Raw genomic sequence first — 72,089 nt, 5'->3', positions numbered from 1 at the left:
AAGGGTACAATGGCACTAAGCTCACCGCTCATTCATGTGACAGAACTATTCTGTAGACAAAATAATTGGCAGTGAAGTTCTCTTCATGGGTGGACCCAGATGGAGGAGTCCTGTTTACTCATTTTGGGATTTTGGGAGTAGTAGCCGCGCCATGCTGTTAGGTTTCAGAGGAGGAGCCTCTTGTGTCATTTTTACCTCTTTTTAATAACCATGTGCGAAATGTGAAACACAGGGTATTGTGGGGCACGAATTCCCTGAAAATCTAGTGCAGAAAATGGAATAAACCTTAATAAGTCATCCATAACAAGGGCTAATAATAGAGTTCATGCTCACATCCGAAATTTCACAGAGGAAGACAGTTACAAAGGCTACGCGTTTTACCGGTCTCATTGCGCTTCTATTTTGTTAAAAGTTATGTCCTAGTAGAACAGACAGAGAAAGAGAAGGGATTCAGCTTCGAACGTTCGATCAGATACTATAGTGGCTGCCACACTGTATTGAGCGGCATGCATTGCAGCAGATAGGAAACGTTCGCTAATGAAGATGAAACTGGATTATTTCCTGTTCACGAGGACTTACAGAAAAACAGTATAGTTCCTGAATGTCTCTGACAAAATGCCATGTGCACAGTAAGACTGACTTCTCAATATTTTGGTGGTCAAACATGCATCGGATGTACTGCTGCCATTAGGCCACGGCCTTGCCCTCAGAGCATACCTAGGTGTAGAACAATGATCTTGAAGACCACGGTAGTGTTCGAAAGGCAGACACGTATACTCTGTTTCAAGCCCGCAGAAAAGTCCTCGCGGTGCATGACGTCAGCGCCTAGCTACATACAATTTGACTTTACATCCAACCATTGCTTTACCAACCATGCTCTTCATTGAAAGTAGAAAAAAAGCGTATCTGTATATACTCAGGTATAGCATGTACCTAGTCGTCTGAATAACATTCTATGAGCGGGTGCCGCTCACAGAGGGTTACTCCTTATTTGTACACTTTCTTCACGAAACAAATTAAGCGAAATTGCCTAAAGACCACAGTTGAAAGTTGACTCGGCCGAAAAAATAAACACATGAAGTCTTCAAATAATGCATCTTACACTAGGTTGTAACAGCTCCAGCAACAAGAGATGGTAACGTAGGTGCGGTCCTTCTTATGAATTATTACTGCACTTGACATCAAAACTCGCAGCATAGACAGAACGTCGAGGCGCTCTGAAGTGGTGAGTAGTCAAGAGGCGCCACACTAACTCATAGCTAAGGGCGGTTAGTACACCGCTCTATCTTTTCTGCAGGCTTAAGTGCAACTCGATGTCTTTCCGACTCATGCCCCAATGTTTGCCATACCTTTGACACGGCTTCAGTATAACAATGCGTACCATCTAGACCACTTTTATTGACGACCATATGCAATGTTATGTCTCAAGATGACGTGTAGTTCCTTTGCTGATAAAATGCCCAAGCAGATTTCACATGCTTGAGAAATCTTGACTATTGAGATTCACTGTCGGAAAACGGCCTGTACTTGACTCTTCATAAGCCCCTACTGATGGTCATGCTTGTCTCCCAGTTCTGATACTACTGTTCGAAATAACTGAAATCGTGAGCGGAAAGTTTTATTGTTGAAGTATGCAATAATTAATGACTGCAGATAGGACAGAGAGACATCTTCTGATAAAATAGGAAGGAATAGTCATTATCTCCAGCAGCAGGTGAACCACAGAAATATTAGACGGTCCAGGCAGCAATACTTGTCTTACGAAAGCTGCAGTGCGTCGTGTGCTTATTTTTGCATTAAGACTTTTACTCGTGGTTTCGCTATTGACGGCAATCGTTAGTGACCAGAGTTCCAGTAATGCTGAGCGCAAATTGCCCGATCATTTTGCTGTCGGCGTATCAGCTGTTCAGCGCACTACATACTGATTAACGACCATGACGCACACCGCCAGGTCTGATTTTCTGCTCCACGGGTACCTAGCTGAAGGTAAGTCTTATGTGCGAACTATGCCGAAAGAAAGTGGTGATCTTATCCGATTATAGGGACTAATATAAGGTTTGGAACAGTCAGGACGTCTCTCAACGTTTGTCATTTTTGAAGTTAAGCGCGTCAAAAACTTGTTAGGAGTGGACACGTGACGACACCAGGCCCATTTCTTTGAATACGCAAGAAGGCGAGAGTGGGTGGTTTCACGCAGTAAGTTTGAAGAAGTAAAAAGTCATCGTCTGCGTTAGATATTTTCGCGCTTTAGTTTACTTCTTTCTTTGAGGAGAAACTATTGCGGTCAATGTGAAAAAAAAAAAAAAGACTCGATTGCATATGTATACGACTACTCACGTCCATGACGAGCCATGATCCCCAGAAGACGGCGGCTATGTAATGGTCCATCTGCGCCACGAAATACAGAATAGTTAGTAGGGCACTTGGTCGATACGAACGTTGGTCGGACAGAGGTAGTTCATTCAGTATCATTGTCGTGTGTCGTGCCGTCAGTACAATCTTGCAACCACATACTTTCCTTGTGGCTGATTCAAAGGTACTGGCATCTGGAAATTTGGTCTAGAGTCCTGTGTGCATTTAGGTATGCTGCAGCTAGGTATCAGTCTAAGACAAAAAAAGGAGAGCAAGGGTTGTCAGCTTAGCGCATTCATCAGCGAAACCACGTCTGCGTTTGTTTTAGCCATTTAAGACTTGTATTTTGCGGTGGAATCTGTATCTGTCGGGCGGTCACTGCAGGTGTCTACCTTCTACGACCAGCATGCACTCCCCACGTTAATCCAATGGGAACTATGCTCAGGCTGTACATTCCTCCATTCAAAATTTAATTGTAATTCCCAGTGAATTAATTGTATTAGCAAGTAGCAGGTGTTGCAGATTTCACGCCGGTATCTGAAAACAGAATGAGGGGAAGGAAGAATAGGTTGGGACAGCGCGCAAATGGGATTGCGCGCCATGTTGCAACACTGACAAAGGGGGGGACAGCCGAGGATTAAACGCATTCAGAGGCGTTGTGGTGTTTGCCCTGCTTTTTTTTTTCATATTTTATTGTGCCGAAACCCTGGTGAAGAAAGAAGATGTTGAGAGAGCGCGCGAATGGGACTCAGCGCCATGTTGAATATCGACAGCCGGATTACAGCTGGGGAATTACAGCTCTGGGAACGCATTCAGAGGCGTTCTGGTGCCTGCCCTCCTTCTTCGATATCAGGTGCTTCATATTTTATATCTGTTCCAAAATCAAGTGAAACTTAAACAATGCGTTGACTTTATATAGAAATTATCATGATTATCTTCTCCTTCTTATCCTTCTTATCTTCTTCCTGTCCTCCAGTGCAGCAGTGAACCGCGATACACTTCGATTTAAACCCCTGCCTTTCATCGACCTCTTTCTATCTTTCTAAATTCAAGTGAGCAGGTTCAAATCTAATAAAACTAATAATTTTGTATATTATGCAATCAAGGACTAATGGCGTGAGCCGTTAAAATATTGTTACAGGACGGTCAAGCATCTGACGCGGCAGTCTGACAAAAGAGGTTGAATTCATCCTCGATAATTACGTTGACGCATACAGAGTATATGCTCATGCGCTAAGCCAAGGCTTCACACACGTGACTGGATTTTTCACGACAAATAAGATGGCAGGAAGGGGAAGGGGGGGAGGGGGGTTCAGCAAGGCGGTAATTAAATAGACAGCCCCTTAAGGAGACATCGGCATTGCATTCGAAATGGGATACCCTGGCTACGTCTTTACATCATTTCCGAAAGGTATTTTGCATGCTTAGGATTCCTGAAGATTTCGAGACCTAGATATACATAGCGCCATGTCTTTGGAGTAGTCTCGTCTTCATCTTCTAAGCTACAGCAATAATGAGAACCGAACATGCCCAAGCTTCCACTCCGTCTACATATAGAAGGAAATTGCAGGATAATCATTTAAAGACACCGAGGAAGTCTTTTACACCTGCTCCCGTTTGCTGTCTTATGTGGACAGCGTTAAAACGAGTGTTACCTGACTCGTCGTAGCCAAAGAGTAACTGCGCAGACATATTTCCTCACTTCCTGCTTAGGCAGTAGTCGAAAGGCAACGCGTCCGGTTCGAAGCTGAAAGTTCCGCCGTTACACTTCCCTCTAGGGAGAGTTTTTTTTTTTTTATATTATTCCGAAGAAGATTTTATTTTATATCTTCTATCGGCTGTGTACGCCGGATGCCGTGCATCCGTTACAAACAGGAGCTAGAGGTGCGCCCGCCAAATGTGTCAGCAAATGCCACCAACATAAAAAATTGTTAAACTCGATATCACTATCAGAAACGAGAATGGTCAGTGTCACTAGGAATTTGTCCCAAGAGTTTCATTCACGAAATAATGTGCCACAGTACTCTGTCAATCTAATGATTAGCCCGGTTGTTCCCAAGGCATAGGTATTGCAATTTATATGCGCGAAGTTCCTCCATACCTCCATGATACCTCTGGAGGCACTGCATCACCTGGACGGAATGCCGGAGGCTACAAACGCGTTGCAGAGCTTCGGGTCGTAAAGCAGATTTTACACTAATACAGATTTTGTGCGTCCATACAATTACAAAGGCTAACAATTATTTTTGGTTTCACTTACCATACAACTCATTTCTCGAGGTCGCCGCAGCAGTGGCAGTATAACTTTGAATTACAGCATCAGGTGAGTAATTCAATAACAAGAGAATAATTCAATAACTTGAACTGCACAGCACGATTGGGTACACAGAAATTCTCCACTGAGAAAGCTTATTCGAACAAGACAAATTAATGAGCCCTACGATGCAATAACCCAATACATGTTTTGACACAGAGACGTCTTGAATTATCATAGAGGTATCATATACAAAGAATGACTAGGTAAGACACAAGTATAATATTTAAAACATATTTTATAATACAATCTGCTTGAGATTATTACGTCGTGCAGCTTCTTTCAGCGGGGATTTCATTGTAGACTACTGCGCAGAAAAAAATAAAATGTTATTTGTAATATATATGCACCACCTTATATTCAAAATATTTTATTTATTATTGACAACACAAGCTTAACTCTTAGGCCCGATTGGCAATTGCAGAGGGCTTCATTCTCTACTGGGATTTTGCTTTGTTTTTTAATATGTAGCTATCATTCCGTCTGTATTCCTCAAGGCAGAATGTCTGCAAGTTTCTGAATTTTTCGTGTTGATCTACCACAGCTTATTTTATGGGGCCAAGGGTAGCCTAACATACTGCGTGACTGGCGTAAAACGTAGTTTGTTTTTCTGAATACGAAGCATCTGAATTTCGAATTCAGGTATCTCGCCTTGGCAGAGGTGTGTCATTAGAACGCTTACGTCTGCATATTTTTGTTGCGTACAAACATTGTGTGTGCGGGGGGGGGGGGGGGGGGGGCTATATTAGTCGTGATAGTATATATCACAAAACGGCCGCGCTGGGAACAAGTATTCAATAGCTGTTACACTTCCGAAATTTATTTAGATTCATTTGTGAACGTTTTTTACACGCTACGCTGCTTCAGACGCTATGGAAAAATGTAGTGCTCAGTAACCTTGCAACTTTGCAACACTTTACAAGACGAAGAAAATTGTTTAAGTCAATAATCAACTTCTTGTTTGAGAAGAGGCAAAAATATTTCTAATGAATAGTGTGCACCATTCGAGCCATCTCCAACCGCGACAAAACGAGCAAAAGAGGCCACGTAGACTTCCACGCACCATGAACTACTTTAATGCGTATCTATATCACCCAGCTTCTTACTAGTGTTTTATGGTGTCCATCACTAAGTGTTAGAAGCCAAGCTAAATATCGGCTCCAAGCATTTACACTATCATACAAGCGGTCGTGGAATCGCGGCATTCCGTATTTATCTCGCACTCATTTAAACTCAAGAAGATTCTTATATGAGCATGTTGGCACAACCGGCGCTTATAATGCAACGCTATTTCACTGTTTCCAGTAGACTATGAAATAGCGAAAGGCTACATAAACGCACTATGCGAGGAGGTGTTCGGCGACACCCTTTTTCTTGTATTTTTCAAACTTTTGCTTGGCAAGAAAGCAATATATGATACGTGCAAATTTTTTTTCACACTTCTCATCTTTGGATCCTTTGTCGACGCTCGAAAAAAAAAAAATTCTCGATGACCGTATTTTTCCGATTCATCGCGTTTTCTCCACAATGTCCATTTAAAATTCCCTCCAATCTCGCAGATAGGATGCACTCAAAATGGTTTACGCTATTTCTATTCTGTTTCTTTCTATGTATGAGGAGAACACAGACATTAGCGCATCCAGACCCATGCATGCGCATTTAGTCCGAAAACAGCAGAGCAACCATTGCTGAAATAAGAGCCCTAAGCGGTCCCAAACGGCCAATGCATGTGCACTTCGGCTACTGAAAGCAAGATCAATAGTACAAATGGGGAGGACCATGCAAAGTATTAGTGGCAGCGTCAGACAATTGTTAGTAACGGAAAAGATAAGGAACCTAAAGAAAGAAACGACAGCTGGCTCTCCCTAAGAAGTCGCAATGCCGCTACAGGATTCATGAGTTGATTGCACTAGCAATTACCAAGGAGCTTACTGGTGCTATGAAATAAATATGCGTGCGTTTCAAAACCAAAATGGCACCTTATTGTAAGAAATTTGTAAGAAACAACTTTCTTTAATGTGAGCGGTGCGTTCAGACCTACAAAGCTAGGGTCGCACTAAAAGAAGGTGTGCCTTTGGCATTATGTATCGCTCACGCGTTTACGTAACATTGTCCTTGAGCAGTCACCTTGAGGCGCAAAAACGGCAAACGCAGATTTTTCCTCTTTGCGCAATAAAGGCATTTTCTGCATAGCTGGGCGTGAAATATTTACCTTTTGAAACCTTTTTTTACTGCCAGGCATTTCGCACACAAGTTTCTGTTTGTTTTTTTTTTTCGCACGATGTGGCACTCATGTAAGGGAAAAACTATTTCGCTGAGCACATCATTGACGGCGCAATAGGCGTGAAACCTGAAAAGGTCAAAAAGCTCGCATAGGTAACAACGGACCTTTCTAATCTTTCGTATGTGTTAGCCTTCACAGCTCATTCAACAATGAGTTTTCTTTTTCTTCTATATGTGCAATTAAGTACACGTCGAGCTCATATTCGCTGCTTTTTCGGCGTTACTTCGGAAACACGTTAGGAGGTAACCGCAGCAAGCACGGCTCCCCTTTACATGACGATGAAAATGGCAGTCACCTATTCCTGTCTCTCTCACACCCTCAAGAAGCGAATGGACTTGACGGCAGTGTAGCTTTGGTGTCAGTTGCTTCAGTTCGTGTTATCAGACGAGCAAACATAGGTTAGCACACCGTTTTTTAATACTTCAAGCGAGTGGAAGCAAAATAAAAGTGGCGGAGAACATTCAGTCCCCTCATCGCCCTGAATCTCCTCCAGTCTTCTGGCGCGTCTAGCTGTAGTCTTTCTCACCGAAGCATCAACTGTGCTTGGTCCGACAAGCCGTCGACCTCCTTGACGCTTAATCATGCAGCAGATTGAAGTCTGTTACTATTACGATTACTACTAACGCCTTGCTTTTGAAACATAGCACTGTGATTAAAAAGTATGGTCCCGAGAAATACGGCACAGTCGCGATTGCCTAATTCTTGAGGTTCTGAGAATGTCCCCTGCAGAATCATAATTTATTGCACAACTTTCTTTCTTTCTTTCTTTTTTACCCTGCTTTCACAGCCTGATTCGATGCTTGGAATATGATAAAGCGAGCATCTGCGGCTTCCTGACGTAGTGTTATAAAAAAACAACAATAATCTCGCTATTGAAAGTACATTAAAGAAACTTCGTTTACAATCGCCGTCTAGGTGCTTTTTCTGGCGGCACTCCGGCAATGGGCGCTAAGAGCATTTCGTGCTTGAGTCTCTAGCGAATTAGATCGGAAGTCGCACACAGCTAGTACAGCCTTCGCTAAAAGTGTAGAGCCCAGAAGGTTTGTTTCTGAGCCGTGTAGTGGCGCTAATTCAGCGTTAGTGGAGCTCCGCCAAATTGGAGAGGGTAGAGAAAAAAAGGATAGGAGCACTGGAAATGCATTACAAGCCGCCTGAAGTAGCTCAGATGCAGACATCTTGGGCTCTACTCTGCACTTTAGACAAAGACAGCACTTTCACCACTGCCTAGCTAGGCGCCCCAGCCATTTGCAGCCAACGAGGGGAATTGAGTGCAAGCTCCAAACCTGAGCGACGCGATGAGCGGTAAGGACTCAGATGATCCAGCTCTGCGCGCGAAGTCACTGTACAGGACGCCGCTGCGGATTATTGTCTCATATGCTTAGCGCTTTTGGCCACATATCAACAGATCACATGCATGTGGATGTATGTTTAAAAGAAGCCATATTACTGGTGTAGGAGAGTCACGCGTAAGATAACTGAGCAGACAAACCATTGTACCTTTATATGCCTGTTAGGTGGGAAGGGCGGCTTCCCCGCCAGCTGGTAAATGGTTCGCCGGCCCAGAACTCTCAGCAGGCCCTGGGTGACAACCATGAAAGGCTTTATTTGGCAAACTGGCGGATTTAAACACGGTCCTCCAAAGCTTGGAAGTCCTATGCGTATACATCGTCAAATTACAAGTAAACACTGCGTGTGTTTTGCGTGTTTGTGGGGTTTAACGTCCCAAAGCGACTCGGGCTATGAGAGACGCCGTAGTGGAGGACTCCAGAAATTTCGACCACCTGGGGTTCTTTACGGGCACTGACATCGCACAGTACATAGACGTCATGTTTTTCGCCTCCAACGAAAAGCAGCCGCCGAGGCCGGGATTTGATCTCGCATCCTTAGGAACAGTAGTCGAGCGCCGTAACCACGGCGCCACCCCGGCGGGGTACAAGTAAACGCTGCGTCGGGGCTCTTCATCCAGATGATGCAACAGCCGGGACTTTTCATGGGTCACCATGCTTACAGAACGAAAGCAAACAGGGACCAATGAGCATGCAGACTGGTCCAGGCAGCGTGAAGTGAGGCCGTAATGAAGGGGTATATTGTAGAGCATCGGATTCGTAGCCTTTAGATATATAGGTACTGCTACCGAATACCACTACCACATAATACCACTACACATATGCTTTGGTAGATAAAATATTTTCCCGGCAGGTTACTGTGCGTCGCCACACCTGAACACAACACTAAATCGGTCAGGTATCGCATGGATGTGCCAGGGCTGCACCAGAGGGCTCATTACTAGCGACGGCAGTGGATATCGGATTTTGCTTATTAATGACGACGTCTGTTTTCTCGCTGCCGCATCCCCTTGCTCCCTATACACTTCCACCCTCTTTCCTTCCATCGACCAGAATAAATGCAAGCTCTATGCATATATATTCTGTTATTTTAGTCCATGCTTACCCGACGCGTTGCTTAGTTCTTACCTAGCTGAAGTTTATCCCCCATCCACTCTCTGAAAGGGCATGACAGGAACATATAGATGTGGTCGAAATACAAACACATCATTGTGATGTGCAGTATCGGTGTATGCGTAAGAATCACAAGTGTGTAAAGCTGCTCCGGAGTCGTCCACAACAGTGTGGTTCACTGAACATGTGACAATCGAGATATTATCGGCGCATTCAAAAGAGAATGCGCCGTTTATAGACCTCGTTCACCAGCTCATCTAAACAGAGAGAGAGAGAGAGAGAGAGAGAGAGAAAGAGAGAGAAGGCAGAGAGGTTAACCAGGAAAGCTTCCGGTTTGCTACCCTGCACTGGGGAAGGGGAATGAGGAGTTTAAAGGAGAAAGATAGAAGTGAATGATAGGAAAGGTAAGGCGGCGAAGAGCTCAGTCACAGTTTCTCAATCAAGTTTGTGTCTCTCATAAAACACATAAGTGCTTTGAAGGCTCTGTCGTTTTGTGAGAAAAATATTAGGGAGGAGGAGGGAGGGGGTCACCGCCTTGAAGGGTATGCCGCAACAGTGTAAAGTTTCCTGTCTGCCAACTCTCCTTTCGGATCATCATTCACATACATGTACTTCGCTAGTCTCCTAATGGATCTCACACATACTGGTTAGTATAGTTTTATGTTAAAGGTCGCGCCACCGACATGCATGTAAAACGCCGGTTACCCAAGCCTGTAGGAATGAGCCTGCGTGTCTGACTCAAAATTCAAGGAACGAGTTGGTAGCTCCTGCCATATAGTTCTAGTCATGTTGTGGCGTGACGTCACACCACCCACCACCCAATCAGGGCCCGCCATGCCCCCTGCCAACTACCACCTCCCGGAAGCATTCCCGCGGTTTTTCGCTCACGACGCCTATGCCGAATTTTCTGGAGTGCGGGCTATTAACGCTATCTCGTTAAAAAAAGCATTCTGGGCAGTTTTATCTCCAGCAGAAAATAAGATTTTACTTTCATGGCTAAGTAACAGCTCTGTTAGAGGCTTGTCCCAACATGCTACCCGCTACACAGGCTGCTCATGTCGAGCGTGGCTTCAGTCCCTTGCAGCCGCTTTATAAAATGGGGTACTTACGCCGATAGAGTAATCCGAGCGCTCAAACATCTGCGAATGCAGAAAACAAGATATTGAAATTAGTTTGTGCATAGTCATAATTCTAGCCCACCTCTTAATTATGAGGCGACTGTGAGTTATTGTGAAATAGTGTTATGTGCACGTTGATGGGAATAGCCTAACCTTACGGCGCGCAGCACAAATTTCCCTTGAAAGTTTCTTCTTGCTCTCCAAGCGAGTAGTTAACCACTATATGAAAATGAGTTTTGAAAAACACTTGATGCAACAATAAAGCATTCTGACACCTTTATGAACATATCTATAGAAACTGCTTAAGCTACAGTTGCGTAGCAAAATTTTGCTTCAGATATTTGTCGTGCGCTCACAACTTAGTAATTAAGACTGTCATAGAAAACTAATGCGGCCAGGTTTAGAGAGGAATTGAAAAAAATCGAAAGCCTCTCGAGGCCAATATTGTTACAACGAAGTTATACAATATGTGAAAGCACTGATCTCAAAAGCTATTCTCCAGATTTTGACCTAAAGTTTGGGGTATAGTTTCTTATCAAAATTTCCGCAGTCATTGATAACTACAGCATCGGTTTTGTATTCTGCAGCCTGTCCTTTGGTTAAACAGTTCTTTTTTTTTTTCCGGGCTAAATGTATCCTTCAGAGGACGCCATATCTCGAAATAACACTATCATTTTGTGACTCGAGGCTCTTCACTCAGCATGTCTTGAAAGTGCGAGGAAATGTTTTTATAAGGCGAGGAGCTATGAACACGTGTATAAGTGATCAAAGGCGAATTCCTAGAGCCAGGGTTGAAATAATTCAAGAAGTATCTATCACGAACTTCCAAAAGGCTGAAAACAACGAATGGAATAACGTTCCCATTGCCATGATGGGCGCTCTGTTTCTTCAAGGGCCTTTTAGAATTTGATTTCTGAAATTTCTCCCTATTAAGATCACAGACGAGAACAAAAGGAAACACAGAATAGTGGTATTCGTTTAAACTTGTAGCATCGTACTTGGCTTCCACCGTCAGCGCTACGCGAGACGTTCTAGGGTAAGCATAGATTTTCCCTGTTCCTGCGCATAATTAAAATTGATGCCGGCAAAGAAGAAACAAAAAGATAAAAATAAGGTCTAATCAGCTACGCTGACTACTCAAGCGCTTCTGGTGCAATTGGGAAAACTTTCACATCGATTTAGTCAAGTTCAAAAACATTCGATGTACCCCAGCAACGATCAGAATTAGACATGATTGCTTAAAGAAGCATGGACAACCGAGGGCACAATTCTGATACTCCTAGCGCATCATGCAGTGCATTGTTGGAACCAACGTATCAACGAATGCATTCACCGTCATTGCCTAATGCGCGCAGCTCATTTTGCCCGCTAAAATTAGCCGCTCCGCATGTAATGATGCCGTCTTTCAAGGACTTTCCCGCACGTTTCTCGTTATTCAACGTGAGGCAATACGCCTTGCGTAATTTACGACCAGCACAAAAGCTTAGAGTGGTTCATTCTCCCTTCAAAGTTTTTCTCTTTCGTGTGTTGCGAACTGCAGAAAGCTTTGCATTACTTACGTCACTCGGCAGGTCGTAATGGCCGGTGAGAACCTGAAAGGAGCATCGTTTCACAACATTCCACTCGCATGATCAGGCCAAAATATTAAATCAGCTTACAAAACAAGAGAGAAACAGAGAGCATATGTCTCCCATTTGCAGAAACACGCCAATACGAAAGTTTGTAATGTTTCTGCGCGCCTCCAGTAATGAAAGGTCGCTAACTATTGGCTCCATGACAAGACAATGAGAAGATAAGGTGGTTCATAGATAGCTAGGAGGAGGGAAGGCATGGATGTTAATCAGAAAGGCCTCCGGTTGGCTACTCTACGCTGAGGAAAAGAGATAAGACGATTAAAGAGGGGAAGAGACAAGGGACGTGAAGCAGAGTTTTTCATTCAAGCCAGAGGTTGTTAGACAATTAAGCAGTGCCCTGTATGCCTTGGGGGCAGTCGACTGTGGTGTCCACAGACCAAGGATCTTATCTGCCGTTAAAGGACGATGATTGAGGTGGTCCAGCGCAGTCGCAGTGCTGAAGGCACGTTCCATCTTACTGAAGGCTGTTTATTTGAACGACCCTTTGATTGCTTCCCTCCAAGAAAACAGTACGTGAGCGATAACAACTGCCTTCTACTTATGACGTCAGCACTACCACCGCCACGCTGTCGAGGATTTCGTATCTCATGTGTTGGCGGTGATAGGCTATCTACAAAAAAAAAAACAATACCAACTCGCCCAATCAGCCGTTCTTCTACAATACCCAGGTCTGGTTCAAGTCTCGTAGTGCCCCGGCTCCTAGCTTTCGAATGCATTGCACTTCCGCGACACTGCTATTGTCCCAAATTACTAAAAACTTTTTGGACATCATCGCATGGGAAAATCCACAAGACAGAACTGAAGGAAAAATATACGGGCACCAATTTTTGAAGTCAAACCAGTGCATTCGCATCAAACCTATGCAGCCATATAGAGTGGATGAGGTGAGCCATTCACAAAGTAGAAATACTGTGAATTTGGTTCACCAATCCTCGTATTTATTAGCATATCAGTACAAGCATAATTTCAATCAGCCTCTTGTCAACGTCCGTATTTTCTTTGTCTTATCTTGTGTATCGATCATGCCGCTTTTTTTCCGGCATACTGTATACGAGCCACTAAATAGCCCAACCTCAAGTTTTCAATCATTTTTTCAAGGCTGATAATTGTGAGGGACAATAATCAAGCACCGACCTGGTGGATTGTGACGAATAGACGAGCGTCCGTCAAACCGTGCAGCTCACTGCGTCCCAGGTATAAACACTGAATAGCTGCTATGAAAATTAAAGAAGCATCGAAGACAAACTAAAGTTTATTTGCAGCAATATACTATCTGTCTACTACGCAAACTCTGCTAGTTGTACAATGAACACAATTGTTGTATACCACAAAAGGGCAAGAACGAAATAAAGGTATTTCCTACACCGACTATCTTAGCAGCCAAACTGCGATAACATGAACATATTTTTGCGCTGGTATATGTGTGTCGATACTACACTATAGGCATTCATTTTCAATAATGCGGGATCGAATCCTGGCTCCGGCGGCCACTTTTCGATGGAGACGAAAAGCAAGGCGCCCGTGTGCTATGCGATGTCAGTGCACGTTAAAGGACCCCAGGTGGTCAGAATTTCCGGAGTCTTCCACTACGGCATCTCTCATAGCCTGAGTCGCTGTGGGACGTTAAACCCCAAAAACCAGACCAAAAACAACCAAATCATTTGAAATCACAAGCTGGAATCTCGCAGTAAGAAAAAAATGCTTCGCTATTAATTTGCAGATCTTCAGGTAACAACCTATACTGTTCCAGCCGAAAGAGCATCAACACATTTATAGAGAAAAGCAAAATTAATTTTCGCAAGGCAGACTAAGTATCTAGTTTTTTAGGGCGTGCAATTTAGAAAAGCCGTGGAGCTAAATTCTCACCCTGATTATGAGTGACGCCAAGACGACGACGTTGAAGACGATTCTGGACTTGCAGAGTGGAAGGGTGGCCTTCAAGATGTCCATCCTTTCCTGCGACCCAAACACTTAATCAGGACTATCCCATCGAAGAGTGCACCTGAAGAGCGCTCTCAGTGCTTTCTCCACTTCACGAGCATTGCTGAATCTGGCGGCTCGCAGAAACTGCTTAGATAACTTAGAACGATTCCCTCATGCCCTTTTGCAGCGTGGAGCCGCAAATCTTTAGGCTTAAGGCGGCCTCCTCGGGCAAACACTGAAGGAAGAGGAAACGAAGTCATACAAAAAAAGGGAAAACAACCCTTCGCCGACCTAAAAAGGGTTACGAACAGGAAGTTCAATGCTTGCGCTGCGCCAGACATCCGCTCCCGAAATTATTCTCGCTGCGCGTCCTTCACCTCCCCCTCTCCCCCCCCCCCCCCCCTCAAAAAAAAAAAAGAAAGTATTTTTGAAGCGCGGAGAGCCAAGTTCTACATGCTAAGTACAAAATGCTTTAGGTCTTGTTCCCAGAAAGTTAAGGAGAACATACTCCAGAGATGACGTAGATCCTGAGCTTAAATATGAAACCAAAACTGGAGCCCAAAATGCATCCGAACCACATGAACAACTGTTCCGAAAGTTTCCATACTTTTCCGTCTAATAAGTATAGAAACAACTTTGATCCCGAGACTGTTTATACTACGAGCGCAAGATTCCAGATGACTTAGGCCCTTATGACATTCCAGCAGCCTGATGCGCTGCGCTCTACCTTATTTTTTCCTTTGGTGGTCGCATATTCACTTTCGTCGTCTTTCCTCCGACAGCTCTGTGCCTCGAAATACCAGCACAAGAAAAGTGCTCTTCAGCTGGTTAGGCAATCGCCCATGCACGCGCCCCTTGAACGCGTGAAAAAAAATCCGTGGAAGCCACGCGAGCAGCCCGGTTTGATAACTAAAAGCCGGTGAAAGTGTCGTCCCGCACACCAGTTTCATGACCTGGCCATCATCCAAGTGTGGCTACCGTGTCTCTATCAGCAATCCGAGCATGTGTGGCACCATTTAATGCAAAATACTTTGGCTCGTGAGCGGCGTGGACGGAGCCTGTTATCAGACCGTGTCCGCACTAACTGGAAATTAAGGAAAAAAAGAAATCGTGTCACCACCAGGAATCAAACCTCTATCCCAACAGATCCTTCGCCCAGCCACAAGAGCATGATTTCATCGCCACTTGTTTGCCTTCATTACCTTTATTTCTCAAAAATACAGACTGGCCTAATTTCAGAAGTGAGCCAGTTTTACACTACGATACATTTCACTAAGTTTTCGAAACAAATTATCTGTTAGACAGAACCTCCAAAATACTCTCGGGCAGCCCTGATGTGAAGATTAGCATGGTGAATAGCCATTAGGAGTTTCCATATGCTATACAAAGCTAATAGCATTATCATGTCATAAGAAACTCCGTCATCATTCTCTGTAGCTAGGACCTTACGTCATGGAGGTTTAAGGGAAGTCTTTGTACAAATGTTTGGAAATCTTTGTTGAAAATTAATGGAAATCTTTGGACATGGCTGCGACATAGTGCTCTCGTGCCTGTGCCAGGGAGCTGAACTTTACTATCGCTGCAGCCGATCACGCCTCGTATAAAACTACAACGCACTGTGGCGCTGTGCACTAAACGTCGTCTTCATCAAGTTCCAACTGCAAAAATCACTCTCGCGTTGTGCACTGAACATCGTCGTCTTCATAAGTTTCATCTGCGCCACTCCTTGATTTAACCTAGGTAAATACCCCCTGCATATACGCCATTTGGGCGTGTGCGGCCAAGGTCCGCTAGCGTAATCTCAGTCAAATCCACCAGGATGCATGGCAGAAATCGCAATGGTTTCGCGTTACTGCTTCTAAGCAGAATTAGGTCAACCCTTCGAATTCTTTTTTTTTTTTTTTGAGAGGTTGTATTTCATTGCTCGACTGGATTGCTGGATTGCTTGAATTGCTTTGGCCGACTATTAGTGGCAAAGCAGACGACTCGTTTATAGATTGTTTTATGCCATTATTTCCACTATGGAGACAATTTGGCACATTTAATACGATACTCCGCAAAGAAAGCAGCGGCTGTTCATAAAATTGGGTTTCTATTGCTTCTCTCCGATCTTTATTTGTCTTGCCGTGAGATCGTGGGCTTGTTACTCTTATCCCATTCTCTGCAATTTGTAACACGCGCCTCGCGCTAAATATTATAGTAGAATAGTATTCAATAAAGATTAAATTTAGGAATCTTTTCGGATGACACACAGCATTCGACAGGCTTGTAGTCATGTCTCTTTTTCTTCTTTGTGATTTATTGTAAAAGAAAAGGAAAATATTTATGCTCACGGCAGCATCTGCTATCGATATCCGAAACAACCGAGCAACAGCCCACAGAAATAAAAGGAGAGGTGCTGCAAGGAGGAAAAAAAGCAGAGGAGCGATAGAAAAAGAACATGAGAGGTAAAACAATAAACAGTGCAAATAGCGTGGAGTCAGCCCGCGATTTCCCGAGCACAGAAACAGCTTAACATTCAACTCCCACCTGTGTAGCCATTCCTTATCTTTTTTTTCTTCTCTACACCAGTGCTTTAAGAGAGCCCATATTGGTTATGGGTATCACATACTCACGGTCAGGCAGGCGGTGATGAGCAGCACGCTGACGCATGCACCCAGTGTGCCTTCGATGACCAGCACCAGCATTATAATCCGGCCCGGCAGAGGAGGATTGTTGTGCTTGGTGGCCAAGTCCACCGCATTCTGATCGTACGACGCCGCGTCTGCGCATAGCACAAGGCACGGGCACAATGTAACACGCTCATTTGGGTGTAAGTGATGCCAGGTACGCTCAGCATAAGAAGCAAGCCGATAATCATTGAACATGAAAAAAAAATGTGAATGAAAAAACTTGTGTGCTGTATTAGGGTGATGAATTAGTCGGGAAATGATGTTATGCCATTATTCCAATCTGCTAAATGCAATCGCAACAACAAAGAAAGATCCCTCAAATTCCCCGACGCTGTCCTCGTCCAAACGACTTATACAATGAACCCTTCAACGCACATCCTTTTCTCTTGAAAAGAACGTTCTGCTCTGTTTTAGACCAAGCAGTTAACATGGTCATCGTATATCCTTGAGATTGAGGAAAGATATCCTGATTGGCAAAGAGGTGACAATATGCTGCTGAAAACTTTTCAATGCCGTTCAGCGTCTTCATGCGTTGCATTGTAGACTGTGGATTGGTTTCGGTTAGGGCTTCTTCGCCCCCACAACACAAATGAACTTGCCAGCGTATGACTGTCTCCAGTTTAGTTCGATGACAAAGAAGAAAACCAAAGTGTCGCTTGCCGCCTGTAGAAACGGTAGTCATACCATCAGCGGGACTCCGCTTTCGAGACCATATTCTCTGGCCGAAATCAACGTCTTTCTTCCAGTACTCACGCTTATCTCGAAACAGTAATAGCGTGTAGTTCCAATTAGATCATATTTTAGCCCTAGACGTTTTAAATATTGCCACTACGAAATATGCCCCAACAAATTTGAAATTGTTGCCTTGCCTGCCGAGAGGCACAACGTGCACTCTCAAATGGTGAGCATTGTGCATAGTGTCTGATTATTTAACACACAACAAAACTGAAATTAAACTGAATTAAAGTTTCCCTGTATTTTTGAGAAACAATTAAATACATCTAATCATAAAATATCTGTTCAGTTTCTTCTTTTTGCATATTTTACTTTTTTAGCTTACTATTCGTTTCATGTTCAGTACCAATCATTAAATTCGAACTGCACAAGAACGTATCTTCTGTTTCGGTAAAATAACTGTGAAAAAATGCAAAAATAAAATTTGTGGTTTTGCAAAGTTGTGTCTGCGCAGCTTTAACCGCTCTACAAAATTTAGTGCATGAGGATAAAATACGTGTAAAACAATAAAGGGATTCCCGCACCAAATTTTTCCGTGTATCTTCAGGTACTTGCGTTTTTCTAATTAATTTCTTAGGCACGTTGCATCAGCAGGCCCGCTCCTTAACATATGAGGCCAGTAAGCACCCACAAATGCTTTCCGTCGGTGCGAGCTGAGTTTCAAAATGGCAACATTATCTTAGTTGATGCTTCGGTCAGTTTCCAGTCTTTGCTCTTCTAATAAAAGCCGGTAAAAAAGTGCTCAACGAAAAAGCTTGAGGAAAAAAAATGACAGGTGTGCGCAGAAAGGGAATCTGCAAGAGTCGCTCTTCTTTAGTGCGCATTTTAGTAGAGAGCGTTGCACTCCTGAAGGCGGGTGCTCACGCTTCCGGTGCCTTAAGCACCAGCTCAGCACATACGTCTCGCTGAAATACTTATCGCGATCCTAAAACAGCCAGCCCGCATCGCAACTGGTTTACCCAATCGGCGAGCAACAGTGGTTAAAATAAAATGCAAGATGCCGTCGCCTCGCAGAGTAAGAAAACAAAATGTCTTTCATCTTTCCATGCCTTCATTTGATCAACCTTCGATGGCTTAATTAACCTAAATATACGTATGAAAGTGCGAGATCAGATTTTTATTCTCCTGCGATGATACATTTTCGACTTTTCATTAGGTTGCGGTTGTGAAAGTTAATAAACTGCTTAGGTCAGTTGTTGCCGAGAAATGATAATTTACCAGCCGCAAGTACAAAATTATGGCTGTGGTTAGCAGTAGGCTAGCTGATACAAGGTCCATTTTCTTTTGAAACTAAATATACGTTTACTCGGAATAGAAACCGAATAACCTACTTATTAGCATCAGTTTAGAAATTATTGTGCATATCCAAGGAGCCGGCTTCACTGAATAGGTGCTTTCTCTTTTTCTTCTATTATAGCTGCATATTTTTAGCATTTATTATTCGAGCAATGGCGGCCACGGAAGGTACGACACTCACTGGGTGACGTGAAAGCGTGGTAGACGCCATTCAGGTTCCACGCCTGAAAAAAAATAAATACCATAAATGGTTACGAAGGATGTCTTGTCTGTACATCAAAATATTATAAAAGTCAAACAAATCCAGCTTTCTCCGTTACGCATTGTCAGCAGAAATAAACAGTAAATTGTGAATTGCTGTGCTTAAATTCTCCCAAGTCACAATCGGGAAGTGATTCGTCTTTTATGGAGTTCAAGCCTCTCTATTTGCGAATTACCATTTATATAAGGGATGGTGTACTTTAGTTTAGCCCGTTTGAGATCATTTGTACGCTCTGAAATCGCACACCACACAAGTGCTTTTGTAGCTAGCTTCCATATGTGCTGCGGTCTTGACCAAAACCGCGAACTTGAGGTCAACAGCTCAACGCTACAGATACTAAAAATCCAATCTTCCAACTTGCGGCTCCATCACAGCATAAAAGCCCAGAAAGTCCGGAATAACGCTCCTAATTTTTGTTTCTGGTACCATGTCCTAAATGCACGTAACAATCAGAATTGCCGCATTTATTGATGCATCGACTTTGTTTGGCTGTCACAACTGCAGAAAGCGCGAGCATCAATTTACAAGTCACATTTTATGGTGCATAGGAAGCGTATAGGCATTCACTAGCAACATGTTCGCGTGGCATATCATCGCGCACCACGTAGATTTCTCAAAATTGAAAATACCCTCATTCTATCACACGGTATTCTGCTGCGACGACTGAGGCTCGTCATAAGCGACTACCAACTTGCCCTCACCACTTTCACGCTAACACGCCAGCTAGAAGTCCACCCGCATTCGACGTACTAGGCTTTTCTTTTTGCGTCGAAAGCATACTTACCCCGCAGACCATGGAGAGTAAGATGATCTCGGCTCTGGACCGCAGGCACATCGTTCATGTAGAGGCGCACTCCTGGAATGAATAAATGAACCGCACTTTCCAAGCAGTTTTACACATAACAAGACCGGCTGATGGTCTTAGGCTGAGTGAATATTACATGGTTTCGAGTACCGATATACCGATTCACTAACATCCTATTCTAGTCATTGACTGAATCAAATAGTGTTTTCAGATTTATTCGTAAGGAGTCAAAATATGGTTTCATGTTTGCGAACACGTTCGGAGCAACTGAATGAAGTTCCAACAAGACACTCTGTAGTTTCTTTCCACGACTGCTTTCAAATCACTTTACAAGCCGACGCAGCCACGGCAGCCTGCCGGCATTGTACCGCTCCGCAAAGACATCCATTCACGTGTAGGCGTCCATAAGCTCGTACAATAAGCCGCCAAGATTGGACGCCACAACAGTGCTGAGGCAGCTTTAGCGAACCATGATTCAATGCCCGACCTTCGAGTCCATGACTTATACCTTAGCCCTCTGGTCGTATGAGATGCACTGGCCTATGTACAGTCGCCGTAAGTAACAAACGGTAATTTCACTACGCGTATGATTGTCATGGATGACACTGGAGTTTCAATACTGGCGGCGTGGCGTTCCCCGTAGTGAAGGACAGTGAGCGTATTCTACTTGTGTTACCTGTATCTCCAACTCAGCCCTGTAGTAAGAGTACCGCTGTTAAGCTTCGGTGCTTTCAACGATTATTCAGTTTTTCGCAACGAGTAATCGTAATAACACATGATTCGTCCTTAGTCGTATATTCAATTTAAATAGATAACTGCCTTCGAATCACTTTTCAAACCGTGCTATTCGCACATGTTTATTCCTGAAGAACTAACTCATACCTATCTCTTGCGTTCATGCCTTCTGTCCACTTCCGAATCATCCCCTTTAGCGAAAGCTCCAAGATGTATGCACGTCTCCACTATATATGACGCACGCTTGGTTAGCAGCTTCCACTCGAAGTGACCTTTAAGCCACGTCTCTCGCCTTGCAGCGATGTTACAGACCCAACACTTCCTCTGGCTCTCTCATTTCACATTTGTATGCCTTTATAGGGCGATATGTATCTTCAAAAATGGCTGGCACCAAGAATTTGTGATGGGATGTTTTTAAAGCATTTTCTCTAGGTATTTTAACGTAAGAAATGAACCAGCACAATGACAGCATAAGATCTACTGAGCCGAGTGTCCCTATTGGGTAAAGTTGGGCATTAGGCTCGGTGGCACTAACTTCATGCGGTGGTGTGAGAGGAAAACACAGGCATTCCAAACTGCCAGCGTAGAACACACATGTCAGGTTGCTATTGCCACTTACTGGCGTTAGTAAATGCAAGGTTCGCCCATACTTTACTGGTGGATGTAGTAGCACCAAGATAACTTTCTGAGTTGCTCACCGGTGGTTCTCTACGACAAGACATTAGGATTCTGAAACCCACTGTTGCACTGTTGCACTTCCTTTTCTTTCTTCTCTACTTGCTCTTCTGTCTGCGCGAGGCAGCGGAGGTGGCTCAGCTACAGAGCCAGTAGGCCCGTGCATTTTCTTTTCCTTCTTCCTACAGCCACAGCCACAACAACAACAAAATATACATTCTCAGGATGTGTTAAGCAATCGTTTAGGATAACAAATGTGAACAGAGCCTAAAATAAGACGTGAACTGCATAAGCATATCGTGTTGGAGAATAGGACTACAGAGTAAAGTTCAAAAATTGCACTATTCGCTGGGAAGCAGTTGAGCGTCTTCTAGCATTGCTTCGAAAAAAATAAAAGTACATTACGGCTTCGGCTGTACCGCGTTTACTCTTACTTTTTTTGGCAGTTCTTTCATGAACACGGAGTAACTATTAATGTGGTAGTTGCTAGTATCGCACCTTTCGTTCTCCTCCTATGTATGTGCTACAGCGTGGGGGAATTTTTCGTCTTCCACGCACGCAGATACTTTTATACGCACACACACACGCTGTAGTACATACATAGGAGGACAACGAAAGGTGCGATACTAGCAACAATCACATTAATAGTTATTCCATGTTCATGAAAGAACTGCTAAAATAGATGAGGAAACGCGATACAGCCGAAGCAGTAATATACTTTTTTTTTTCGAAACAATGCTAGAAGACGCTCAACTGCTTCCCACCGAATAGTGCAATTTTTGAATTTTACTCTGTAGAGCAATGTGATTTGAGTGACGACCTAAACAATGAAGATTCTGTCTACTCCCCTCTATCTATCCCATCCATGGCCATGAGCCTTCCCATTCAATAAAGGACATTCAATCAATCTTCTTTGTATGTATGTATGTATGTATGTATGTATGTATGTATGTATGTATGTATGTATGTATGTATGTATGTATGTATGTATGTATGTATGTATGTATGTATGTATGTATGTATGTATGTATGTATGTATGTATGTATGTATGTATGTATGTATGTATGTATGTATGTATGTATGTATGTATGTATGTATGTATGTATGTATGTATGTATGTATGTATGTATGTATGTATGTATGTATGTATGTATGTACACAATAAATTCCTTTCAGCGACGATTACGACAGCACGGTCAGGTGCACCTTATTACTAACGTCATCTTTCTCTCTGGGACGCATGTAAAAAAAAAATTGGGACGATTACGATTCTTCCTAATGCAAAATTTGAGCGCAGCTCATCATCTTTTCGATAGATTGAGGCACATAATTCTAACAAGACGGTTCGAGCAAGACATTTATGTACAATCACAGACAACCGGTTACGAGGGCAACGGCGCCGACGACGCGAAACCCAGGAACGGGCGTCAAAGAGCTTAATGCTGAAGCGATGCCATTCGAGATATTTTTTTAAAAACCGAAGGTGTTTTTTTTTTAACCGTGGTGAACCAGCTGTATATACGCAAACTACATAAAAGTATGATGCTTTTCTCTGTGAGCATGTGAATTCTCGATTACTCCACGTGTTACCCTGCAGTTCGGTGTGAGCGCTCGCATTGTTCACGAATTATCTTTGCAGCGTGTACCATGTGTGGTCACGTCTTCCACTTGAGCTCCGAAGCGTGCCTTTTATAATTGGTTCACAGGAATGGAAAGGCGCAGTATCTGTCAATATTGTCTCTGTGTACCCCTGAACCGCGCCGTAATGGAAGGAAGGAAGGAAGGTGGGAGTGAAGGTGGAGCTGGTTACGAGGGACAACGACGACGACGGCGCGGAACCCACTTACGGGCGCCAAAGAGCTGCGCTCTAAAAATTCCGAAAGCACTGCAGGACCTGCAGTGGAGTAATATGAAAACCTGAGTGTTACTGCTGCACACGGCATATCGCGTGCCCTAGTAGAGATTTTGCCAGCAAGGCCGGGGCTTTCTCGGATGCCGGCCTCGGCGGCCGCTTTTCGATGGAGGCGAAAAGCAAGGCGCCCGTGTGCTGTGCGATGTCAGTGCACGCTAAAGAACCCCAGGTGGTCGAAATTTCCAGAGTCCTTCACTCCGGCGTCTTTCATAGCCTGAGTCGCTTTGGGACGTTAAACCCCCCAAACCACAAAACCACAACCGCGTGTAAAAATGTAAAAAAATTATTACTATTACTGCTGAATTTGCACATGTGGAATAATTTATCATCTTATGCCTTTTGTTACGGCAAAAGCCTTTAATGCCTCATACTCACGTCCGGCGTCCTGTCCCACTATACCCCGCCTGGCGTCCGATCCAGTTGGCGCCTTTCAGTTGGCGTTTCCTCGAACGACGCGCCACACAGCATATAGAAGCAGACACAGTACAGCGGGCGTCAGCGGCCTTTCAAACTTGTTTACAGGAAAGAAAAGGTGAGCTTTCTGTCAAACTTTTATGCGGAAACCTGAATCAAGCCGTAAGAAAAGGGGCCCCGCCGGGGTGCGTATTTGGGTTTGCTCGGTACGGTGGCTCCGCAAGGGACAAAACAACAGAAGAGACGAAGAAAGCGGGCTGTTCCGACTAGCATCTACCGCCCCCAGGAGCCGAGCAGCCTAGCGATTAGCGGCGCATGCTTTTTCAATGGGCGTCATGTTGGACGCGGCACTAGCTCGAGAAAGCCTATACTACTACTACTACTACTACTACTACTACTACTACTACTGTTATTATTATTATTATTATTATTATTATTATTATTATTATTATTATTATTATTATTATTATTATTATTATTATTATTATTATTATTATTATTATTAATGGCGCCCAGTAAGGACGCATGTGCGCTGTGCTCCCGCCCGTTTTTTGGCAAGCAGCAGTTTTTACGATGTGCCGACTGTGCGAAACGTGTTCACACGAAGTGCGTCACCTGGGCGGATGACGAGCTGCAACTTCTGAAGTCCGGCTCTCGGCCATTCTTGTGTAATTTGTGTGCGTCGTCGTCGTCTGACGGTGTTAGTCTTAGCGACGGTGGTGCTAGAGTCCCTGGTGCCCCGCTCCTGCCCAGCCACCCGACCGGTTTTCCCCCTTCAGCCGCGACCGGCGAACATGGCGGTGAGTTTGCCTCGCTACGGGCTCTCCTCCTCGACGCGCTTGAGGGAATCTCTTTTCTGAGCGATGAGGTTGCCCAGCTACGGGAAGAGAACGAGCGCCTTCGTGTAGAGAACTCGCGGGCTTTCGTACAACAAGCCGAGGTTATCGCCTCTTTACGTGCCGATGTTCGCGGCCTACGCCAGGAGCTTGTGCGGTGCGCTGCTTCGCAGTGTGAGCGTCCTCTCGTCGAGCGTCCTCTCGTTGTCTCCGTGGGCAATCCTACCCGTGAGGAGCAGCCATCTGTGGACTACTCCGCCGCTCTTCATCGAGGGATGACTCCTGGAGATATTCCCTGTTCATCTTCTGCCTCTGCTCCTCGCCGTGCGGTTGACTTACCCAGTGAGATGAAGAAGCACCGAAGTCGAGCCATTACTGGCGCATCGAGCTCATCTGTCCTGAACGTTGCCATTTACCAAAAGAAGCATCCGAAGACTATTTTCGTCTCTAAACTCAGTCCCGATACTACATCGGTAGACCTTACCAACCATCTAAAATCAGTGAATATTACTCCCATTTCCTGCCGGCAGCTGAAAACAAGGTACGACTCCTACTCGTCCTTCCATATTGAAGTTGATGAAGAATCCTACAGTAAGCTTGTTGAGCCTTCGATGTGGCCGATGGGTTGCATATACAAGGACTTTCGTGGGAAGCTTTACGACGATATGCTTCATCCCTCTGAACTGACGCAAAATTGCAGTGGCCCATAATTTGGATATCTATTATCAAAACGCCCGAGGTCTTCGGACTAAGGGATCAGAATTTTTTTCTAGCGTCTTGTCCTCTTGTTATACCGCTGTTGTGGTTACCGAAACCTGGCTGTCAAGTGATATTCCTTCCAATGATTTCTTTCCAAATAATTACTCTGTTTTTCGTAGCGACCGCCCTGAAACAGGTCCCAAATCAAGAGGAGGTGGAGTGCTCATTGCTATTGACAGTTTTGTGAAGTGTGTTCGACGTTCCGATCTGGAAACTGTTGAAGAATGTGTGTGGCTCGAGCTCACTTTAAATCGACATGAAAAACTTTTACTTGCAGCTTTCTACATTCCTCCGAATCTACCTCCTTCAGCCTATGATGATGTTCTGCTCTCAATCGAACATGTTATAACCCGTCATAGCAAACACAAACTTCTTATTTTAGGTGATTTTAATACTCCTGGTATCAACTGGAACTCACTTATTTCTTCTCACAACAATCATTACATACTAAGTAAGTGTAACTCTCTACTTGATTTCATAGCCTTTAACTCTTTGCAGCAACACAATTTCATTGAAAACTGTTGCGGTAATATTCTTGACATCTGTCTATCGAATTTTGAAAGTGTTCGAGTCTCGAGTTCGGACATACCACTGACAAATTTCACCCTCCGCTTCTAGTTACTACTGCTGTCTCTGCCTCACCTTCTACTAACTCAGATCGGGTGGGGAATTCGCCCCGTTTCGCGTATGCACGTGGTGATTATGTCGGTCTTTTCAATTTCTTCTCTTCCGTCGACTGGTCCCTTTTAAATGACATTAATGATTCAGATGGACAAGTCAGTCGCTTTACAGAAATAGTTCTTGATGGTATGCGTCGGTACATACCTTTGCATACTCCTACGCGTAGGAAGTTCCCTTCCTGGTTTTCAAGGGAACTAATAACGGCGTTAAAGCTCTAGGAACGGGCCCATCGTAAAGCGAAACGCCCTGGGTTTCACAATTGGGCAGATGAGTTTCGCCGTGTGCGTTCTCTTTGCAAACGCTTATACAAGCGGGACTACGACTCCTATCTTGAGTCTTTAGAGAGGTATGCCTCAAATCGTCCTAGTCAGTTCTGGCGTTACGTTCGCAAGCGTTCCATTAAATCAGATTTAAGTATCAGCTTAGTTGACTCTCAGGGTTCGGAAATTCGGGATGTTGCCGACAGTTTTGCACAACATTTTTCCTCCGTTTACAAACATCCACATTGTGATTCCGTTTGCCTCCCATCTGGTGCACTATCTAATTCCATTCTCTTTGACGAGGAGTTGATAACTGAGAGTCTTAAGCGTCTGAGACCATCTTTGTCTCCTGGACCTGATGGCATTCCAGCTGCCATAATAAAAGCCTTCAGTTATATCTTCGTACCAGTACTGACTGCCATATTTAATAACTGTTTAAAAAATGCTGCCTTTCCTCGCGTGTGGAAAATGGCACGCGTGTTTCCTGTCTTCAAGTCTGGAAACAAAACTGATGTTTCCAATTATCGTCCGATTTCTCTTCTATGTGCAACCTCTAAGCTTTTCGAATTAGCTTTGCACAGCGTACTTTCCTTCCATCTCAAACATATCATAGTACCGAATCAACATGGCTTCATGTCGGGTCGCTCTACTTCCACCAACCTAGTCACGTTTATGACGTATGCCTCTGCAGCAGTCCTTCAGAGGGGTCAGGTTGACACTGTGTACTGTGATATGAGCAAAGCTTTCGACGTTGTTACTCACTCACTACTTCTTGAAAAACTTCTACTCTCTGGCGTTGAAGTCTCACTCGTAGCCCTCCTACGCAACTATCTCCTTGATCGCTTCTGCTTTGTCAGTGTCAATGGACAGACTTCTTTCGTTTACCCTGCAACGAGTGGAGTTCCTCAAGGTTCAGTACTAGGCCCGCTTCTCTTCTCCGTTTTTATTAATGATGTTTCCTCGGCGATAAAGAACTCCTCGTTTCTTCTTTATGCTGATGATATAAAAATATTCAAGGTAATACATTCTTTTCAAGATTGCGTGTTGTTGCAATCGGACATATCTGCTTTTTCTGATTGGTGTGCGATGAATCGACTTACCCTCAATTCTTCCAAAACTAGGGTTGTGTCCTTTACTCGTAAAACACATAGCTTTCTCTACCATTATTCTGTCAATTCTGTGCTGTTGGATAGGGTTGATGAAATTAATGACCTTGGTGTACTTTTTGACCGCACCCTCAGCTTCTCCTCTCACACTAAACGCATTGCTCAGCGGGCTATGCGCACACTCGGATTCGTTTGCAGACTTTCGAGAGAGTTCCATACTCCACTTCCGTTCCTAAAACTGTACCTGTCCATATGCCTCCCGGTCTTGGAGTATGCGTCGGTTGTTTGGAATGGCACTTGCAAATCGAACTTGGACAAGGTTGACAGAGTACAAAAAAAATTTTTACGGATATTTCATTATCGCTTTCCTTTTGCAACTTCCCCCTCTCGCTCCACCAGGAGCGCCCAACTGAATCTTCCTTCCCTTCACTGCCGTCGTATCAGACTTGATATCATATTTCTGTACAAACTCCTTCATGGCCACATTATGTGCCCTCAGCTCTTAGAGTACATCCTACTGCGCGTTCCGCGAAAGAGCATGAGGGAATTCAGACCATTTCAGGTTTCTCCTCTTCATTCCCACTCCCCTCTGGACAGGATGCAGTGGTTATTTAACTCTTTTTGTCCTCACCTTGACATCTTCCAAAACTCGCTCTGTTCATTTACATTGGATGTTCGTAGCGTTGTATTCTAAATAGTACTTTATCACATATAACTCCCACTTTCTAGCCTTAAATTGTATTTACTTCACTTTTTGCTTTTTCTCCTGTTCAATGCTGTCTGTATCTTGAACTACTTTTTATCCGTTTCTTGCTTATATTTCAACTTTAAACTTTATATTCGAATCTTACTGTCCCTTGTTCAATTTTACTTCTTTATTGTATTATTCTGTATTTCTAGCCTGTGTTTTAAGTACCATGCACTTGTTGCGCCTGGAATGGTTGTTTATTTTATGTATATTTCTATATTACTATAATCAATGTCAGTCATCTGTTTTTTTTTTTTCCTCTTCTACCTACCGTTCTTTTTTTTTTTTTTATTTCCTGGTGTGCTAAAAAATTCTCTCACTGTGTATATAAGTGATGATACTCATTGTTTGCTTAATTTCCGTGATACTTTTCGTCTCAGTTTCATTTCATGTATTATTTATTTCTTTTTTTTGTGTTCTCTCTGTGTGTGTAAACATGTTTGTGCTTTTTCATTTTTTTTGTGCTGCAGCACAAAGACCACATGGTTGTTCCTGCGCACATTAAATAAAGATTGATTGATTGATTGATTGATTGATTGATTGATTGATTGATTGATTGATTGATTATTATTATTATTATTATTAGTAGTAGTAGTAGTAGTAGTAGTAGTAGTAGTAGTAGTAGTAGTAGTAGTAGTAGTAGTAGTAGTAGTAGTAGTAGTAGTAGTAGTAGTAGTAGTAGTATAGAGGAAGACTCGTTTACCTAGTTGGCCCTGAATTGTCTTTAGGTAACGGCCAAATTAACTGGCTAAATATTATCTTCGCAGTTTTAATTATTAATGATAATAATATTAATTGGTTCACAGGAAGGGAAAGGCGCAGTATCTGTCACACGCGTGTCTGTGGACACCTTCATCCCTTGGTGTCCACAGACACAAGTGTGACAGATACTGCGCCTTTCCCTTCCTGTGAACCAATTAATGTTATCATTAATAATTAAAACTGCGAAGATAATATTTAGCCAGTTCATTCGGCCGTTAACTAACAATTTAGTGCCAACTTCGTGAAACGAGTCTTCCTCTATACTACTACTACTACTAATGATAATAATAATATTAATAATAATAATTAGCAGAAAAATATTACTGTATATTATTATTATTATTATTATTATTATTATTATTATTATTATTATTATTATTATTATTATTATTATTATTATTATTATTATTATTATTATTATTATTATTTAGTAGTAGTAGTAGTAGTAGTAGTGGTTGTAGTAGTAGTAGTAGTAGTAATTGTATTATAGGCTCTCTCAAGCTAGTGCTGCGTCCAACGAGACGCCCACTGAAAAAGCATGCGCCGCTAATCGCTAGGCTGCTTGGCTCCTGGGGGTGGTAGATGCTAGTCGGAACAGCCCGTTTTCTTCGTCTCTTCTGTCGTTTTGTCCCTTGCGGAGCCACCGTACCGAGCAAACCCAAATACGCCGCCGGGGTGGTGCAGTGGTAAAACGCCAGACTACTGTGCCGGAGTACCCGGGTTCGAACCCGACCTCAGCGGCTGCGCTTCGATGGAGGCGAAACAAAGAGGCGTCCGTGTGCTGTGCGATGTCACTGTTGTTGTTGCTGTGGCGGTAGGAAGAAGGAAAAGAAAATGCACGGGCCTGCTACTGGCTCTGTAGCTGAGCCACTGATTTATTTATAGGAAGGGAAAGGCGCGGTAACTGTCTCACTTGATTTCTGTGGACACCGCAACCGCGCCGTAAGGGAAGGGAGGAAGATAGGAGTGAAAGTGGAAAGAGAGAAAGAGGAGCCGTAGTGGAGGGCTACGGAGTAATTCGACCACCTGGGGATCTTTAACGTGCGCTGACATCGCACAGCACACGGACGCCTCTTCGTTTCGCCCCCATCGAAACGCAGCCGCCGAGGTCGGGTTCGAACCCGGGTACTCCGGCACAGTAGTCGGGCGTCTTACCACTGCACCACCCCGGCGGGGCACCTTTGCTGCCTCGTGCAGACAGAAGAGAAAATAGAGAGGAAAGGAAAAAGAAGATGGAGAGAAAGACGCGCGCCGCAACAACAGCCGTCGTCCACCACCAGCAGCGGCGGGTGCAATGACAACCTAAAACAGATAAATATTCGGTGACAGATAAAATATAAAACAGATAAATATTAGACAACACTACTCAAGTTCTCACTCGCTTCTGAATGGTTTAATTCGGAACAGCGGCATTATCTCCTGTGGAGCTGCCCTACTTTTGACGCAGTACGGGAGAGAGCACTCAAGTCTCTGGGCGGGCTTCGACCTGCAACCCTGCAGGCATGGGTCGATCCCCCATCGCACATCGGGCTATCAGACGCAACCCGGCTCTGGCGAACTTTTCTTTCTTGCTTCAAGGAAGAAGAAGGACCAGGCCATTACTTCGCGGAGCCGACCTCGGGACGACTCTACCTCGAGGAAGAAGTGGACACCGGTCCCTCATATCTATCCCAACCCCCACCCCCACCCATACCCTCACCCCCACCCTTAACCGCTCCCCCACCCCTACATCCATGAAGCAACTTAGTTTTGCCGCAATGTAAACGCCTACCATAAGCAGAAATAAAGACGTAATGAAAAAAAAAAAAAACGCAAGAAAAGAAAACAGAAAAGAGCACCGTTATAAATAAAAAAAAGTGAATGATGCCACACCATGGGCACTAATCAAGACTGGGTGACATGAATATGACCAAAAGCTGAAAGCAAAGCGATACAACATACGCGCAAGAAAAGAAAAGAACGAGGCAAAATCAGGTGTCATCAAGAAAAATGATTTCAGTGCTTATTACGGTGACTGCAGGGCTGCTGATGCATGTGTCAATTGATTTTATGATGTAACACGCATCCTTGAACTTGCGCGTGAGTTGAAATGCGTGCGTAAAAAGAACAATGCTGTACTCAAATTTTGGCGCTCATTTCTTACGTTTCCTAATCGTTTACAATGCGAGCAGTGGTCAGCCAAATTAGAGCAGGAGCGAATTACACCACAAAATCAATTTACACTTATGTATGCAATCCTTCAGTCACCATAGCAAACCCCGATATCGATTTTCTTAGTGATACCTGTTTTGCCTTATACCTTTCTTTCCTTACGCCGATTTGTATTGATTATCATTAAGCTTTTGGTCATGTGCGTGTCATCCCGTCTTGATTAGCACCCTTGGTGTGGCATCATTCACTTTCTGCCTTCTTTTCTTTGTTTCCTTGCGATCTTAATGCTGCTGTTCCCGAATTAAACCATTCAGTTTCGAGTGAGCGCCGGTGTTGTGATGTCTTACCTGCGATCTTCGTCTTGTTTCGCACCCTTCTACCATAAATACGCACAAACAAGGACACCTTTTCACGTTATACCTCCATTCATGGAACAGACTGCAGGAAGTGGCGACAAAGTGACACGTGTCGCATGAGCCATTGCACAGTGGAGTTGCACAAGGCATGCAACCTTAAAAGACAAACGAACACTCAATTGCAGCTCCGCGAAAAAGTTGTGAAGGTGCCTGGCACGTTGCCAACCACTCGTGCAAGGAGATAATTTCGTCTTCCGTCTTAGAAGGGCGTCGCCGGCACGCAAAATAGTCTTTACGCTGCCTGCATAGCATTATGAATTCGCTCTACCTACGGAGCGCTTCACAAAGCTAGTCACGTTGTGTGCCTCTGCGAGTCTCCGCTGCAGATCACTCCCGGACTTGCAGTGCAACCATGGTGACTGGAAAACGGATAGTGCTTCATATGCTTGGATATTGGAGAAAGATTCTCATGGTCACGATTCCTTTCATGTTACTGCCGTTGCTGTTTTTTGAAGATGCTCAGGTGAGCTACCAAAGTCCGCGTTCCTTAAGTATAGCAATTCATTACAGGTTGAGGTGCCAGCAATGTGGCAAAGTTACAGCTATGGCCCAACGTAGGCTTATAAATACAGGTTGTCTGGAGTCTCATGTCAACACAAACTGCTCTCACAGCACAACGCTAACGCTAATTTCAAGTGTCTCTTGGCGAGCTTTCCTCCCATCCGACCCAAATATTCCTTTAGCGCCACGTATACCAAATCATAAAAATACAAGAAAACACGGCGAGTGATAGAAAAAAAAACATAAGAAGAAAAGCCGTACTTTTCCCTAAGTTCCACATATGCGCTCTTAATCTCACTCAGTATGAGTTCGTTATAAGCGAAAATTTGGTAGAAATTTCGCTTGTAAAAGAAACTTCTTTCTTGTATGGTGTGAATGATGATGAGCGCAATTCTTGTAGAATTCTAACTTTGCACAGGCGTTGTAATTTTAGTGTTTCTGTAGACTCTTCACGTTACCCTTAGTTTCCTACGAATGACACAGAAAAAAAGTTTGGGAACTGTACTAGAAAATATTTTAACGGAAGTGAGAGGGGAGATAATATGTGTAGGGCCATGAAACGCTTCACAGTATTTTTTGCAATATCAGTTTTGCTATAATTCATTACAATGTCACCGCTAGTTCACCTTCGCCATTTTCAATGTGAGCGATGTCAACAAAAAAAAAAAAAACAGCCGATAAGCACCATTTTCTGAATCACGATATGCTCCTCGACTCGCGATTGTCACACAAGCGCACGTGTATATTAAACGTAACGTTCTCTAAATAAAACCACCTGGGTTCATTCCCGTGCGGCGAAATCACGAAATGTGTTTTCGTAATTTACCGAAATGAAAAAAAAAGAAAAAAACTTAGGAAGGTTTAAGCATGGTGAAACCAATGGTCGTACGAAAGCAGTGCGACGTTCCGGTCGAACAGAAAGTTTAACACGCTTTCAATTACGATCCGTCTCCACCTCCCCAGCCCTTTATTCTGGTGTTCAGCAGCTCGTACCATTTTCCTCCTCGCATTTTCCCACCAGTTCTGTTGACCCTTGGTCACATCTTCGGAATCGAATGGCTCCTTTTGACACTTTTCGGTTTAGCATTACAACGGCGGACGTTACAGTTGCTATGGCAACTGGCCGCGCCGGGCGCCGATCACACAGAAGGTGACCTTGAGGAAAAGCTTGGCTGGATGAAGGTTTGGTTTGTGGGGTTCAACGTCCCAAAGCGACTCTGGCTATGAAAGACGCGCCGTAGTGGAGGGCTCCGAAGAGTTCGACCACCTGAGGTTCTTTAACGTGCACTGACATTGTACAGCATACGTGCACCTTGCTTTACGCCTTCGTCAAAAAACGCCCTCATTTGATCCCGCACCCTTGGGCACAGCAGTCGAGTGCCCTAAGCCCTGCGCCACCACGTCGAGGCACATGGCCGAACGAGTGCGTCACACTATGTTAGTGAGCATAGTCTACGGGCGACCTTTGGCTCACAGCCCTAGCCCCAAAGTTAATGAAGATCAGCGGAAATGAAAAAGTGCGATCATGCGCAGGTGGACAGTGGAAAGAAGCATGTGGAAGTCCTATGAAGACATGAAAATGCAAGCACAATCATGCCGCAGATTTGTTCGAAAGTAGCCTTGTATTTTTTCGCTTCTTATAACACGCGCATATATATTCACAACAAAAAAAAAAAAATAAGAAAAAAAATCAATGTTCTGAAGAGAACAGCGCGAAATTATCATTCGCTGAATATCGAGCGCCTTCTCTGAGCATGTTTCTTTCACAATGGCGTCCCAGAGTGAACTAGAAAACGCACAAGCGCAGACAGTACTAGCTTCTTTGACGTGCAGGTGGAATAAACCCCCATAACTAAGCGGGATAGTAGGTTGGCCTGCCTGATCATTGATTTAGGTGGAGCCGTTCGGAGATGACACTGTTCACTGGCGTTCGCATCGGTACGCTGCGATACGCTTGTCCCTTATTAGCAAGAGCTGCCAAGTTGAGCAGCAAATTTGAGATTTTGAAGTCGAATCATCGGGATTCTCAGATCCCGAGCCCGAAATCCTACTGCTGGGCCTCGCAGGCGCATTCGGATGGTTTGGTTAAAGGGAGACTCTATCTATATCAACGTCACTCCTGCCCCCTTTACCAGCATATATATCACAGTCCTCCCCGCTAGCATTCCACTGGCAGGCAGACGGCAGATGACTTAACCAGGCGCGGATTGGTAGGCCGTAGCATAAGTCAGCACTTAACAGGGTCACGTAATGTAGCTTTCATAGTTTGTAAAGTCGTTATAAGTAGTCATGAAACATATAGTTGTTATGCGATCCAAAACTGCTAAGTACTTCGCAAAACAACGGAAATATGTTTTCGCATTCATACGTCTAAGCAGTTTGAGAGTTTATGCAGATTTTTAAAGTGCAGCTCTTTGGCGCCCATTCCTGCGTTTCGCGCCGTCGCCGCTGCCCTTCGTAAACAGCTCCGCAGCCGGGGAAGCGCGCTGTTCTAGCTGCGTGCGCTATGGCGCCATTTCTCCCGCACGCCCAAGCCGAAACGCATAGCCGCCGCCGTTCGCCACTGCGAACCGCCTTATATTATAAATAGTTTATTCTCTACTTGCATAGACATCGTCTTTGAGAACCAGGCATTAGTGCAGCAAGCCGAGAATATATCCATCTATTTCTCCAATCCCAAAGCTTCCTTCAGGACAATCAAGAACTGTCAGCGGAGTGTTTCTTCAAGAAGGCATATGTGTGTAAAAAAAGTCTGTAATTGCACATATATGTCTTGGTCGAATTCTTTGAACCAATCTAACCACAAGCTGAAACAGCTGACGAGCTGCGCTCAAATTTTGCATCTGAAAGTAACGTAATCGTCTGGAATTTTTTTCTGCTACTGCACAACGGCTAGACTTTATTGATAAGAAAACATTTGAACGCGACAGAGTTAATAGAGCCATTCTCCAGAAAGATCAGCGTCAGCGTTGCGAACGAAAAATCATTGGCATGGCTGTGATAGGTCATAGTTGGTGGCTGGCATGGTAAATGGGGTTCACATACACCATGCAGGAGCTGCCAACTTGAGTATTCCGTTTCAGATGGGAGAGTAAGGTCAGAATCAGGACCTTTGCATTCTGAACCAGGTACGCAGGCACGTTCCTTCGGCTTACTTAAGCGGGGATTTACATCTATGTCGGCTGGCCTTTCGCACACGGCTGCATGCTAAAGAGTATGTGTCGAATAACAGAGGACGGAATTAGTATTCAGTCGAGCGGCAAAGGCCGTGCACGCGAAAGAGGATCGGAAAGGAGAGCCGGCAAACGGAAGCCCTGAACGATGTCGCGTCAAGGAAGAGTGTCCATGAGTGTCCCCCTCTCCCTCATTTTTTTAAAGTAACGAATGTGCAAGGCATTTCTAAGCAGCGGCAGCAGCTCTTCCAGCAACGGAATAAATTAATGCAGGTGAAGGAAACCTGTCATGCGTACCGTGGTTCGGCGGAAATATGTCTCAGAATGACTCTTACAGACGCTCCGCCTTCGCCGCCTTTACTTCACTGCAAAAAATAAAATAAAATAAAATAAAATAAAATAAAATAAAATAAAATAAAATAAAATAAAATAAAATAAAAACCGGCATTGCTGGGTATATTATCGCGATTTATAAGATTTATAATAGAAGTAATGTGACCAAAAAGCGCGCACGAGAAAGGCCTCATTCAGAGCTAAAGCATAAATTTACAAGAGATGAGATGAAAAGGCTGAAAAGATTTCACAAATGCTAACGCAAAGCCCAGCAAAGCAAAAAAACGCAGGCAAAACTGGGAAAGAAATGAGAGACAATCAGAGAATTTAAACGGGTGCTAGGGGGCTATATGGGAATAAAACAGGATACAGTGATAAAATCAAACAATCCAAACATTAGTTACCACGCACGAACACCAAACACTCACGGCGTACAGGAAAGAAAAGGTATGCTTTTTTTCCAGCTGAAAAATGGTTGATGCGCTTTCCCGCTCGTCATTTTTTACTATTAGAGCATCGTTGCGCTGCGTTACGTTCCGAGCGCTACCTGCTTCAGATTTTGTGGCTTTCAGTAATCCTTAGATTTAGGCGAGCATATCCGCTGCTACGAAAGTGAACCACTCAACGCTAGAAATGTGTTGCTTTGTTAATGTCGGTTCCTTCCTTCTTTTTTTTTTACTTTTCTCAGACGGGCGTCGTCCGGTTTGGCCTGTCAGGCAGGCTTGCATATTCATGCGCTGCAATGAAATGAAGTAAGCAATAGCCAGAGTGATTTCTTCGAAATGCTAGTCGTCTTCGATGGCGCAAGGATTGCCTTTTCTATTTAGGTTCGGTCAAGAGTTCGCGAGGCGGCATCACTCATTTTGTATATAATCTTGGAAGACCATCTTGCACACCTCCTATTTTTCTTATACTTATTCAGGTTGCGTTATATTTTATGAATTCGTATTGAGCAGGAGGCGCTGGTTTGTCACGCTTTTTTGCTGTCTTAGGCATAAACTGCCTTTGATTTTTAATTCATCACCGCGGTTTGTGCAATCGACACGACAGCCTTGGGCGCATAGCCAGCTTCTTCTATTCTACTAGTCTCGCTAGATGAGCTGCGCTCGATCTTTAATGCAAATGACTGTCAGAACTTTGAGTGAACTATACATATATATCTGCTAACCTTACAGCAACCTAAAAGCAGAATCGGGCTCATTATGGCTTAGTACAAATGTCCAGCATACATTTCTGGACCTAAAGAAAGCTGAAGTTCTAAATAAAGCAAAATATTGTAGAGGTTCAACTATTCTTGAGCAAAGTTTCACGAGTGTTAGCCATCGATACGCTTCTAGGCAACAGCGTAGTCTGGCTTCTCGTTGTTCGATGGTCTCGGCAGCGCAACGGCTGCGGTCTCTTCCTTTAGCGAGAGGTGGCATATGTGTATAGTGTATTTACCTAGGTTAAATGAAGGAGCGGCGCAAACGGAACTTCATGGAGACGGACTATTTTCAATCCACAGCGCGAGAATGTGTTGCAGTTCTACACGAGGCGTGATCGGCTGCGGCAATATCATAGTGCTCTCGTGCCTGAACATAACGATGAATACAACAATGTATGCAGCACAGTGTGAGTGTTCAAAGTCACAACTACATCATCCATTGGCCTTGATGTTTGTGTAAAAAGAAGTATAGAGCAAACGCTCTGAATAGAATCATCCCACTGTCCGTCAGTTCATCCAGGACCTTTAGCACTCTCAGAAGAGAGTTCATCCTTGAGGAGTGTTTTATAGGTACTCTTCATTTTAAGAAAAAGAGCGAAACTACAACGGCTAAGCTAATGCTTGACATTAGTAGCTCAGCTGTTATCTGTCCATCCGACTATATTGCCGTTAATGTATTGGACTGAACACATCCCGTTTTCCTACTCGTACACGTTTAACTTGCCTTGACGTCGTCTTCGGTACAATTACAGCCAATGAACCCGCTAGTCCGGAGGTAAATATCTCAGTGAACATACGTTGTGTTCATCGGGCGATGATGGCCGGTTTGAGCGCGAAGCCACTTAGCTTCGAGACATAAGATGTCACGTGGGTACAGCTATATTTTGCTGTAACCGACGCCTCTTATATATAAACGGCGAACACACCGAATTTTCTAAGCATACTGAGCTTGGTGTGACGCTAACGTGTGTGTGTCATAAGAAAGAGCTTCAAGCCCCGTCCGACATCCACCCCAAGACTTACTCGAGCGGGCCACAAGCGTGTGAGAAAAGCACTTACTGGTGAGTCAGCCGAGGTGCCCGCCACCTAAAAAATAGACAGGACATTGAGAGGTCGAACAGGCTGGAGTGCGTAGCAATTAACTTTCATTCGCCTTTGAATGACACTACGTCCAAAACATATTTCACCAAAGCCACCCCACTTGAAGGAGCTGCTGCTGTATGACCCCCTCACAAGCGCCGCACAGCGCCACTAAGTAGAAAAGGCTCGCACGCTACCACTTCAGGAGAACTGTGGCATCCGGATTGCAGGCGCCGCTCTGATATCTCCGCCACTCTTCTGCGCGCACTGTTCTCATCACCTTCCAATTTCCACGGTAGACTACCACCGTTTGTTTATGTGGCAAACATCATCAGCTTGTGCATTCCTCCGCTCTTACCATGTATGAATTCTAATATAGTAGCCACATTTGGCGCTCTTCCTGCTGAAAACATGTTCCGACCTTTTCCTCAACGTTGACTTATGCGTGATCTACCTTGGTTGGCAAAGCCTGTCCGCTGTATATACAACGAGTTTGCTCGCGTTCGGAACATTTTGCGCTACAGTATTACAATAACTGCGACTGCGTATAAGGTAGATTGTGTTCGCCAGGCGCTTCAGTGCATGTTCTAATACAACCACCCATTGAAGCCTCCAGCTGAACGAGGAGTGCAGCCATCAAGAGAAAGAATTCTACGCCAACAGCAATATATTTAGAAGCTGCGAGTTCATGTAGACGCATGTTAATGTGAGAAGAGGGAATTCCCCTTCTTGAGGAACAATATTGTGGCGCCAGCTATGCATAAGTACGATTTCCGCAACCATGTAGGGAAAAATGTATTACCACCAGGCACCTCCGTGGGCTCTGCATTTTTTTGCTTTCTTTTGCGTGTTAGACCATGTAACTAAATGCAGGTAGGAGTCGAACAAAAACTTTGTCGTGGTTTAATCGCCGTTAAACCGTTCAATCAGTATGAAAGTGAACCGAAAGATCAAAGTGCGAAGGTCACTTCCACCATGTTGGACAATGTCCGCCAGAGTGAAGTCTGGGTTGACATGATTTGACATTGGGCATACTGCTGCCAGTAAATTTCGTAAAGGACACACGCAAGGTCCGGTATGGCATGCACAGGATTCGTGACTCAAGTTCATCTCATTGCTTCTGCACGTCACTCTGACTACGCGTTCGAGATGTCCATCGAGAAGGGAGTTTTAATAAGTTTAAATGAAATGAAATCCACAGCCTCTGTCACGTAACTATGTCGACACCTGAACTGTGCTGTAAGAGAAGGGGAAAATATAGTATATAAAGAAAGACAAAGAGGTGCGATGTCGGAATGCTCAGACATAATTTCGACTGTCTGGGGACCTTTAACGTGCCCTGACATCACCCGGAAATGGACGCATTTTGCCTTTAGCCTCCATCGGAACCCGGCCTCCGCTATCGGGTTCAGACCCTGGTACTCCGGATCAGTAACCGAGCGTCTTAACCACTTAGCCACCACGGCGGGCAGTACTGGCACGCCAAATCACTCCTGCTGGGTATCTTTAACGTGCACTGACGTCGCACTGCACACACGTGAATTTGCATTTCGCCTCCATCAAAACGCAACCTCTGCGGTCGGGTTTGTGTCCGGGAACTTCCAGCCAGTATCTGAGTGTTTCAGCCACTGGGCCACCACGGCAGGTAGCATTGGTACGCCATATCATTTCTATTATGTCCTTGGAAACTTTTGCCTCCAATAGTACATGAAGAGTGACTCGATCGGTAGAAAACCATTCAATGAATTCTGAGGTCTCACTGGTTCCTTGAACGGTGTATTCTGCTCTTCAAGATATTATGACAAACACATAGCTGTATCTTAGGTCTGGCATCCGGCAGGCCTCCGCGGGCAGGTGAACCGAATCATGGCAGCACAACCAGTATCTCACCAAAGAGCCTCTGCGTTTCGAATTTGAATTCAAGCTTGTGGTTCTTTCCAAATTACTTCCTGGTTATTTTGAAAACGTGGTATTTCACACAGAAAAGTGGTTCTTGAAACCACAAATAATCATTAGCTTGACAAAGATAAACATCAGCGTAAGTAATCCTTGAAGTGTTCGTCCATTTTTAAAAGCGTAAGCTCTTATTACTTTCGTTCGCACATTTCACATCCGTCCTTCTGTCCGATACATCACGTTGTCATATTGCCGCAGCATTTAGTCTAAGTTATGCCGTTGTAACCACGTGACCACCTCAAATATAACGTTGTGACGTCATCACGTAATTTTGGTATGTATATATCACGGCTAGGGTAACCATCAGCAACAGTTGTTGTGCTATAGTTGCTTAAATCTTGTAATACCATGAATGGTTATGGACCGAAAAGACGACATAAAGACAGTAGACACTACGTGAAGAGCGTTAGTCGTCCGTTACAGTCTTCGTGTCGTCTTTTTTTGCGCCTAACCTTTCATGACAATAGATGGCAGCCATATTGTGAAGTCATCACGTAACAAGTGTAGCCGCCATGGGTAGGTTACGTTGTGAAGTCATCACGTATATCACATGACAAGGGTAGCCATGTTCGGACGTCATCGAGCTAACGCTCTTCAGTCGAACGCCGAATCGGCTGTGCGCTCTCATTTTTCCCCGATGCAAGGAATATTGTCGTGACAGTAGGAACAGTGGCAGGTGGGGCTGCTTCCGGCCGACGGTGGGCATCTCACGTCAACACATTTATAAAGATTGAAAACAGGAGCACAGGGTAGCGGAAGAAAATCCCAGTCAAAATCGCCAGTAGATCGTACCATGAATGATTTGGAGGAAAGGTGCACCACACTCAAGATCGTCTCATTTCTACTTCCGCACGTTGCTCTGAACCCGCCGTGGTTTGGGCGCCCGTCTCGGCTGCGGGAGGTGGTCAGTTCGAAACCCGCCGCCGGACACCCATCGGTAAAATTGGGTACAAGCGTCCCCCTGCCCGGCGCCCGGCTCTCTCAGGAGTGTGCGTTTGGAAGAGGCTCTGCTAACCCTGCTGTGCTCCTTCGAGGGCTTAGTTTTGAACAACAAACAATGGCCTGCAAAGGCCGTGCTGAAAAAAAAGGGCCACATAACGGGCTTTTGCCGCGCGAGGCGGACTTATTGTTGTCCGATGGCGGAACGAATCACCTTTTTTTTTTTCTTTATTGAGGTGGAACGAATCACTGCCACATCGGCGCAACTATTTGGGCTCAGCGGTTAAGACGCTCAACTACTGATCGAGAGTAGCGGAGTTCGAACGCGACCACGGCGATCGCGATCCTGTCTCCTCTTTTGTGTTTGTCGTTTTTTGCGCTTACTTTCCCCGTGCGATCGCTTTCTGTGAGCGAAACGCTAATGCGTCCTCGTGCTGTGCCACTTTAGTGCTCGTTTAAGGTCCCCAGGCGGTCGAAATCATTCCGGAGCCCCCAACTACGACGCATCTTTCTCTATCACTTCCGTAACAGATATTGCGCCTTTTTTCCCTTATATAACTAACGGAGCACACGTCAACAGACATAAATGACGAGTCATGAAGTATAAGCACGAATGACTTAGTAGAACCAAACACAAACAGCATCGTTGTGGTGTCATCAGTCTTACACGATAGTGTAATCTTCCCTATGTTTTCTCGGTCCTCAAAGGTGTGCACCGAACTGCTACTTACGGTGACAGTGCAAGAGCATAGCCGTCCCCCGTAGACACTGATGTCATAGGTACTCCAGTGTGACTACTCCCACAGACCCCCTTTCACGTTTAGGTTGACGGTTCGACTCCCGATCAATGGCCGGAACAAGTTTCGGCTCAAAGTTCTATGTTAGATTTCACTTTTTGGAGGTTCAGAATTTTTGACCAAGAATCGCAGAATATCTGAGTGTGACAGTGACACAAAGGCAAAAAAAATCCTCCACGAGCTCCTGATACTTTCATATAATACTTTCTTCGAAAGACATACACACCATCACCACTCCGTTAGCAACGGACCGGCCTAATTTTATACATCACTAACAGTCTAGCCAAAAAAAAACAATATTTCCTGTAGTCAGAAATGTTTGTAGTATTTTTGACCATGAACCTGTAGTAGCACATAAATCTTTCAAGTAACTCTACAGCTCTGTGTAGTTATTGCAGAGTAGTTACAGAGGCAGTTTTCGATATAAATCCTAGAAATGTGTAGTTGTTACGTATAGCTTTACGACAAAACCGCCAATGTTCTGACGTATTTCGGGTGCGCTTTTGTAGTTTTTTTTTTGTTTGTTTTTGAAGGACCTCATATTAACTGCCATACACTAAGTGCCACTAAACCTATCTTGCCTCATTCTTAGAAACCCCCTCCCACCCTTTTGCAGCCATCATTTCTTAAAGGACTCTGAAATTCGCACGCGTATTGGTCCATGACAGTGGCCGCTGAAGCGATGCAATGACAATTGTCTTTTGTAAAAACTTGAGAAAAGTAAAATATGTCACTAAGTAGGGTAGTATACCAGCCTGCAAAGAAACAACTTATGATTCACGACAAAATATCTCCAGCTTGTTTACATCGGTCCTGTTACCGTCGCAAAATCTTCACTTGCTGTCGTTTTCTTTGCAGAAAGCTCGTTGTGCCTACGTCGTCAGCATCGTATGCCTCTATTGGATCGTGGAACCGATACCTCTGGGTGCCACATGTCTCATACCCATTGTTCTTTTTCCCATTCTCGGTGTCCTCACTACGGAGAAAACATGCCAACTTTACATGAACGTAAGTTCTCAGCTACTCGTCAACTGCGCTGCATGGTGCCGCAGTTCGGTGGTGTAAGATTGACATGGTTCTGACCGTATTTAAGCCGAGTAGAACTTGCGAAAGCTTTTGCGCATAGAGGTGGAAGTTGATGGAGACAAAGACTTGTCATACAAAGAGTGAGAATGTTCTAAGGTCTGAAGCGAGGCGGTCGGGAGCGGCGAGAGCCATGGCGTTCAGTACTTGCTTTGCTCGAAGAATTCCACACCGGGGGCTTTTTGAAGCGAACGCTTTACTACGCCATGTATCAGCCAATGCCAACCTGACGGCTGCTTGACCTTCATCAAGCCAGATGTCAATGTGTGACTATATAGCTAAACTATGGTACCACCACTTCACCTTTGACCTTTGGCGACAGATGCACCACGACATGGTCCCTCTTGTAGTTGACGGCGTCTTGAACTCCATAATTCTAGAAATTTATTCGCTGCAATACCATGTCTTCTAATGTCTACACCTAGGCCTAACCTAAGCAAAACCACTCTTTCGCTTAGGCTAACTAGAATGAGGAAAGTTTAACCTTAACCATTTTATTTTTTTTTCTCATCCGAGCTCGGCAGATGCAATCTACAACGTTCTTGGCTGTGTTTGACTGTGTGAAATAAAGCTTTCGTACCAATACCGTACTAAAGCACTCTTTCAATTACCTGCGCCAGGACACGTGGTCTGTGACGTCATGATCTCGCGGGCCAATCATAAGTCAGGCACAAGAAAAATTGCTTCTATTTGAAGATCGCATGGATGCTTCGCATAAATAAATGTTTGGGACACGCTAAGATTAAGGCCTCCAAACGATACAGTTTTGGGAGCCAAGAAATCAACAATGCGCATGTCAATCCGTCGTCGCTAAATGTCATTATTTTCAAAATTAAGATAAACAAATTTTCAAAATTAAGAGAAACAGGTCTCCCAACGCTGGTCCTGCGCTACGTTCTAATACGAACATAAATGTTCATCGTGTGAGGTTGAGATTGACGAGTAGCACCGTAAGAAATCGAATTCAAAAGATTCGATTCGAAACGAAATCGAATCTGAAAAGTGCATGCACGTGTGTTTCGTGAAAACATAAATGTGGGTGCTTGTGCGCCGCACATGAACTCGCAAGGCAGAAGAGGTTAGCAAAACAATCTATGGTAACTGTGTAAGCATACTGCCGATCCTCTGCAAGGCGGTTTGCTACCCTAATGCCTGCCATGCGATTCAATTATGTGACTGACAGAGTAACCACTAATGAACAAAATTCAAGTATATGTAAGCGCCCTCATTCCGAGGTGACCGTTCTGCAAGCTCGGGCTGAAGGGAAGCAGGCCGCAGCATTCGGTCTTCCTAAAGGACTTAAGGGGACAGCCGAGCCCCGAAAATTGCAGCGCTGTGCAGCGGCAGTGCGCTTGAACTCCGGCTCAGAAGAAGTGCTCGTCAGAGTGAGACGTGGCAGCTGCGTGAAGCCTCGACCTCAAAAGCCGACCTCACAAAAAGACGACCTCACTCAATCTCAAACTCACGCATAAGGTTGACGTCTAATTTTCTGACCTCACTCAATTTTCGCTAGTGGCCGACCTCACCTAAACCTCACCTCACTCCATGAGGTTAAGGTCATTTTGAGGATGAGGTCGATCTTATGAGTTTGCCCACCTCTGCCTTAGATAAAAACAACTGAGGTTACTGCGTCTTGTAAGGATTTCTCACTTTTTATTGCCATTTCAGGACACGAACATCATGTTCGTGGGCACACTAATCATGGCCATCGCCATTGAACACTCTCATCTGCATCAAAGGATTGCCCTTAAGGTGTTGTGCCTTCTAGGAACTAGCATCAAAAGGTCAGTTAAGCTTCTATATACTACAGGCACAAGTTGAGGTATTTACAACTGGCCTGGAATTAAATGCACGCGAACGAAGGACAGCAAGAGAAGCCGCAGACGGGAGGCGTTAAAGGTAACTCGATTGAAATAGACTAACAATAGGCAAGCTAAACCGAACTACCGCTTCAGGAACTAGAATTACCAGTACATTAAACCCGCGTATTCTATTAACGTGTAATTATAGCACAGCGCGTGTTCGTTTTCTCACTTTACCTCCACCGAGATTCGAACCAAGTGTTCTAAGTAGGGAGACGTACTTAATAGCTACTGCCGCGGTGGGAGGTACTTTAAGAAACATTCTTTACCAGCAGAAACAGCTTGGATTTAGTTAGCGTTGCGTCAGTCTCACTATGTGAGAGCGAACTGGGATACATGGAGGGATTCTGCTGTGTAGACGCTCACGTGTACCTGTCGGATTTTCTTCGCAGGTCTGAACAGTTTTATGCGCCTAGTCCTAGTCATGTCAAAAGTTGTGCTCTACTTTTTTTCTTTATTTTCTATTGCGTTATAGTTTGCTTCCCCAGTATTTACGCTCTCATCACCTATAGGACACTTCACGCATGCAATGTTATGTTTAATGCAACCTATTTATAGCACGTGTGGTCTGTTGTTATTAGCGCTTTGTGACGTGGGCGTCGCTTATGCTCGTCCTATATGCCGCGCTATCGTGTCGCAAGGGGACATACGTTACTCTGAAAATGGTTCTTTTTTTTTCTTCATTTTAATTGGCGCAGGGTGGTGTTCGGCTTGATGTTAATCTCTATGTTCCTGTCGATCTGGATCAACAATGTCGCCATCACCGCCATGATGATGCCCGTCATCAACTCGCTCGCGAATGAGCTGCTGCAGGAGAGACGCAGAACGCTCTCAGGGGGCAACATTGACGTCGAAGGAATAATCGGTAAACTTGCAACCATTCCTACCTATACTTTTTGTGACCCTCCGTGCTGCTTACTGCACTGACGGTTTTCGGAATGCATACATGCACTTTCTAAATCCCTAATGATATTGTCACGCAGCCGTTTAGGCCCGTAACCAGAAGGTTGGTTTTTACTAAGGGGTTGATCCAACAGGCACAGGGGAGCAGGTCTAGAGCATCGAGAGACAGTCAGCAGCAAACTTCAGCTTCTTCTAATCGAACGTCACGGGGGCACTTCTTTTTCTTCTTCTTTTTCTTCTGCAAGTCAGCGTTCGAGACTCGCGATGAGCAGCCGCCTGCTACTGTTGCACACGCTACAATATTATCAATGCCTGTTCGTGTCGCCCTAATCTTTATTCATTTATAAAGTGTCCTGCTGTGGTGGATAAGTGGTTTGGGCGCTTGAATACCGAACCCAAGAAAGCGGGAATAAATTCCAGCCGCGACGGCCGTTTTTCGATGGAGGCGAAAACTAAGGCGCTCGTGTAATGTGCGATGAACATGCACGCTAGAGAAACCCAATTTTTCGAAATTCCAGGAGCCCTCCACTATAGCGTCCCTAATAACCCGGGGCGCTTTGGGTGTTAAACCCTCTAAACCAAATCAATCTCATATCCCACGCAGCTTGATAAGTTATCACATTGATTCATTACTGGTGACACAATGACGGGTGCCCAAAAGCATGGCGGCGGAATGAGGCCATCATCTTCATGCAATCAATGCAAATTACGTCCATCGTTTATCTACCAACTAGACCTTTCTTATGCACCAATAGATCGGCCAAGTTGGAATGTCTTCGTGCGTGGTGACCAAAAACTTGTACCTCAGCAGGCAACCAGACGTGCAAAATGCCATTCTGTTTATGCTGGGCGCTCCGAGAAACTGGAAAACTTCGACTTCACACTGTTAAGGAGTGATTCCATGTTCCAAAAAAAAAAAAAAAAAGTGGGCAGGAAGCAAGTGTCAATAAATATGCAAAAAAGACGCGAAAATTTCTATTCATTGCCTAAAACTAATGTAGACACGCACATAATGGCTGGTGGCTCATTCGAGAATAACGTCACCTTTCCCGTCCATATGAATACACTTTTGTTGCTTTCGTATGTAGCCAGAAACGTAAATGGCGTAAAACAAACACCAATGAGAACAGGAGACGCGGTGGGCAAGAATGTTATCATTGTGGACCCACAAAAGTGAAGTGTATAAGGAACATTCAATCTGCACTCATGCAAAAAGTACTCCTATGTACGTCGATTCTTTACAAAACGATGAATGTGGCTGCTAGTTTATAGCGTGACGAGTTTTGCGGACACCAGTGTGCGGTGCACTAGAATTAAGGCGCCCCTGAAGATTGGAGGTCAGCTTTATGTAATTGTTCACAAAGCAATGCACATGTTCGTGGAGGTTTCTTTCAGCATCGCCTATAGGATTCGCACCTTAACGACAGCCCAGAAATTGGCGACATAAGGTTCTCAAGCTAACGCGGCTTTCTGTTTGGTCCAAAAGGCGCCATTACGGGCGACCACCATCTGCAGCAGGCGACCATGGCACGGAAGACCGGTCAAAGCAAGCTGGGCATCTGCTATTATCAACCGCTGCTAATGCACTAGGCTGCGTGGTCTAGGATATAGCGGACAACGACCCGCGGCACTCGAACCTTCGGGTTTAATTCTGAAGTGGCAGCATGCTAGTTAAAGACACCACTGAAAGCTCTTGTTCCGTGGTGCTAAATTAAGAACCACAACCAGACATAGCATGTCGCTACAGATCATTTGCATCCCCAACAGCAGGCATCTGTTTTCAGTTAACCATGAATATTTTGTGCAACGTAGTAATTCAAACGCTCTGCATCATCTTGGAAAACTCTTAGCAATGAATTACATGTATTTATGTTTTCCGCGTAATCATCCAGCTGAAAACGATTCCAAGGTAGAATGTTACTGATGCCTGATGTGATCACAAGAGCAAAATACAGAATTAGCCAGTATCATGTAGCGTGCTAAAAGTCCATTACCGAAGTATAAGTTTTCATGTTCTTTTCCTTTTTTTTTTTCTTTTCATTTTCCTGACCGAAGCTTTGAGGGAACGGGCCGAGAAGGTCGCTGCTTCTACTGCCAATGGAAACATAAAGGCCACCATGCATAACGAAGGGTGCGTCAAAGTGGGTTTATTTTGTTTTTCTTTCGTTGTTTCGACAATGTTCGCATATAGCATCCGCGTAGGGTTAGCAATCCCTCATTGGCTCTTGGAGAAACTTGCGCTTGCATTTTGTCTGCTGTGTTCTGTGACAAATCAACAACGATAACTCTCATCTCAACACTCGTCTGTGAAAGCAATTACAGAAACAATTCGCTTACCGGCAAAATGAAGCGGTTCTAAAGGAAGTGCCAAGTGGCTGGCATAAATGGCGTCAATAAACAGGCTAAAGCGCGCATTGATGGAATCTCAAGAATTATTGTTTTATGCCAGAAACAGAAATGAAGATACTTACCTAACAACAATTTTGCGTTATACTCCAAATAGTTTAAGATCCACAAACAAGTGACTAATAATATGATTGGAAAATTAATTGTTTAACGAAATTTCACCAACCTGCAGTACAACGGCAGCTTTAAAGCTGCTGTTAAGCTATATAACTTAACGGCAAAGTTGTTGCGGCAAATAGGCCTGAAGGTACTCATGGTAATAATATTAAAATCTGCAAATTAAAAACTTTAAATATCAAGGAATCGATCTAGATCAACTGCGCTTGTGACTATCTTCACCAATGGAGAGACATCATCACATATTCTACTAAAAGAGCGGCGAGATATATCCAGTTTCTTTGGTAATAGATCTGGCAGTTTAGTGGCGAAGGCGTGCTAGGCGAACATTACACATTCATACAGAAAATAGCTATACGCGCATTGGACTATGTTCGCGCCACATCCTAATGCAAAATCGCAATCGCGGTTGGCATGACGCCTTGCGCGTGATATCAGGCAATTTTTTTTTGTTATTTGCTTAACGTGTACGCTGGGGCATGGTTTCACTGTGGTTGCCTGCAGCAAGATGTAGATAGTGCTTTGCAATCTTTGTGCCCGAGCTATGAGTGGACTTATATAATATTGATGAATCATTGGTTTTGCAGGTGACCTGCATCAAACACTGAGCGCCGAGAGATAACACAGAGGAATGCCACCGCATAGTATTTTGAACAACAAAGAGAAGTAGATTCCATAGAAATGCACCTCCCTCAAACACTAGCTCAAAGCTGGCTCAGTAGACATACGATGATGGGAAGAAAATCGAACAAATACGAAAGCAGAAGAGTTGAAGCTGTATGGCTACAAACTAACCGTTATAGAATGTGCACGCGCACCATGGAATAGTGATCAACGGTTATCAATGACAGTTTAATTAATCAGTTTCTTAGCCGCCACTTTTCTTTTTGGTGACGCAGAGACCCCCCGTCATTATCCGATGAATACCGATACAAAGCAGGTAGAGCGTGAGCATCTCTAAGGCCCTGTTTCTAATTCCAATAACCGCGTAGCTGCAGGGCCTATTCTTAGGTCCGAAACCAAGCAGCTCAAAACCATATATAGGAAATAGCAAATATGATCCCACTGAATCAGTCTACAGAACATACCGCGCAATAACTGGAGGTATGAACAGTGTCACTTTTATTGATTTCAAGTCATCCTCTTTCCAGGGACAAGGAAGAGCCTGACGTGGTGGCTCCGAAGAAAGTGCTCAGTGAGCAACCTGTCCTCGATAAGATAACTGAACACCGCATTCGCGCAATTCTCTACCTCAGCGTTCTGTACGGCACCAATATAGGGACCATCACGACAATCACCAGCGGGGCTTCTAACGTGGTTTTCCAGTTCGTTGTCGAAGAGTAAGTGCACTTCTTTCTCAAAGTGGAATTTAAATGTACCGTACTGCATTTATTTCATATTGATCTGGTTAAAGAAGTGAGTGTATACAGTTGGAACGCATACGTAACTGCAGAAAATATAGTGCTCAAAAGTATTACTGTTTTCGTAAATCACCGCTTATAAATGCGCATGAAGGCGCACGCAACCATTGTCATTTTGTCATTCGACTCATCTCTTTTCGATTTTGCAGGTTTTTTTCTTGTGGAATTTTAAGCGCAGCTATAAGGACATGAGCACCGCTGACCATTGGGTTATTCTTTCTCGTTGTCCTCATCCTTTTAGTACTCCTTTAAATCCCATAATCATTAGGCGACCACTGCAAATCAATATTTTATTTCATCGTTTTCCTTTTTTGCTACAAATACAACATTATTAACCGGCTGTAGAAAAGCAAATTGTTCTTAATTAGTCTACATGAAAAACTATCATCCACATTTTAAAGCATTTGTTGATTAGTTCTGCACCTAAAGGCGAGCAGTCGCTCACTTCTGCGCCCCTGTTACCTGTACAGCCTGTACAAAGGGCGGGCTCCCGTGGACTACGCACTGTGGCTCTTCTTCGCTCTCCCGATTGCACTCATCGGAACGGGCCTTACATTCGTCGCCGTGGTCCCCTTCTTCTTCCGCTGCAAGAGGTACACGTTTCTTCCCTTGATAAAAGTTGTAGAGTAGGGGCGGGACAAAAATAAAAATGCTGGGAGAGGACGGACCCTACATGGGCGCTACACACACGAAATAGAACTTAGCCTGCTATAGCTGGCAACTAACTCCGACAGTTCCTATAACCAAAGCAAAGTTGGAGACGCTTAAACTGGGACGATATAGGAACAGAGTGAAATGTATGTATTTACTTTATAACGATAGGATGGGAATGCTAAGGATGTGCATATTAACTTAATTTCCAGGCGCCCAATACAATCTAATTATCAAAAGAAATTGAGTTTTCTTGCAGAACCGATGTATTTAAATACTGTTTGTTTTTGTTTTTTCAAGGACAGTAAGTTAGTGGAATGCGCTCACCGTTAGTACAGTGGAATGCTCGACCATCCAGTCATTTCATTCTGTGGCACGCTGGACAGCATTTAGACGGTGCGCTGTTATGGTTGTGATATTATACAGAAGCCTAATGCTTCGTTTTCTTATTCGTTATTTTTCATAGATTTCGTTTCCTGCTCAAGCGATCGAGCATGCGTGGTGTATTTTTTCAATCATTATGACTTTCATTTCATTTCACTTCATTTTATTATCTTAAAGACCCGCGATGGGTATTACATAAGGGGTGGGTACATATATTTCGGTGAGCAAGTGTCACAAAGAAACATGACTGGTAACATTGTTGGCAAAGTTGAATGAGCCCGTGATTGCTGGGATGTCATTAGGTAGGTCGTTCCAGTCTACTGCAGTACAGGAAAAGAATGATGCGGCAAAAGTGGTAGTACGGACACGAGGTTGGGAAACTTGAAAAGGATGACGAGTGCGATGAATTATGTGGACTGGAGGGACGATGTAGGGTGCGCGGCCTAGTGAACTATGGAAAAATTTTTGAAACAAGCAAAAGCCGGCAATGCGGCGACAAAGAAATAAGGACAATAAGTCGGATCCAGCTTTCAACGCTGACATACTGATGTCGTAAGAATATGATGAATGGATGCATCTGGCTCCTATTTTGTACTGATTCGTGTGCATTTATAAGGTAAGTTTGATGCGGGTTCCAAATGGGTGAAGCATATTCTAAATTTGTTCTGACAAGAATAACTTTACATTTTGAGGAGCTTAGTGGAGATGACGTCTTAAAAATCCAAGTGTTTTATTAGTAGATGAAATGATGTTTGTAACGTGTGCGCTCCAGGATAAGTTGGTACACAAGGTAATGCCTGAATATCTGTATGATAGAACCGGCCGTACAGGGACGTTAGCTATTATATATGGGGAATGAAGAGGGCTGCGGCGACGGGTAAAGGACACGTTTTTGCATTTATTAGGATTAAGTTCCATTAACCAATTGGCACACCATTCCTGAATGCGGTTAAGGTCGTCTTGAAGATATGTTTGGTTAGAAGCGCTAATAACGTGGCGATAAAGTGCACAATCATCAGCGAACATGCGAATGTTACAACATACAGTCGTTTGTAAATCGTTAATATAAATTAAAAACAAAAGTGGGCCCAGGAAAGACCTTAGCGGGACACTAGAAGTTATTGGAATAGTATTGGAATTGTGGTTGTTAATGGTGACGTATTGTGAGCGGTTAGTCAAAAGGCTTCTATTCATAAAAGATATCACAGGGGAGGTTCAATAATGAAAGTTTAGTATTAAGCGTTTGTCAGGAACCTAGAAAAATAGTATTGGTCTGTAAGCTAGAGTCAAGATTAACATGTAAATCACGAATAGAAATGGCCAGCTGTGTCTCGCATAAGAATCCTTTTCGAAAACCGTGTTGCGTTGTGACAGTCAAGGAAGCTCATGGCATTGGAGTAGATGACGTTTTCCACGAGTTTTCAGGGCACGCTAGTAAGGGAAATGGGACGGTAGTTAAGCGGTGATTTTTTTTTTTTTTTTTACCCTATCTGAAGACTGGGACTACCTTGCCGCTTTTTTAATCCTGTGGTAGTTGGTCTGATAACAGTGTATATCAGGATTAAAAATTGTGCACCAATCTCCTTGGTATTTTTTAAAAGATTCGAGTTAATATTGTCAATACCGGATGAAGATGAAAGTTTCATAGTTTCAATTAGGGACGAAATGCCAGATGATAAGAGTACAACAGGTAGCATAGCATGATTTATCATTGAGGGGGATAAAATGATGATGATATTCCAGTTTATTTCGTAAATGCGGATGAAAAGGCGGAGTTAAATATAGTAGCGCACTCAGCCTCTCTGAAAACTGTGCCTGACTCGTCTGTGAAGGTTGTTTCTGGCGCGTGATGTAGATTTGTAACTTGCCAGAACTTTCTGGGGTTTTTGTGAGCATATTCGGCAAGTCCGAGTGAAAAAAAGCTATGCTTGGTTTTTATGCGCCATGTTATCTATGCCGCGTTTTATTTTCATCGGCATTTTTAGGGCTTGATTTCTTCCTTCCATTAGATTTTTTTTCATACCCTACTGCTGGCATTGTCAGCTGAACTTGGGCAGATGAAGAGGTGCTTGATTGTATTAGACTGCTAACTGTTCCGCGCCCGTTCTAAGCAAACTTGGTCCCTGTGGTCGTTGTATCACTGCATTTTTTGTCATTGAATGAATGTAATATTTTTCCTGCTGTTCAGTTTGTTCCCGTGCTTTTTTCTACCCGCTCCTGCCAAAGGCCCAACACTGAGGCCGGCAGTATCATGCAAATAATAAAAAAAAAATAAAATAAATACGTTCCAGAAACGAGCAAAGGTAATGGACATGCACAAAATCTAAAACATAATACAACCTAAATTTCTACCAGGGAAAGATGAAGAGAACAACGAGTATGCAGAAAGGATACCGGTTGGGCACATCCTATCACTTCACTTGCATGTTCATTCTCCTCCGAGGTTTTTGAGCACTTCCACACTGTGGGTTGGTCTATCAGAAGATTTTAACGCGACAACTGTAAAGACTCCGTTTCCCATAAAATCTGGCGTATACGTTGTCGGCATTGACATTCTGAGCGAAAACTACCAGCATGTCTCTGAAATATGGTAATTGGCTGGTGACATGGTCAGGCGCCGATTGGTAGTCAGATCACGTGACGTCACGAAACCACGTCACATGGCCGACTTGTCTGGAGCTGCCAGCTTGGGCGGCAACCTTAGAGGTGGGAAGGTCACATTGGAATGGAAACCTACGGAACTCTCGAACCCCGAGTCAGGCTCTCTACACTAGGCCACGCTGGCACGTTAGTACGGCGACTTGACTAAAGTGGGTACTTATATCTATGTCGGGTGGCCTTTCACATAATGTGGTAGCTTACGACAGTATGCTAGTGAGTTGTGTGAGCTAACAGAACGATAAACTAAGGGGTTTGTAATTAAGTGACTAGCAAAGTGCATGTACGTGAACGAGGATCCGCAAAGAAGCAGCGCATGGGAGCCATTAAAACTGTCGCATCAAACCCTAACTGGCGGCTTGTGTGTCTCTCCAATATCGCTGAAAGGAACAGCAGTTTAGGTGTCGAGGCACTGGCAGTAGTAAAAGACTACGTCTACTTGGAACAGATAGTAGCTGCAGGCCCGAGCTAGGAAAGGAAAACAACGAGGAGAATCCTTTTAAGATGGAGCGATCGCAGATCATGACCAGCTGCTTACCATGTACCTTTTAAGAGGAAGATGTGTAACACTTCTACCTTACTGGTACTCACCTATGGGGCAGAAACATAGAGGCTAACGAAAAGGGTTCTACTTAAGTTGAGGACAACGCAGAGAACTACGGAACGGGGAGTTGCAGGTGTAACGTTAAGAGAAAGGAGCATGCAGAATTGGGTTAGAGAAATAACTCGAGTTATTGATATTCTAGTGGAACTCAAGAAGAAGAAGAACTCAAGAAGACATGGATAGGTCATGTAATGAAAATACAAGATAACCGAAGCTCCCTAAATGGGACAGACTGAATTCCAAGCGAAGGCAAGCATAGCAGAGGGTGGCATAATATTACGTGGATGGATGTTTTAATGGACCGAATGGATGCCGCTGGCACTGAACCGAGTTAACTGAAAGAATATGGGAGAGGTCTTTACGTTGCATTGAGTGGGGTCAGGCTGGTGATTATGACGATACGCGTAGTCAGGCTGTTGGCGATTATTGTAACGTGATTGCCACCATGTAAGCGTCTTCAAGACCTCGTCAATGGTGAGTGGCCCCGGCTGCGATATAGACCGGAGATAGTGAATATAGTTTCACTTCAATTCCGTCTATTTTCGTTTAACCTATTATAGCAGCTATGGCGCAAAATAAAACATTTGTCATACTCTTGGCACCACTTTCCCATTGCATCTTCTACTTCACATATGCTTGCATCGACTGTTCTGTTTTATCAGGTAAAGATCGAATACAAGTTTTTCGTCCAGATAACCCCCACAAGGAACAGTCCGGCGATCTTATTCATTGATGCTCAAGTGGCATATGCAACAGAACTGACGCTTGCATTACTGATTTTTTGTCTTATGAGTAACATCAACGCTCACAAAAAAATGAGAATTTCATGGTTGATTCGATTCGCCAAAACAATCTTTCTTAGAGTTTCCTCCTTCATGGAGATTTCTTTCCACTCGATCCTTTTAAAGAGACGATACTTCAAGAAACGTTTCCTTCCTGTAGCTTTCCTGAATATTCCCTTATCTCCCGAAACTCAGCATATCACTATCTACTTCATATAGCTTTATACAATGAGGTCAGGAAAATGCCTTTTTGACTTAACCGCCAAGCCTCGTTCTATTTCTGTTTAAACATTACTATTGCATTTTTTATGCAGCCCGGACCTTGGGGAGGAAAGAAGTTCCTACGTCATGGCAGCGATCCGCAGGAATTATGCTGCTCTCGGACCACTCAGGTATTTTCAATCGCTCAATCACATAATATCATTAGTACTTTGGCACAAAGTTAAACACAGCCGAGTTAGCGCTTGCCTCTCCTAACCTCTTCTTGCTGTCTCATGCTTAGCGCTAAGAAGTAGGCCTAATCAGCTCTTTTGACCTTCTGTAGAGGCGAAATGATAGAGCTAATGTCCCGCACAGAAATTGATGGGTAGTAAGCCCTTTCAGTCGGAATGCCAGTTGTTACTTTATTGCTATTGCAAATGTAACAACTGCGCTATCGTTTAACACGAGCCACGTATAGCTGAAGTCATTCCCCTAGCACCGACGTCTTCCCACCCCCCCCCCCTCCATGCCTTTATTTATCCGCTTGGATGCTCTATTTATCTGTTGTTGTTGTTGTTGTTGTTGTTGTTTTACTTATCATTTATGGCCGAAATTCCTTCAAGAGCGAAAAATATTGGTCGGGTGGTCTTAAATTGCATGGTTCAGAGTGTTTTAAACACGTGACTGATGTATACCATTTTTTTTTTTTGTTGCAAGGTTACGTTGAAAAGAAAGCAAGGGTAATATTTTGTAGCGTTCGCGGAAGCAGCCACGAATGTTTGTTTTATTCACACTCTGAGCGCTTTCTCCCCGTTCTTTTGACTATTAAACGACCGCTGCAATATTTCATTTCCGCTCGCGCAGGTTTCACGAAGTTGCTGTTCTGCTGCTATTTATTCTCCTAGTCTTTCTCTGGCTGTTCCGGGACCCAATGTTCGCAAAAGGATGGGCCACCTACTTCGACCCGGTGTGAGTAACGACGCAAACGTTTTCGTTCCATGGTAGCACATAGAAATATGCACGTACTTAATCACTCTTTAACTCTACGGTGACGACAAAGAATGGAATGAATTTTCACCCAGAATCACCATAACAGAACCATCCTTATTTGTCAGTATTACTAACTTAACAGAAATAATCAAACTTGCAGCAAATATGCTGCCCTGTTCTGCCGACTCATTCGCTGCTGCTGTATTCTTTCTTTTGTATGCATGCCTCCGCGAGTACATTTTGCGTATATATAAAGAAATTGTGTTATGTTGCCTCTGTATGTGTTGTTAATGAGTGCGACTGCATCATTAACATTGTTTTTCAGTTCTTTTTTCACAAAATATTGTGTTCTAGGCTATACATGTAATACCCCCGGGGGGGTGGGGGTCAGAGTATATGAATAAATAAATAAAAATAAATAAATAAATATATATATTTATATATATATATATATATATATATATATGTATGTATGTGTGTGTGTGTGTGTGTGTGTGTGTGTGTGTGTGTGTGTGTGTGTGTGTGTGTGTGTGTGTGTGTGTGTGTGTGTGTGTGTGTGTGTGTGTGTGTGTGTGTGTGTGTGTGTGTGTGTGTGTGTGTGTGTGTGTGTGTGTGTGTGTGTGTGTGTGTGTGTGTGTGTGTGTGTGTGTGTGTGTGTGTGTGTGTGTGTGTGTGTGTGTGTGTGTGTGTGTGTGTGTGTGTGTGTGTGTGTGTGTGTGTGTGTGTGTGTGTGTGTGTGTGTGTGTGTGTGTGTGTGTGTGTGTGTGTGTGTGTGTGTGTGTGTGTGTGTGCGTGCGTGCGTGCGTGCGTGCGTGCGTGCGTGTGCGTGTGCGTGCGTGTGCGTGTGCGTGCGTGTGCGTATGTGAACTAAACGAAAAACGCAGTGTTTCTAAGACACAAGTAATCATGCTTGAAATGTAAGGTTTTAAACAAAATGACGTGCGTTATGTTTATGTCGCTTTGGTTTCAACGTTTTGGTTTTCTTCGCTTGAAAGCCAAATGACAAATAACGGCCCGTCCATAATAATATAAATATGTTCGAACGAAACATTTTATCTGCTCGATAGGCATCTAAGAGCCTTCAATACTGAAGACCAAACGTCTTCAATGATTTAGTGAGTATTTAACTAGAGAACACGCTTTGAAGCCTTATTCTGTAAAGTGGTGCAAAATATATTTTTAAAATATATTGAAAGGGGTTCACGAATTTTACCTGCATATTTGCTAATTTGGGGTATTTCTTTCCAATTGCAATAGGCCAAAGGACGCCACGGCAGTCATGATACCTGTGATCCTGCTCTTCATGATCCCATCGAAGCCATGGGAGGGCCATAAAAGCCCTTCACTTATGTCCTGGCAAATAGTGCAGGCCAGGTTACAGTGGAGCGTCATCTTACTCATCGGCAGTAGTTTTGCTGTTGCCGAAGGGATGAGGGTGAGGAGTACTCGAATCTTTTTATAAGCTTACGTGGCACCTTTCTAACATGCGACTCGCCGAGCTTATGCCACTTGTTTACGCGGCAAAAAATAGGCAGCAGTTTAACCATGGTTGAACCAAGCTTCACGACCGATAGCTCGGTTTTGCGTGGTTTTTCATGATTTACCGTTTGATCATGAATTCCACTAATCGAGACCACTTCATCAACATACAACTTGGCGCTGTAGTGTATAGTTCAATCGCCAATCCCAGTTAACTAATTACGGCAATTAATTAGGAACTACAATCAGTGTAGTGAAGTTATATGAGCTATCCAACAATATATGTCATGACGCTATTTTAACAATAATTATCAAAGTAAGTGAAATTAATTACGTCACGTAATTATTAACATTCAATTATACTCGACATAGCCTATTCAAAGATATAACACTTGTGCTGCTATTGCTTAACTAGAAAGTTTGACATTAGGGCTGAGCTGAAGGCTAAACGGACGCAATTCGCCGGTGCTCGAATTTTGCACCGAGTAGAGCACTCGCCCTAAAACGTTTTCAGTTTGCGTGGGAAGAATCCCTAGCGCGGTACTTGCGGTATTAAGGTTACAGAGATGTAAGTACACGCGATAACAGTTAGGTGTGTTCGCTCTTCCGTTATGCTGCACAATAACCTGAATATGTTTTGTTGTTGTTGTTGTTGTTTCTTTTACAAAGTTCCACTGTGTAGGTTAAGCAGACAGTATAGGATACGTCTCATGGTTGAACTCATTTCAATGCTATGCTTGAGTGTTCACCTTAGTGTCTGCACATCATAGGTCATTTGTTTGAAAAGCATGACAGGCTTTCCAACCGATTGCCTTCGTATTATTGTCACTTGAGCGTCTTCCATAATAGTTGTGTGATTTTAGCAATGTAACAAACATGTAACGAGAAGAATTGTTGAAAACTGGCTTCGCACACAACGTTCGCACAGTATTCTATTTGGCTTCAACATCCAAGTTATAAAGAAGGTTGCTTTGTTTTATTGCCTGTTTTATCAAAGTTTTGCGGCATACGAGAGGGGGGGGGGGGGGGGGGACCAAAGAAAAAAAAACAAACTGAGAACGCGTAGCCATTCACAGACATAGTAGAGTTCTCCCGCTAAACGGCATTAGTAGAGACCTCCAAAAAACAGTTGTCCAAACGAAGTCCGTTTGTAGGTTAACATTTGAGCGTAGTGCTGCGTTTCTCTTACCGTTATTTTGTTCCGCGTCCAAGTCGTTATGCCAAGTTTAAAAGAACAAAAGTGTTTGATATTGTGTTTTCTGCTTGAAAAATTGGTAACGGAAGCCCACCAAAAGTTGCAACAGGCTTTTAAAGAGGGTGCTATGAGCCGCGCACTATAGCCGCACACAAGTTTCTGAGTGGTTTGTGTGCTTTAAACTAGGTGAGGTAAGTGTTTAAGACCATGCTCGTTCTGAGCGTTCTTCAACGTCTCAGAACGATGACAACGTTGACGTATCCGCCAATAAATCAACGAGGATTGTCGTTTCACCATCTACCAAACATCAAAAGAGACATGCATGAGTTCGAGTTCGTGTAAGCGGATTTTTACTGAGCAGTTGCAAAAGCGATGTGTTTCCGCTAAATTAGTTCCTCGCCTTCTCACACAGGATAAAAAAAAAAGAACATTTGATTGAATTTGAGCTAGGACTTAAAAAAAAAAAAAGAGATGGAAAGTGATCCAGTTTTTTTCACCATAGTCATTACAGTTGATGAGGTTCGGTGTTATGGGTATGACCCAGAAACTATAGCAAGCGTCAAGCCAATTGAGACACACAACTCTCCCAGACCGAAAACAAAAAGGCAAGTAAAGTAAACACTATGAGCATTGTCTTTTTTAACGTTCGTAGAATTGTGCATCGGGAATTTTTTTCCTCTGGTCAGACTGTTAACCAGCACTTTTATTTAGCAGTCTTTAAACATCTGCAGGAGGATGTGCGGAGGATCGAAACGCCGGACTTACTTTAGTGATCAGGTGACTGGTCCCTTCATCACAACACCCCCGCACACACGGCCTTACGATTCACCCATTATTTGGCATCTCAAAGATAGCCTGTTGTTCCACACCCACCGTATTCACAGCACCTAGCCTTGTGTGACTTTTTTCTCTTTCCGACAATGAAGAAAAATCTATAAGGGAAGCGTTTTAAGATGTGGAGCAGTAAACATAGCTTCAAAAATGGTACTAGACGATATCAAAGTTGATATGCTTCAAACAGAGACAAAAATTGGGTTGAAAAGTGCTTCGCGTCTAAGGGAGAGTAGTTTGAAGTTGATTGAAGGAAACCTAAAAAAATTTCAATAAATAATATATACACAAAATCACATTCTTCGGGGTCCCCTTTGTATATATGAATCGTCTTACTGACAAAAACCTCCTAACCTCTTCTAGCCTATTCAGCCTCGTTGCTAGTATGTGAGTCATTTTAGAGGCGCAGCAGACAGGAGTATTTAAAGGGCCATTGAGAACGATCACAAAGTGCTTATAGAATGCGTGCACTGAGTAGGGGAAATAGCACTGAGTCTGCATGCTGTATACTCAGCTCAAGAGGTAAGCCGATAATTTCCAATTAACTTTTTAAACTGCCATTGTATCCCCCTCGAATGCCACCGGTGCTGCATTATTGCGCGAATTAAACCTACGAGCATCACAAGGCCCGCGTGACGTCGTCAAAGACTGCAGCAAAAAAGGCAGGACACCTCGGCGCATCCAGCTACATTTCGCCTCACTCCTCCACTGCTTGGCCATGGCGGGGAAGCAAAGGCAAAAAAGAAAAAAAATATTTGAGAACCCTGCAGAATCTGCACTCGGAGTGTTGCTGCTGCCTCGGCGACACCAGGCGCCTCATCATAATTCATTCTCTTTTTTTCTATTTCTTTATTTTTATGTTTTCATTTTTTTACTGCACTCAACTCCATTCAGCGTCCTTGCGCTAAACAATAATTATTATCGCTTTTGCAGGAAGTCGTCGTAGAGTAGTGGTTAGCGAGCTCGGCTGTGACATTAAAGCATGATGGCTCGAGTCTGGCGTGGACATGATGTTTTGCTTAGTAAGGAGTGACAGCTCGTGAGTACACGCCGTGATGACACGCTCTGCTCACTAGTTCTATGTGTACATGTCAGTCATAAGGATGCTTAATTCGCCTTGAAAGTATACTACTGAACCGGATTGGCTTTGCGGCGCATATGTTGTCGGAGTGCGACACCTGTCTACGTTTTTATGTTCAGCCCTGTATATGAACTGAAAGAGAGAGTGTGGGGGCTACTCTTAATAGCCGATATCAATAATACGGTGTGTCTTAGATCGAAAATATTTGCGACAGGATGATAGGCGGTTTAAATTAATCAGTCATCTGCTTATTTACACTAGGTGGGCACCTTTTTAGTGTCCCTTGCATTCTAATCCGTTACCGCAAGAATTTTGAATTTTTGCTTCCTTTTTGTTTTCTGCAGTATTTAGCAGATTGTCAAATCACAGCGACGCAATATACATTTCCGCTTTGTTGATATATTCTTTGAATTATCACTTATGAGGCGCCTATCATTCGTGAAGTTAGCAATTCACAATTTTTAAATTGTTTTTAGTTTTGTTTATGTTATCACATACTAGTGCACATCTGTCTACCTCTTTATTGCTTGATTAAAATACTGGGCATAACGAGAGCACTTCAGCATTAAAGATAGGCAGCCTATAGCATCGAGCCAACATGAAAAATTGTTTTTTTTTTTTATTTAAATTTTAATTAGAAGCAGGACGGATTAGTTTTCAGCATTGCAGTGCTTTGCGTGTCCATAGGCCTTTATAATGATGATGACACTTTTTAAAAGGCCTGTACCTCGAAAAAAATACAGACTGCATTACGTTTAGCAGTAGGGTTTAAATCTGAATTATGGCAGTTTTGATTATAGTGGCGTGTCACCTTACAAAACGGGAGAAAATATTGACTTGTGTGTTTTTCGAAATATGTTAAGAGCAGCTACTGCTGAAGCTCTAACACTATATACATTAACTGGCCACATCAAGGCCCTCCGTAACAATATGTGTGCGGGAAATCTGTTGGCGAATAAACGACTGAGCGCTAAGTACTTTGTGGGGAAATTAAGGGGATACGTCAGACTGGCCCGCTCTGGATTGATGAACATATCTGGATTCTTATGAAACACGAGTACTGAATTATTTGATAGCCCTCTGCGAGAACAGGTACTTTTGGCAAGGTTCTTTTCTTTGGTGTGCACGCGCAGGTATCCGGACTCTCCCAACTCATGGGCCAGGAGCTCACCAGCCTGGGTCACCTTTCTCCTATACCACTGATGATATGCCTCAGCATCGTCTCTACTATTTTTTCGGAATTTATCAGCAACGCTGCAGCCTGCGTCATTCTCCTGCCTGTCTTTGCTTCTTTGGTGAGAAACCTAGGGATGTGAAAATATCCAGTTTTTTTTTTTTTACAAGCTTTAAAATGTTAAGATAAGATTTATTTTATCCCTATCGGGGACTACAGCGAACACCAGGTAAGAGGCAGGGTACTTCAAATAGTTCGCTAATTAACTACGTTCGTAATTAACCTAATTTTGATTTTAGGGGAAATGTATGTGCAGAATTGGAGCTCGTCCTCCAAATAGTATAGCCATGAAAACAAATTTTCTTTACAAACCTGTACCGCGCGTTAGAAGACCCACAAATGTCACCCTGATAGATCATTTCACACACTAACAATCTAAACGAGAGTAGAAAACTGGAAAACTGGAAAACTGGGTCTTTCTCCGTATCTGTCCTTGTCCCTGTAGTGCCACAACAAGATGAATAACACTCTAACACTGCACCCGTGACGTAAGTCTCTCCACCCAGAGATTTCGTCGCTCTGCTGGTACCCCCTGAGAGTCGGACGGGCGCATGGCGGTTCGCTGTTCATTTCGTTTCGACCGCGGCCTCATTGATAGCCGCGACGTCGGTACACAATCCGCGCAGACATTGTGCTTTCAGTCCGGCCTCAAATCGCGCATTGGCAGAGAAACCTACGCCGGATGCGCCGCTGGCTCTCTGTTACTGCATGAAGCTGTCTATCAGGGTCACATTTGGGGGCCTTGTAATTTCCGCTACATTTTTTAGAGAAAATATTTTTAGGGCGAGCTCCAATTCTGCAGTTACAACATACCTGTAAAATTAAAATTATAAAGTTAATTAAGGAAGGAAAGAAGCCAACAGTCGGCGAGGCCAAGGAAAGCGTTGGGGATGGTACTTTGTCTTTTTCTTTAATGTTTACTTGGATAATCACAGAAATTAGTAATGTAATCTGTTTAGGGGAAAGATAATTAAACTCAAAGTAGAAGAAAAAACAACGTGCCGATGGTGGGAACCGAACCCACGACCTCCGAATAACGCGTCCGGTGCTCTTCCAACTGAGCTACATCGGCCGCTGTCCCCCATGCTACTTTCTTGGGTATTTATGTTGTCTGTATACGAACCTTGAGAGTGTTAACCAGCGCCACCCTCAGCCAAGGCGGCGGACGTGGAAAGTCCTTTGTTACCGCCAGCGTCACGTAGAACGTGATCAAGAGCGAGGGCGAAAGCTGTGCTAGAACCCTCTTACGCTACCTATGGCTTCAAGACTGCCAGAACCGAGACCCCCGTAAGCTACAAGCAGATCAATTAAGGGGAAATGAGGGTGCTCGTTATAATACATGAAGGAAAGAAGCCAGCAGAATTTGAAAAATTAGTGAACTAAATGAAGCCTTCTGCCTCTTACCTGGTGTCCTTCGTAGCCCCCAATATCGTCCCAGGAGTATGATTAAAATCAGTTACATACTTAAAAAGAAATCTGCATATTGTAATAAAATCTTGTATATAAACCACTGACCCTAACGCATTCCTAAAGTTACAAGAAAGGTGCTGCGGGTTCAGAAAAGAACCCCACGAAGCTTTACTTTTGCTTGCTCTATTTTTGGCGTGTTTGTTTATTAATTTTAACAAAAGGACAAGCACGTCTCTAGGCCACAATAGAAAAACTACGATTTCGCGTAATTTTGAGGCATGTTGCACTCTGGCAGTTTTGTTTAAGAGGTTAGATTCGTTAGTTTATCTTGAACATTTCCAGTATGACTAATTGTCTTATTAATCCAAAATGCCGATGAGTGGCGAACTGTAAAGGTAATATTAAGTATTTCAAGGACAGGACAGTGCGCAAGTGGAAGAAATGTGGCTCCATTAAATGCGAGAATTACCGCCGATTGACTGCCCGCAGCTGTCACTGCAATGGGCTTATGGGAGATGCCTGCAAACAGCCTTCGTCTTCCATTGGAAATAGCTCAGGGGTTGACAATGACTTTGCGACAGAGCTTGTGGCGCTGTTAGCCAACCTCTATTCCTCCCCCCCCTCGAAAGTCCCTGTTAAAACGATCAGTTTAGAGCTATGCTGCATTGACGGCAAGACGCGTCAACCTCGGGCAACATGCGGTGAGCTCGCCCTTAATCCCTTCGACAACTATGAGCATATATGTACGCATTGCAAAGACGCATTTAATTTTCTGGTAGGCTGCAAAACCTAGCAGTATTATATTGTAACATTCTTGATGTCATTACGTAAACCAACATTACTCGCACAAAACAAGTGCACCCGAGCCAGACGGCACCTGAACGCCCACACACTTCTTTTTCTTCCTCCTACGCTAAGCTCCTCTTCTTCATCCATCTAGTCTGTAACATGTCCCCCCCCCCCCCCCCCTTCGCAAACAAAGCCCTCCGGGCGAGTCAGGTGTTGTCACGACTATTACACTTCTTCGGGCGGGCGACATGCGTAGCCTCAGTGTTCGCCGAACGTCGTCCACTGGCCGTAAGGCGTCCAATCTGGTAGTTCAGTTCGCCGAGTCGCTCTAAAATCACATATGGGCCGGTGTAGCGGGCCAATATTTTCTAGTGCAAGCCACGCTTCCTCATGGGTTTCCAAAGCCAGACTAGGTCACCGGGGAGATGAGTGATCTGGCGATGGTGGTCGTCTTAGCGAGTTTTTGATCTGTCTTGTGATGTCAAAGTCCGCAATCGAGCTATCCGCACGCTTCTTCAGCCAGGCAGAGTTTCCGCTAAGCACGGGTCGTCGTCAGTGGAAAATTGGAGGTTAGTATCGAGGGTGTGTCGTGGGGAGCGGGCGTACAGGAGGAAGAACGGACTCATGCCTGGTAGTGTTGAATACATATATGATGAACGGGAGAACACAGTCCCAGTTTTTTAATTCCGAAGTGACGTACATTGCAAGTGTATTGGTTAGAGTTCTGTTGGTGCGTTCTGTTAAACCATTTGTCTTATCCCACCATTACCATTCGTTTTAAACGTACTTAGCGCTTCTCAGGACGCAATTGTTTAGTTCTTTATGTGCGATGGCAAAAGCTATAAATGTTATTTGTGATAACTAACTTGGCAGCATGACCATCGAAATACTCGTATGCCAAATGTTTTTTTTTTTTTTAGCAGGTCTTCTGCATATAAAAAAAAATGTAACAACCTCACTATTCCAGCATTCAACAAAGGATTCTTAACGTTTCGATACTGCGATTTCGAATTTTCGCGACACTTAGCATCACATTTTATACCTGCTTACGAAACCAATCACCATCGTGTTCCTTTACAAATCGCAAACTACGGTTATCTAGCTGAGTTATATCTTTATGGGCACAAATTATACTGACGTGAACGGTGACAGAAGAATAGTCCGCGAACGGAATATATAATTATCGCACGCGGCGCTCTTTCTTTTTGCTCTTCAGGCCGAAGACTTGGGTGTAAGCCCACTGCTGTTCATGATCCCTACCACCCTCGCCAGCAATTATGCTTTCCTACTGCCAGTAGGCACGCCAGCCAACGCTATGGTCTACGAGCACGGCCGGCTGACCTTGATGGAAATGGTATGGTCGCTTCATATCACATGATGGTTGCATTGCAGACAAGTTTCTCCTGCTCCTTAATATTTCGCAATACGTTGCCGAGCATACTTTATTATTTTAACCCTTGCTTTTCCTACTGTGCCTAGTATAGTGTGTAACAATATACACTCGTGTTCGATTATTCAGTTTTTGGGCACCAGAGAAGCACCATGTGCATTGGAGCATCCATCGCCCTTCAGTGTGCGCATACTTTTCAGAAAAAGCGTGGTATTCTTTCACCTTTTTATTGAAACGCGTCGGAAAACAAACCAGCGACTACTTACTCAAAAATATATTCGCACACCCACGTATGGAGTATTTAATGTGAGTTAGTCTGTCAAGTAAGGCTAGGAGTATTCCAATACGGAGTCTTTCGCGTACCTTAGTTATCACGTAGTAACTTATGGACTCTACACGATTTCCGAAGATGCCAACATTACCGATTCTTAGTTTTGCGGGTTTTTTTTTTTTCTTTTTTTTTTCCTGCCCCGGCTGGTTTTGCCTTTTCATCACCGCTTATTTACCCTGTAGGCTTACGACGAAGAGTGTGCACAATAAGACTCATATAGAGAAGCCTATTGAAGATGCGCACATCTGTAAGCATATTGGTCTGTAACGTACTTAGTCCCCATGGGTACAGTACATTCCTCCATCGTCTCTTGCTCAGCAGTGCTTTCAGACGATGGACTCGCGAATATTTCTCAGGTCACTTTTTGGCCAATAAACTAACTCTTCGTTGTTACGCGAAATTTCAACCATCTGGTGATGATGTAATTATGGTTAACTGTTGGTGCTGCTGATGAACGAGCTGCTCAATGCTGAGCTTGCTGCGTGCTCCTCAAATCATCTTCATTGCGCTTAGTTCTCGTGAACTTCATTATTGGGCACAGTCCGCTTGCTGATGTTTTGACATGAATGAAAAGTCCATCCACAGTAAGTTTTGGCAAAAATAAACGACAGGAAGCTCCGCTTGTAAGCGATGCAGACGACGCTGAAGCTTCAGTGTGGTGGTGGTGGTGGTAGTGGTTGATTTATTATTTTTTTTTAAATAATCAAAAAGAAGGAAAAGAGTATTGCCGGCCGCGGCAACTGCTATCTAACAAACTGAAGCACTTGAGCTGCGGCCGGCGGGAAGGAAAAGGGGATAGGGAGAGGATAGCAAGGGGAAGTAGAGAGGGGAGCGATAGGAAGAAAGGACAGGGGAGCTTTTTACATTATTTACAAAGTAAAGACGGTCAACGAGTTCGCATCGCTCGCGCGCAAGTGTCCGAGCACTGTCCACAAATGCCTGCGCGCGAGCGGCCCCTGCAATTGTTTATAAAATATATACATATATATATATATATATATATATATATATATATATATATATATATGTAATATCATTGATGTATATACATAGTGGCGCGCACGTAGCGTCCTGTCGCAGACAGATCGCGCGCGCGACACAATGCACCAGCTGCCGGGGTGGGGCGCCCGGCAGCATACGTCCAAGGTAGCACACACGGAGCGTTCAGGTCACGCACGCACTACCTGGCGAAGAGCAAGCGAGGCTTCAAGCCCGCCCGCTCGATGAACGCAAAGCTTCAGTGTCACAAAAATCATTTTGTTCATATTGCAGGTTCTCCCGGGAGCCCTGGTAAAAACGATCTGCATGTTTGTTACCATTGTTGTGACGTGTGTGCTAGGCGACCCCATATTTGGAATGTTCCAAGAGGCGAAATGGACATCAGCAGTCATCAAGGAAGATCTCAACTCTACTGCCATTCCGGACCTGCGTTAAATGTTTCCCAAATGCTCCTGCCATGTCCACAAAAAACTAAAACATTGCGTCTAGTGCCAAAATTCTCGTTTTTAAGAGCAGTTGGTCAGTGCCGCTGATTTCCATTCATATCCCTCCCCCCCCCTCCCCCCCCCCTTCTTTTTTTTTTTTTTTTTTGCTGATGTTGAATGCGTGCGAATAGCGCATTCAACATCACAGAATTATTATGCGTTCCACTAAGGGCTCTGAACAACGAATGCTTTTATCAATAAACTTATTACAACCGAACCATGGCATCTTCGTCATGCTTATTTTCATACTGAATGTTTCTAGACAATTTGATATGCCGTAAAAGAGTACGCCACTGGCTTTTTCAATATCAAACAGCCCTTCCTTCCGGGTTATGTCGAGTTAACGCTGCTATGTGCCCCCGTACCCGCTTGCAATCGTTACTTCACAGTGATGCCAGCTTCAGCAAGTCTCCTCGCAAGAAGGCACACAGTATTTTCTGCATACACTAAACATAGGACATATTGTAACGTGGTAAAGTTCGGCAGCGAAGCGGAGGAGAAAGAGGTGGACGAAAAGAGGAAGAAGCCGGAAGGTGGTGAGCCTTGGACTCTCGGTTTCCCAGCTGCGAATAAAAGCCTCGTTACTTACTGAGTACGTAAGAGTTTGGTGGAGTGTGCGGGTTAGTCCAAGACGTATTCCTCTGACCTTCTACACAGCCGTCGACTCGCTGGCTCACCTCCACTGCCCTTGAATATGGCTCAAGAAGGCAACGCCCGGCGAACGCCCCTAACAGTGAGCAACTGGCAGCACCATCGTGAGCCCCGAACCTTCACTGGAACATCTGACGATGATCTTGGTTAGTGGCTCACATATTACGAGCGGGTAAGCCGGTACAATGAATGGGACCCCACTGGAGAACTAGCTAATGGTGTATTCTTTCTGGGAGCCGCCGCACTAATCTGGTTCGACAACCATGAAGACACACTGACTAGCTGGGACCGTTTTACGGAAAAAATTTATAAGTGCTTCGGAGATGGATCTACAGAGAAGAAACGCGCAGAGCAAACCTTGCTCCAGCGAGCCCAAGTAAATAGTGAAACTTAATTGTACCACATAAATTGAAGAAATATTGAAGCTTTGCAAAGTGCTAAACCCACGATTGTCTGAAGAAGATAAAGTTGGGAATTTGCTGAAAGGCATCGCTGAAGATGTATGTACATTCCTGATCAGCGGAAATCATTTGAGCTCTACCGCTGACGTGATCAGGCACTGTAGCACTTTTGAAACCCTTAAGCTTCGTCTCATTGCCCCTAAATTTTGCCAACTGGCCAATGTCACTTCCGTGGCAAGTGTAGATGTTGGTGCTCCCGAGTCAATGGCTGGCTTGATACGCCAATTATTTCAGAGTAAGCAAAATATGGTCCATTGCAGTCAGTGTCCGGAACCATGACAGCTGCTCCGAACTTGTTCTTACTTCAACATTCAGCACTACGTACATCAGTTCCAGTGTTCTTTCTGAACGAAAGTTTTTTTTCTGTATTTTCAGTATCTAAAAGGAAAGGCAAGGGCTCGACAGCTCAATGTAGGGCACACTATTTTTGTACTTCTGTTACAATCGTTAGCTCTGAGGCCCTTCAAGAAACATTGTCAGCCCGCAGCGCCTGTCAAGAGGAGAATCAGACGTCTTGCACCTATAGCAGAGAGTATTTTGATTAGGCCTGGCCTTGTTGCATTTTCGGCCAGAACGAAATACCGAACTGCCCCGAAATACTGTGTAGAAATAAGAAAACGTTTTTAGCAGGTTCTACATCGCGACACACAGCTTTTTTTCTACAGAATCGAGATTATCAATAATCTCAATGTGGCCTCGATATCATAAAAAGGGCAGCACATTAGGCTAGCATAAGGATGAATTTTCTGTTAAAGCAGTCTTTAAACAGCCAATTAAAAGCTCCTAAAAGTTGTCTCCTAAAGCTTCTAAAAGGCCAAGACCACTTATCAAAACGTTGGCTCGACCTGCGAACTGAGGCGTACCCCATTTACCCTTGTTCAGTGCTCTTTCGTATCCCATTATATTACATAATGTTCATCTAAGCCCTGATTCTGCAATGCCTCCCTAACTGCTAAAATTTCAATGAAGTCCAATTTTTTGTCTTATTTTATGGAAGCTGTATATATGGCTGCGTTATTATGCGCATTTCTCCATCATCTAGTTGGTAATACAAATATGGTATTTTATGGAGTAGCCTTTATGAAAGCCTGCCTGGTCATAACCTAAATTATAGTCATGATTCTGTTAACGATTGTCGTAGCAAATACATTCAGACAGCGGACAACAAGCTGCAAGGTGTGTCAGATCTGAATTCCCTGGCGTCTCCTTTCGTACGGATTAAAGGGTTGTTAACGTTCTTCCATGACTCCGGCACTCTCTAAGTAAGGAGGCGTTGCGTATCCATGGAACTCGTTACTTAAGATAATGTTCGGGCCCTTATGCACTAATGACTGTTGGTAGCATCGCATTAGTAATGCCATACAGCTGAAATTCAGCTATGACAACGAACTAATTACTCGCAGTACAGAGCAAAGGACTGGTGACGTTCTTTGGGCACGTGTGGTGGTGACAACCTTGCAACAGGCGTCAAAATGGTCATCTGTCTCGTCTGTCACTGCCAGAAGCTTTCGCAGCGCGAAAGCGGAGTGCAATTAGCCGACTAGACAGAAGAAAAGAGCAACGGGCGCTCAGGACGCTGCCAAAAGTGGCGTTCACCTCTGTCACAAAAGGTCAGTCCAGCGAATAGTTGCTACCATACAACGAAAGCGTTGTGACATTTGCAAGGAATATGACAGTAAAACTTTTCTCTTAGTTTGCAGTGGGGCTATAGCATTCCTCGTCACAGTTTTTAATGCAGTCATAAACAGTTTTTACTAAGCCAATCGTTACGCGGAAATCAAAGACAAGAATACGCATTTAATAGTAGAAGATATATAGGACGGAAGGGTAGACTAAATACTGTGTGGCCATCTTGACCGTACTCCTCTCTTCAGCCAATCTAGCATCGCACACACCGAGAGCCTACCTTTTTACTAGTTCTGAGGAGCAAACCGGTTTCTTTTACCGGTTAGCCTCCCCGCTTTTCTTCCTTCTTCTCCCTCCTCTTTCTCTCTCTCTCTCTGCTATGGACCACAGTGCACATATTTACAACATAGGTGCAGCGAGCCCCCTGATCACGGTAACAGGTATACCGCTCGGGCCTCTCACATCAGGGCAGGACGTCGCATCAGTCACAAGTTAGTCTCGAAGAGAACCTCGCGAACCCCCCTCAGCCCACGATTGCGCTAATCACGAGTACGAGTCTGTAACGTGCTCTTATGCAACACGCTGGCGTCTGAGACGCGAAAGTGCGGAGAGGCCCGCTGTCAGTGAGTTTCCGGGTAACCACTGGAACTCCAGGGCAAAGCGGACCGACCGGAACAAAAGAGCGAAGTTCAATTTTCCTTGTAGTCCTCACGCATCATCCACACGACAGGGCAAGGCCGCCCCTTTCCGAAGTCAGCTACGCACGTGCTGTCGAAGGGGACAGCGCTCCGTGCTTGCCAGAGTTTTTCAAACTTCCTCGGTTTATTACCATGAACGGGTGCTCGTTCCAGAATATTGTAAATATTCCTCTTTGTGTGTGTGTGTGTGTGTGTGTGTGTGTGTGTGTGTGTGTGTGTGTGTGTGTGTGTGTGTGTGTGTGTGTGTGTGTGTGTGTGTGTGTGTGTGTGTGTGTGTGTGTGTGTGTGTGTGTGTGTGTGTGTGTGTGTGTGTGTGTGTGTGTGTGTGTGTGTGTGTGTGTGTGTGTGTGTGTGTGTGTGTGTGTGTGTGTGTGTGTGTGTGTGTGTGTGTGTGTGTGTGTGTGTGTGTGTGTGTGTGTGTGTGTGTGTGTGTGTGTGTGTGTGTGTGTGTGTGTGTGTGTGTGTGTGTGTGTGTGTGTGTGTGTGCTGGCTGGCTGTGATCGCATTTCCAAGTTCACGAATAACAGCATAGCACAGTGTGGTCAATAGCTGACAAAATTACCACTGGACATTTCACGAATTGAGAGATGAAATTTGTGCCTGAATTAAAAACGTCCCTTATTTTGGCAAATTATTTCGAAACATTTTCTTTTTTTCCCTCAATTATGAACCTCAATAAAGTAAAAAACCAATATTAAATCAAATATTGTTTTCTCAGTAGTCACAGTAACTCTTTTCCAACATTCTGCACGAGGCTAGGAAACGTAGGAGAATGTTTCCAAATGCAAAAATATTACAATATATTCTAAGAACTTTCAAGCACCGAAAAAGTGCTACACACACATATATATATATATATATATATATATATATATATATATATATATATATATATATATATATAGCATAAATACGTACTTGGTTGCTAGAGGTTACATACAAGTGAAAAATTGCTTCATACTGTTTCCAAGTTTATTTGGAGTCGACGTTTCGGCAGGAGCCCTGCTTTCTCAGTCTTGAGAAAGGCAGGGCTCCTGCCGAAACGTCGACTACAAATAAACTTGTTGCAAGCAATATATTGCTTGCAACAGCGCACTTATGAACCCGGAGTAAAAATATTAAAGGTGGCAAGTTAAACACTGCCAGCCAACGCCATCTGTGCCAAGAAACGTATTCTGAATGCTTTTTCTTTTTTTACGGGAACCTTTTTTTTTTTTTTTGTAGAATCAGAGCCCAAGGTTCGGTAAAAACGTCCCCGGAAAAAAGAAAAAAAAAGAACGTCCGCATTAGGAAAGAAATTATGTTTACAAGTGGATGCATTTGAACGCTCCGTAACGTCAAACCTTCACATGACCCTGTACTCGGCTTTTCCCGGGTGAATTACTTGAAAATTCGGTACCTGTCTCAAACCAGTGCTAAAAAAAAAAGCTGCTAGGTTTTTACTCGATGAAGCGGAAAGAGAGCACGAGAAAGACTTCTCATTGCCAGGTGGGGCTTCGGTGGGCGCTAATGGGTAACCACATACAAAGAAATTCTAGAACACTACAGAATGGCCAGGAGAACCCTGCCCCCCCTCCCCCCCCCCCCCCCTCTATATCTCTCACAAAGAAGGAAGAAGTAATCTGGCGAAAACTGCAGACAGGAGCCTTCCCAAATCCGTATATCCTGCACTAATGGTATCCTGAGGTGCACTCTTCCAAATGCAAAAACTGTGAAAGCATAGCGACCATAAATCACATGCCCTGGGCTTGCCCAGTGCTAAACGGGATACATGGAAATAAAGTCGTGGGAGTCCTCCCTTCACAGCCAGGAAGAACAAATCCAAAAACAAGTCATCTATCAAGCCCAGGCGCCGCCGGAAGCCAACTGATTCCGGCCGACGTCTGGGGGGAGATAGACGGTGAAAGGGGGAGCTGCGTCTCACCCGATCATGCATACTCTCTGACGGGTGCAAATAAAGTGCTTTCTCTCTCTCTCTCGTGACTAAATTACTGGGTTGGCTGAAGTCCTCCGCAATTAATGATTTGAGTGTAAAATTATTGCAACTGATTGCAGCTGTGTACCCTCTTATCAG

The 72,089-nt window shown here is 44.0% G+C and overlaps 1 protein-coding gene and 1 long non-coding RNA gene across 2 annotated transcripts; one reads left to right on the top strand and one right to left on the bottom strand.

Moving 5' to 3' along the window:
• Positions 1-16,687: 16,687 nt before the first annotated feature.
• On the bottom strand, positions 16,688-19,907 carry LOC146175624 (uncharacterized). The gene is made up of 3 exons (XR_014701148.1): positions 19,834-19,907; positions 18,969-19,011; positions 16,688-16,848 (listed from the first exon to the last, which is right to left on the bottom strand). It is a non-coding gene; the product is annotated as an uncharacterized LOC146175624 (long non-coding RNA).
• Positions 19,908-31,569: 11,662 nt separating this feature from the next.
• LOC146175623 (Na(+)/dicarboxylate cotransporter 3-like) lies at positions 31,570-66,636 on the top strand. The gene is made up of 13 exons (XM_084580815.1): positions 31,570-31,773; positions 42,152-42,301; positions 44,045-44,160; positions 44,937-45,103; positions 47,197-47,272; positions 48,816-49,004; positions 49,556-49,678; positions 54,479-54,556; positions 55,230-55,334; positions 56,613-56,790; positions 61,075-61,236; positions 64,591-64,728; positions 66,368-66,636. The coding sequence occupies exons 1-13, from the start codon at positions 31,663-31,665 to the stop codon at positions 66,527-66,529; spliced, it is 1,755 nt and encodes a 584-aa protein (XP_084436941.1). The 5' UTR covers positions 31,570-31,662; the 3' UTR covers positions 66,530-66,636.
• Positions 66,637-72,089: the final 5,453 nt, after the last annotated feature.

Source organism: Amblyomma maculatum, chromosome 10, assembly GCF_055883805.1.
Source record: "Amblyomma maculatum isolate TAMU_Amacu chromosome 10, ASM5588380v1, whole genome shotgun sequence".
In the NCBI taxonomy this organism is placed as follows: domain Eukaryota; kingdom Metazoa; phylum Arthropoda; class Arachnida; order Ixodida; family Ixodidae; genus Amblyomma; species Amblyomma maculatum.
The sequence above is the reverse complement of the archived record's forward strand: the minus strand, read 5'-3'. Positions and strand labels throughout refer to the sequence as shown.

Bases quoted from the DNA above. Each gene is read 5' to 3' on its own strand.
- LOC146175623 (XM_084580815.1), top strand. From the start codon at position 31,663: ATGGTGACTGGAAAACGGATAGTGCTTCATATGCTTGGATATTGGAGA. The intron at 42,302-44,044 runs GTAAGTTCTCAG...TTGCCATTTCAG, and splicing joins CATGCCAACTTTACATGAAC to GACACGAACATCATGTTCGT. The intron at 64,729-66,367 runs GTATGGTCGCTT...TTCATATTGCAG, and splicing joins GGCTGACCTTGATGGAAATG to GTTCTCCCGGGAGCCCTGGT.